This window comes from Xenopus laevis, chromosome 7S, assembly GCF_017654675.1.
Source record: "Xenopus laevis strain J_2021 chromosome 7S, Xenopus_laevis_v10.1, whole genome shotgun sequence".
Taxonomy (NCBI): domain Eukaryota; kingdom Metazoa; phylum Chordata; class Amphibia; order Anura; family Pipidae; genus Xenopus; species Xenopus laevis.
This window is the reverse complement of record NC_054384.1, coordinates 77,313,000-77,373,947: the sequence shown is the minus strand read 5'-3', so window position 1 is coordinate 77,373,947 and position 60,948 is coordinate 77,313,000. Positions and strand designations below refer to the sequence as shown.

The 60,948-nt window shown below is 40.0% G+C and overlaps 1 protein-coding gene across 2 annotated transcripts; it reads left to right on the top strand.

Moving 5' to 3' along the window:
* Positions 1 to 5,941: 5,941 nt before the first annotated feature.
* plekhn1.S (pleckstrin homology domain containing N1 S homeolog) lies at positions 5,942 to 40,328 on the top strand. 2 transcript variants are annotated; one of them, XM_018227827.2, is made up of 16 exons: positions 5,944 to 6,120; positions 11,535 to 11,634; positions 20,189 to 20,335; positions 22,441 to 22,521; positions 24,924 to 25,017; positions 26,361 to 26,485; positions 28,703 to 28,849; positions 29,363 to 29,443; positions 30,692 to 30,767; positions 31,708 to 31,862; positions 32,015 to 32,209; positions 32,343 to 32,603; positions 35,608 to 35,739; positions 36,464 to 36,694; positions 37,286 to 37,334; positions 39,047 to 40,328. In XM_018227827.2, exons 1-16 carry the CDS (start codon positions 6,041 to 6,043, stop codon positions 39,247 to 39,249), a joined length of 2,157 nt encoding a protein of 718 aa, XP_018083316.1. In that variant the 5' UTR covers positions 5,944 to 6,040; the 3' UTR covers positions 39,250 to 40,328. The 2 variants fall into 2 exon arrangements, with proteins under 2 accessions (XP_018083317.1, XP_018083316.1); XM_018227828.2 differs by lacking the exon at positions 22,441 to 22,521 and having other exon boundaries at positions 5,942 to 6,120.
* Positions 40,329 to 60,948: the final 20,620 nt, after the last annotated feature.

Here is a 60,948-nt window from a genome sequence, read left to right as displayed (position 1 = left end):
ACCTCCAATTACATAATCCTAGTCTATGGTATGTGTGTATGGCTGTACAATTCCCATACAATATAATGGGAAGTGGCTGCCAAGTGTTTTCGGATTGCAGTTTTTCCCAGATAAATACAAGCCTCACTTCACTTATACTGAGAACTTGATGAAACTCAGTATCTGTAATATACAGAAATGATATACAAATGGCCAAAACCTGTGGTAGGTAATACAAGATACAACAAATGTAGTGCAGGAGGTCCAGACACTGCAGTTTAGAATAAACAAATTAGTTACAATGGGAGGCAATAACACACTGTGGATATGGTGACACATATGTTTTATGTGCTGCAGCCTCAGTTATTAGTTTGACCTGCCCCATAGTAAATAACTAAATGCAGGACATTTCTTTGTGTAAAACGAGCAACTGCAATTCAATATATGATCACTGGCATACAAGAAAATATATAATATGAACAGGCTACTTTGGAAAGGTTGCTGTAACACTTTCCCACCAAAAAAAATCTGTTCCTACTAAATGACATTTTAAAGAAGTTTTCAGGCTACTTCTCTACAGTAGGGGAAAGTAAAATCAATTAAAACTAAAAATCTAAAATGAATGGGACTGACCCTAGTGTGTGTCAGTGCTATGATCAGTTGTGTTCCGTGAAACTGCAGTTGATGCAAACTGTGTGAACTGTCACATACATACCAATTAAATATACAAACTATGGCCACTTACTGCAGCTGTGACTGACATCAGGAGCATAACTACGGAGAACAAGCCCTGAATTGTGTGGTTAATCGCATATGATTTGTCACTTGTACGAGGCCTAAGGGCTAGTGTCCAGAGGTCACATTTGCTACTTGTTAGGACTTGTTTACAGCCACTCTGAGACAAAGATGGATGCAGGGAAACCATATGCAAAACAGTTTGGTGCTGCAGGTCAGATACATTGATACAAGCTGTTGTGTTCTTGTGTATGGAACCCACAATAGAGCATGTCTTTTCTAAATATGTAGCCTCTCATATACACAATTCCCTCTTGTTAGCCTAGCAATTACACACTGTAATGTATACAGCTCAATGCTTTACACAGAATGTAATATCATGTTTTACTTTATCGGCTAAGCCATAAAGAGTGATTGGCAACTGGTCATTTTACCTTCCAACCTTCAGTCAATACAAACATATAGAGAAACAAGCAAATAAACAAGCAGACTTTGGCCACTTGCAATGCGTTATGCGGTCTTGTATTTGAAGGCTACTGTTAAACACATTAGAAGTGTTATAGAACAACAATGTAAGAATGCAACAATATTTTGTACTTAAGCTCCTTCAGCCTCCGATGGGAGATACTAGTAGAGATCTACTGTATATTATACACAGGGCAGGAAGGAAAAAGAGAGAATACAATGTACTTAAAATACTGAGCCATTACATAGATCTCTAGTCACTCTACTATGGAACAAACATGTGACTATCTATTATAGGAAGAACTATATACCAATAACATTAAGACTATATATGATATATAATCAAATGATTAATAATTAATAAATGTTACAACATATTCTAGCTCAGGAACAACATGGACCATTGATTTAGCCTTCCTCTTGTGGACCACTGGAAGTGAAACTTTTAAAGTGAAAGTGCCCTGTTGAGCTGTTGTAGTAATTATGGACATGTGGGGCAAAAACAACATCTGTCTTACTCAGATATTCAGCATGGGATAGTAAAAAAAGGCATTTGTTTTTTAAATCAGGTATGAAAAGACATCTGCTTTTTAATTGCCACCCAGTGCTGCTGCATGACTATAGTTAGGTATTTTATTAAAAAAAAAAATAAATAAAGAGACCTAAGGCACTTTGTCCTTTCTCAAACATAAAAAGTTCTAAAGCAGTAAACATACTGAGAAAAAAGTATGAGAAGTCGTGCACTATCATATGGTGTGTGGATGTCTCCCACAATTATTTGCTAAAATAACTGATGTTTTTTGATTACTTGCAGCATGCCAAGTGTTTGCTTCACCCTGAAAACAAAGACATAATCTGCATTGTTTGGTGGATTCTGCACATCAAATAGTGATACATATAGAAACATTTGTACATACACAACCAGCATAAAAATAATGTCCAGAACCACATTTCCTTAAGGGGGCGATTCACTAACTTCGAGTGAAGGATTCAAAGTAAAAAAACTTAGAATTTCGAGTAGTTTTTTGTGCTCCTCGACTATCGAATTGACGTAAATTCGCCTGAGTAGAATAGATCGAGGGCAAAAACGCTGCGACTATTCGCCATTCGATAGTCGAAGTACTGTCTCTTTTAAAAATACTTCGACTGCCTACTTCGCCACCTAAAACCTACCGAATTGCTTTAAAAGCCTATGGGAAAGTCCCATAGGCTTGTTTTACAAGTTTTTGATCGAATAAAAAGGCATTCTATTGAATGAAAATCCTTCGAGCGAATATTCGATCGAGCGCCTATTCGCCTGGCGAATATTCGCCAATACAACTATTTGCCAGCGCGTAAATTCGCCCGAATTGTCTATTCGATTCTATTCGATTCTATTCCCCAGTCGAATTTCGAGGGATTTAACCCCTCGAAATTCGACCCTTGATGAATTTCCCCCTAAGTGTTTTTTAAACAATCATTACTAAAAACATGGGTATACATGCTTTCTAACTAAAGTATTAAAAATCCTAGAAGAGTAATAATTTTACTTTAAAACTGTAGATTCTTCCAGCGAAGTTCCACGAGTCCATCTTCCTCGGTAAGCTTACTGAGAGATCAGCAATTTCCATGTAATTCCACACATGCGCAGTTGTCGCAAACCTGCAAACTGCTCTAACTGCGCATGCGCAGAAATACGAAGATAAACGCGTGGAACTTCACTGGAAGAATCTGCGCAGAGGGGGTAAGTATGGAGTATGGGGCTTCTCCCCGGGGTAGTTAGCCGAGGGGAGGAGGGAGGGCTACCTGGGGTCTGGGGAGGGTTTTTTTTCTCCTTTAAGTCTGCTATACACTAATGTAAAAATTAAAACCCCCAATAAGCTAGCTCTGTTTCCAATAAAGATTAATTGTATATTAGTTTGGATCATGTACAAGGTACTGTTTTATTATTATGGAGAAAATGGGAATAATCTGTAAAAATGTGGATTATTTGGATAAAATGGAGTCTATGGAAGAAGGCCTTTCTGTAATTCTGAGCTTCTACTCAGCCATCTACTGCAATACACGCATGCTGTAATCTATTTACTACAGGCTGACACAAGTGTGAGTGTGTGTTTCGTTAGGCTTCTTTGTGTGCCGGGTCCCTCTGAACATTTTTCTTAGGGAGGCACAGCATTATATTGTTACGCACCTGCCGGTTTGTGGTCTTGGGCTGTTGTATAACACAAAACAAATAGTGAAACATGTCTAGACTAATTATTTGCTGTCTCAATTCTCCTTTAAATTAAGCAGAATTTCTATAAGGATGTGCCAAGAATCAAGTCCACTCCAAATGGAGATAATTAGTGAATCTCATGATCTCCTATAAGATTATATACAATCATGTATTGAAGGTAAATACTGACTCCATTGCTTTACCTCAAGTGACTATGAGAGGCAGGATCATTCACTGAACCGCTTTGGTTCATGATGTGTGTGATCTGGCAGTTCAATTGTCAGGTAGATCATGATGCTGACCCTTTGCCCTCTGTATACAATTTTAAATATATTCTTCGGAAATAGCATTTTTGCACAAACCTTGAAAAAAGGAAGTGAACAATGACTGTAGTGGCATGTAAAAATCAGCAAAATGTATTCTGATCAACAAGATGAGCAAATGACTTGCACACTGTAACATACTGTAACAGCAAAACATTCATGTTAAATTAAATGATATAATGAAAATGATCAAAGACCTTGGTGCTTTACCAAGACATACATTTGTTCAGCTCCAATATGCTAAACTAATAATACACCCATGCATCTAAGTTACTACATACTAACCTACTAAGCATATAAAAGTTATAGGCAGCAATGTATAGAATTTACAAGCCTGTTGTATCCTAGCATCATTTAAGCCACCATCTGTTTTAGTGAATGAATGCCGTAATTCTGTAATTGCTATTTAATCACAATGGAATGCATGGCACACGTTTTCGTACACATATTATATATCAGATGTAATTTAAGGATGTGATACGTTAATCTGTAGCACAACTGGGACCGGAAAAAAAAAAAATCACTTTGTATACAAACTTACAGAATAACTAAGTCTCAGAAGCAATGAAAGTCCAAAGCTTGCTAATGTAAACCACAAAGTGTTCATATTTTTGGGAAAATTCACTTTTTCTTTTACCCTACTGGACAGTGTATATAACATTCAGTGTGTGGTGCCCTCTCTGGAACAGTTTTGATCCAACCTGCTGGCTCTTGGTTGACTTTTCTGAAAAGGGAATTTAGTCTATGGCAAGTATGCTGACCCACAAATAGGGTTACTGTCTGGCATGTATTTTACAGGCCAGCCAGTAAAAATGATACCTTATGCCAATGCTATTAATAGCAAAGAAAGATGACAAATATAAGGCCAGTATTTTTTTCCAAAATACTGTAAGGGGGGGCATCTCGCTCTCCAGGTACAAAGGCAGTGTATGACCATACTCAACTTGCACACCATTTATGTTGACATTTTAAACATGCCGTTTAAATTCTGCAGGAAAATCGTCAATGTTGTTCTTTGAGATCCCATGACCTGTATAAAAAGCGCTCAATTAGTGGTTTTATGTTATTTTATGGTCATGGCACTCCTCAAGAGTAAATGGCCCAGTAACAAGCAATTTCAAAACTTCAAGGTTTGCGCATGATCGTCAGGCGCTAGGACCAGGGCTGGAACCGGACTGGTGATCTGTGGGTTCTGGCAAATGCCAGAGGGGCTGCTATAAAGTCCCATAGAAAGTCAGTATTTAATGGGCTGGTGGGGGCTGTTTGGGCCTCTATGTGGGCTGATTGGGCCTCTGTGTACCTGAAATGCCAGGGCCTATTTTAATTCTCAGTCCGGACCTGGCCAGAACTAGGGGTAGGCAGAGTATGCACGTGCCTAGGGTGTACAGCTTGGGGGGCAGGTCCGGACTGAGAATTAAAACAGGCCCTGGCATTTCAGGAACACAGAAGCCCAATCAGCCCACACAGAGGCCCAAACAGCCCCCACCAGCCCACTAAATACTGACTTTCTATGGCACCTTATAGCAGCCACTCTGGCATTTGCCAGAACCCACAGATTGCCAGTCCGGGCCTGTTGGGGGGCGCCAAGCACTTACCTTTCACCGCTGCCTACCCCTAGTCCGGCTGAGTGAGTTCCGCTCATCTGCAGACCTGTGCCTGTTTGTGCGCATGCGCAGTACATAAGGGGAGAGGGAGAGCTTACCTGAAGGGGGTGACATAGGCGGTCAGCACGCATGCGCGAGCGCCTCCTATGACCATACGGTGGAGGGGCGGCACAGCTGGTTGGGTTGCCTGGAGCGACCAGCGGACCTGGCCCTGGCTAGGACCATGAGGCAACGCGGATACAAATCCAGTCCTGGGTTCATGTTTGTCCGATGCTATCAGGTAAGCGCCACACGTGGAGTATAACACCTACAAAAGGGGTGTTGAAAGGGTTACACATGTATATTGTTTTATGATTATGATTTCCTCAGAGACTTACAAAATCCCAGAGTTTTAAACTATATTAAGTCAACTATGGCATCATCAGTGGTGATTTATTGTGTCATCATGACTATGCGCTGCATCACCTCAGACATCACCACATGGCGTAACTTGTATTTTTTTCTTTCCGATGCAGACAACCCGCTCAAACGAGATAAGGATTCCCACAATACCACATCATCCCACGATGTGTCACACATTCCACAACACGTTTTGCATAAGTTGTATTGTGAGGTCGCTGCTGTGTTTACTGACGGGCTGGTAACACCCACTTATACCCGTGCGGGCGGAAGCGAGGGGTGAGGTGAGCGCTCTCACTACACAAGTCATTCAGTGTCGCTAAAGGCTTCGAGGGAATAGGATGGGGAACCTGAGCTGTATCCCGCACCGCCACCTCAGATACTCCCTGAGCAGGAAGAACTCACTGCAGCAGGGCAAAGAGTAAGTCTGTATGGCCGTACCATTATGCTTCATCTTCACTAAGCTCTTCTATATATTTATATTAATGGAACAAGAGCGCTGGTGTGGAAAGTGCGTCTGAGTTCTTGGGATATTCATTCAGTCATTGATACTGCAGTGTTAATAACATTCTTTTAAAGAGTTAACCGGGCAAATGTATGTGACTGTGCCCCTCGCATAGTTATAGAAGCAGCAGCAGCCGCCGTGTGCTCATTGCTTTGGAAGGAGCCAAGGAGGGTAATGCTCAGGGCATGTGATATTTGCTGGAGAAACTGATGTCTTGTACAGGAGCATTTATTGAATGTCCTCTTTATTGATGCAATAAGAACAGTTTAGAAATATTGTGGGGGGGAGGGGGGGATCTGAGCTAGAATCACATGTCTTACATGATTTTCAAATCACAAAGCTGAATATTTATTTGTGACACTACACTGGGGTGCCAAGGTTAGCATTATCTTTATCTATGTAAGTGATTTTCCAGTGCTGCATACAGACACAAGGTACATGTAAGGGATTTATTATAAGGAAGGTTTGCTTCTGAGTCTGACCTGCCATAGACGCAAAGATCCGATCGGACTTCCCGACCTGCCACTAACCATTCCGATCAAATAAAGTAGTAAAAGAACAGATCAGCCGATGTTCTGCCCCTGACAGCAATCGTACAAAAGTTATGTCTGACAAAGCTAGTGACAGTCTCCCTCTGAAAATCGTACGATCGGCAATACACGCAGAGATATTATCAGCAGCCGACAGAAATCTTTTAACCTGTCCAATCGACCAAACGACCGATCTCCGCCAGACGAAAAATGTCGGGATTCTCCACACACGGTCCAAAAATCGCAGGAATCCTCGATTCGTACAATCAGATCTTTGCGTCTATGGCCAGCTTAAGGGACATTCATTTAATTAAAGCACCATTCCTTGAGGCTATAACAAAAAAAAAAACCAATATGACTGCTTGGGGACTGAAATGGACTTATGCAAGCTTAAGGTGGCATCGCCAAACGAGCGGATCTCTCTCCGATATGCCCACCTTAAGGTGGGCAATATTGGGCTGATCTGATTGTGGGCCCTAGGGCCCAACGATCGGATCCTAACAAATGGGGAAAACGGGATTTTTTGTTCCATCCGATCGAGATCTGGATGACTTTCGGGGGGCCCCATACAAGGGCCAATAAGCTGCCGACTCAGTCTGTCGGCAGCTTTTATCGGCCTGTGTATGGCCACCTTTAGTTACCATCAAGTGTTTAGAATTAGAGAGCAAAATCAGTCAAAAATAATGTATTTTTTGCTTTAAAAGAACCCTATGTAAATAACATTGCTTTATTCCAATCTAGATGATGCATTCCAAACCTGTATCTTTATCACATAAAGCTTGCAATCTAAGTTAAGTGCCTGGGGCAATGGAGGGAATAATAAAGGCTCTTTACTTGCTCTGCCATGAGGAGCAGTATGGGGGCTCTGCATTGCTTTTATTAGAACTAGAAATGTACTTATGGCGCTCATTATTAGTTTGTATGATAGAGTTTTCTTTTATTTGTGCTATTGCAGAGTTTGTTTAAAGCTGGCCATAGATGTAAAGATTTTTAAAAGATCCGATCACCATCGTGAGACCATGATTATTTCGAAACAAAAAAGACCATTTCAGGCGATATTGCCAGGAAAACAAAGGGTAGCTGCCTGCTTGGCCTGCAAACATAGATAGATTGCACTGGGACCGATACATTTTCTGACAGTTGTTGGCGGAAAAATAGTAAGATGTACGATCGTTCGAATCCCATTAACCGCACGATAATTTCGAAGGATTGGTCGAACTTCGCTAAAATCGGTCGTTCGGCAAGAAAAATTTGCGTCTATGGGAACTTTAGTTGCATATCACATACATAGAATGAAAGCTAAGAAATGTGATTAATTCCCAAGTGACTTATAGTAAAGGGCATCCTGCACAGCGTGACTTGATCTGGATGAAAAGGTTACTGAGCATTTTGGTGTTAGGGGAGATAACATATTTACCATGTCAAAAGTTTGTAATTTCGTTTCAAGCACAATGAATAGGGGTTTACAGTTAACCCCCTAGGGCAGAAGTCCTTCCCCCAACAAGACATTGTATAATTAAAGTAGAGGGGGGATAGTTTTCCTTAATTATATTATATTAATGCAATCAGAGTTGAGTGAAGTCTTTACATTTCTGTGGGGGATTGGGTGACCATGCATGGTTACAAATGTATCATTTGTGATACCAGTCACATCAGGGACAGGTAATTCAAATATGGAACTTATAGTCTTAACTGTTTCACACCAATCAGAAGTTGCTTTTTACTTACTTAGATGTCAGTCATACTTACTTGTTACTGAACTTCAACTCTCCTAGCTTTATTATCAAGCTCTTGGTGCTAATACAGAACATATTGTCTGCTCAAATATGTGTGCACTGCATAGTGGTGAAAAGCAAAACAACAAAAATGGCCACTAGATGTGCTAATATTTAAACTGGATAACTGGATACGTAGAACACCATTTGCATTTGGGCAAAATGCTTGAAACATACTATGTGCTTCCTTCACATGAACAAAAACATTTTTTTTGAAGTAGACATCATTTTTTTAATTTTTATTTTTTTCCCAATGTGTAGTAGTGAGCATAACATAACATTAAACATTAATGCATATAGGTCCTTTGGGGGCTATGTAATAAAATGCACTAGGTTTGCCCTGGGGCAGTAACCCATAGCAACCAATCAGCAGGTAGCACTTACTGGTCACCTGTTTAAATGCAAACATCTTATTGGTTGCTATGGGTTACTGCTCCTGGGAAAACTTAACACCTTATATTACATATGTGTGTTTATGTTTTACTTGTGTTGTTGGCCCTCTAACTCTGTGTACACCTACCAGAGGCAGTAAGGTTGATATGAGCAACATAGCAGCAGCCCAAGTTTCTGAACATGAGCTCCTTTAGTTTCATGAAGCCTCAGGGACGTAGGTGAGGTTTATCTCTACAGTATTAAATCAGAAGTGTGAGACTGTGCAGAGAGACATGAAATGCTGTCCAGCCAGCAGAATATGGCTTGCCCTGGCAGGCACAGAGTCGGAGAGATTTTGGCATGCCTACTGATACTGTGCAATTCTGGGTTTAAAGTCTTTCTTAAGTGTTGGGAAAACCCAGCCTCCTCTCCTGTGCGCTTCCTCGTTCATAGATTGATCAAGAGTATACAACATTTTGTTAGAATTTGTTATCGATTGGTCAAGTTAGCCATTATAATTTTATCGGTCTGCAAACTAACCATTTTTTTCCCTTGGTGTGTAAGAGATGTCTTTAGTCTGTGTACACAACTTTTTAGTCCTTTGTTGGACCACAATTCCCTGCATCATAGTGGAAATAATAATTAATTGTTGAAAGAGACAAATTAAAAATGCTGTTCAGAGGCTTTTATGGCAGGTGCTTGCCTGGAACCACACCAGCAAGTGTATCCAGATGGGCAGAATGACTTGCTGCCACTTCTTCTCTACACACTGATCACTGCTCTATCTAATGCAGCTTTGCTTTAGCTTCGCTAACTGTGGTGCTGCCCCAGGTGACCCAAAACAGTGATTTTGGGGACAGCTTAAGGGCCAGGGTGAATGCTTATTTGCTGTTCTAGATGTTCTTGGAATTTCAGCCCAAAGCCCAAGTAAGGAGACACTGTTGAAATGGATATTCCTAGAACTAAGATATACAGTTTTGTATATCGTAATAAAGCAGGTGTCTTGATTTAATACCATCCTGGATTTTATGTGCGAGTTTTTTGTGTTGCAAAAAAAAATGAATAAAAATGCCATTCAGCTGGTCCGATGGTGTATGCATGTGTACATGATATGGACCTCAGACTAAAAGCTCCGCTGGGACAGGAGCCAATGAACAGTTTCTGCAAGGAGCTGTGTAATATGTTGAAATGGTATGCCCATGGACAGAAGTGCAAGAGCACTGAGGAGAGCAAGACCATATATTTTGGTGTTCATGCACAGAAAACTTTTGCCCTTGGACTGGTGACCTTTACTGCTATTTTCTGAACCTGGATAAAAAGGTGGAGTGAATTGGGAGCTATCCCAAAGACAATAACTCATGATTTTAAGTGTTTTTTCGCTACTGTTTGTTGAATATGGGCCTGTATTTCAATGCCTCGAAACTGTTTAAAGTGTACCTGTCGCCCAGACATTAAAAGCTGTATAATAAAAGTCCTTTTCGAATGCCTTAATAACAGTGTCCACAAAATGGCTCCTGCCTGCTTGCTATAATTATAGGTTCCCAGACTGATGGAAACAAGATTCAAATAATTTATACAGTGTAATTAAAGTTCACTTTGCTTGACTAACACGGTAAAATAGGATTTGGATTTTTTTTCTGGGTGATGGGTCCCCTTTAAGTGCTTTAAACTGAATGTGGAATTTTCAGAAACTGGCAAAGGATACCGGGATTTGCATTGTTGTGGATTTGATATTCTGGTGCATTTTCTGTTTTACAGTATTAAATATAATCATACATTTTAACTGTATTTAATATATGTAAATATATACATGCATGTATTCTGCTGTGTTATCTTTGTTGGAATTATTCTAACATGACTATTAACTGAAATGAGCAGCTCTGTTTTATCCTAAATGCCGATTCTTGGTGCAGCAAAGCATTTACTTGAAGAGTGTAAATTAAGGATTCAAACTATTGCTTACTGTGTGCTGTTAAAGGGGAAAGGTTTGCTTTCACTTTGGTTCTGAAAAAGTGTAGCAGAAGTGAGTTCTCCTCCAGGTTTGTTGATCAGCTGGCTTCTGCTGCATATTTTTCAGGTGTCAGAACCCAAAATACAGAGAAACAGACAAAAAGCAGATACTGTTTTCAGTAGCAACTACTTTGCTACTAAATTACTAATAACTTGAGAAACATTATTTTTTTTTAAAATTCGGGTATATGGACATGTTGCTTAAAATTTTCTTTCATTATCATTAATGGTGTTTGTGTGGTGATGCCTTTCAGTAAACCTAGTTATATAGTCTCTTATGCTTTACTGTATATAACGTGAGTATGCCTTGAGTCCTGAAGTTGTATGCTAAACGCAAAAAATAAACCCAAGAACCCATAGAAATAGGGTACCTTTTCCTAATGAGTTGTTACAGTTGATAGGATGGTGTTCAGTTAAGCACCATGTAAATCATATTCAAACATGGCAGCCTCGTGATAAGAAATCTTGGAATGCTCCTAATCACAACCAACGTTCCTATGTCATGGAAAGCACTTAAGTGAAGGGTCTGTAGCTGGATAGCTAATAATGTTCTCGCGGATGCTGACAGAAGACCTAGCCACATTTTTGGCTTGTGTAAGGATTTCAATGCAAACATTTTCATCACTCTATCTTTTTTTTACAGGCAGGATGGTAGAACCAAGTGGACATACTTGTTTGGGAATGAAAGTGGAGTTGGAAGAGAGAGAATCTCAGACAACATTCTACATTATATCCCTGGGAAGGTAAGATCTTGTCGTTGTGCATTTTTAAGGACACCAGTATTGTGGATTGTGTGAAATATAGGGATGAGCTGTACTTTGTACAGTGAGTTGCAGGCCCCTTTAGAAATGAAGGGTCTCAACATGTGTCAGGATTCAGCTCTTATCAAGCATGCTTCTGCTCTGTGCATTCCTTTATATGCCTGGAATTTGGAATAGGCTGGAAATATTCCTTGTCATATGCTCTGTTCCTAATGAAGAGGTTGGTTGCAGAGTTTAAGGATCATAGATGCAACGTCTATCTCATTTCTGGAGTAACAGATATGAGAAAGCTGATATGTTTATAGTATAGTTGAACAAAAAGAAGAGAAAAAGTACGACCCATAGTGTTGCACCTACCCACTTTTTAATCTGAGGTCCCAAAAGGATATAAGTAAAACTTAACTTTTATTAATTAACCACATAAAATTGATATGAAACAAAAGAGTGTATGATAAAATATTTAAAACGAGGTTAGGTACACAAGCTGAATCGACACTGAGTCAGCAGCTCAGGAACGGTAACTGTAGACTGAGAAAGTCTAGTGAATTAGTGTTAACAATCACACCTGTTGTATTCCTATATTCTCACATATAGCAGGGTACTGGTTAACCGCTGTATAAGCGGCCCTGACGGACCGGATGAGAGTATGGGTCACTATATGTCCTTTATAGATAATTGGGCCAGAATGTGGCAACACACGCTTATATCTCTAAGCTATTTGTGCGTTAATATATGGCCACATATATTTAACAATATAACGGCGCAAGTAGGGTTAATGCGGGCAGTGATTGGAGACCTCAAACTTCAATGCCCTCTTGGGTCCCGCTCCCCTCTCCTTTGAGTTAGAGCAAGAGCGCCGTATATATAAGCAGCCGACTGATGCGACACTGTTGCCAGTGACGAAAGGAGGCTCAATCAGACGGTACTATTAGCGCTGCCCCTGTTCCTCCCACACCTCCCTTCCTTAGCATTGAGCAGAGGAACTAGAAACAGTGTAACCGACTAGCGGAATACATTGAGCTAGATTCTAAAGGACGCGGTTTCCCAAACCACCCTTCCGCCCTTTCACCAGTACCCATTCATATCCCGTTTCACCTAACAATTTAAAATAAATTAAGAAGCCTTTGATAAAGCTCGCAGGTTGCGAGCGAAACGCGCGTCAGGCGCTTCTTAATTTATTTTAAATTGTTAGGTGAAACTGGATATGAATGGGTACTGGTGAAAGGGCGGAAGGGTGGTTTGGGAAACCGCGTCCTTTAGAATCTAGCTCAATGTATTCCGCTAGTCGGATACACTGTTTCTAGTTCCTCTGCTCAATGCTAAGGAAGGGAGGTGTGGGAGGAACAGGGGCAGCGCTAATAGTACCGTCTGATTGAGCCTCCTTTCGTCACTGGCAACAGTGTCGCATCAGTCGGCTGCTTATATATACGGCGCTCTTGCTCTAACTCAAAGGAGAGGGGAGCGGGACCCAAGAGGGCATTGAAGTTTGAGGTCTCCAATCACTGCCCGCATTAACCCTACTTGCGCCGTTATATTGTTAAATATATGTGGCCATATATTAACGCACAAATAGCTTAGAGATATAAGCGTGTGTTGCCACATTCTGGCCCAATTATCTATAAAGGACATATAGTGACCCATACTCTCATCCGGTCCGTCAGGGCCGCTTATACAGCGGTTAACCAGTACCCTGCTATATGTGAGAATATAGGAATACAACAGGTGTGATTGTTAACACTAATTCACTAGACTTTCTCAGTCTACAGTTACCGTTCCTGAGCTGCTGACTCAGTGTCGATTCAGCTTGTGTACCTAACCTCGTTTTAAATATTTTATCATACACTCTTTTGTTTCATATCAATTTTATGTGGTTAATTAATAAAAGTTAAGTTTTACTTATATCCTTTTGGGACCTCAGATTAAAAAGTGGGTAGGTGCAACACTATGGGTCGTACTTTTTCTCTTCTTTTTGTTCAACTATATATATCTTATGACCCTGCACACCACTGAATGTTATCAATCTCAATCAACGGAAGGTGCTACCTACTTTTCTTTTCACATGTTTATAGTATAATGGCCAACCTGCTGCAGCTGTACAATTTCTTTTACTACTTTTTTAACTATTTTGGAAACTCTCTCATCAATAAGTTATCAGTTCTAACCTAAATATGAGGGTTTCACCACACAGGTTATTTTTTTTTTTTTTTGTTGGTGAATGTATTTTTTTATAACACACATGCTTTTACATTTGACAAAGAACCAAAATCAAATAGTGAATTTTTATGCAGTGGGAATTTTAGGAATTTATCAAATGGCTGGTTTGTAGTCCATACATTAGTTAGTGCAATGCCCTAAGGCAGTGATCCCCAACCAGTAGCTCGTGAGCAACATGTTGCTCTCCAACCCCTTCGATGTTGCTCCCAGTGGCCTCAAAGTAGGAGCTTATTTTTGAATTTCAGGCTTGGAGGCAAGTTTTGGTTGCATAAAAACCAGATGTACTGCCAAACAGACCCTCCTAGAGGCTGCAAGTCCACATAGGGGCTACCAATAGTCAATCACAACCCTTATTTGGCACCACCCAGGAACATTTTCCATGCTCGTGTTGCTCCCCAACTCTTTTTAAATCTGAATGTTGCTCATGGGTGAAAAAGGTTGGGGACCCCTGCCCTAAGGGCTATAGCTGACCAGGAGCTTAGTCACCCATGATTAATCTCCTCTTCTATGCGCAACTAACCGTCTGCAAATATTTTACCCATCAGCAATAACACAAATCACAGGTGGAAAAACAAATGCACCCCAGAGTTGCCTTGCGAGGGTTTAAGGCAGTGGCAAATCAGATACAGAGTGAGGCCTTGTTGACAAAGATACGATTGTGAGTCAGGGGTGAAAAAAGTGTATTGCTCTAACATAATATCTCAAGTAACAAAAGGAGGATGCTGGGCATAACTACATGTTACTTTATTTAAAACATTTAATGTAGAATAGTTGGCAATTTTCATTCCCTACTTTATAGCTACTAACATAAAATGCTTCATTTCAGTATGTTTAGTCATTAATCTGTCATGCAGAGGTGTGGTTTTATGAATAACCTGAACCAGTCGTAATCACTGGCCTCTACAACAAGTGTATGATTCATAGCTTGGCTAAGGTCCCCCTTTCAGTGTATCTCACCTTTGAGAATTCCTGAAGAGAGCATTTGTGATTATTAGCTTGATTCAATTCATGCAATATATCTTACATGTATGCCTTCATGCAGAGAAAGAACAGATATCTATGTATCTATGTACATATATGCATGTATAAAACTAGAACCAGAATTGTTTTGGTCCCATAAATGCAATGCTACTTTGTTCAGTTAGGATTTAACGAGTACCAATACTTTCCTGTATAACAGTATAGGCTGATAGATATATAGAAGAGCTGCACCGAATCCAGGATTCGGTTCGGAGTTTTCAGCAGGATTCGGCCTATGCAAAATTAGGGGAAGGGAGGGAAATTGCGTGACTTTTTGTCACAAAACAAGAAAGTAAAAATGTATTCCCCTTCCCACCACTAATTTGCATATGCAAATTAAGGTTCGGATTCGGATCGGTATTCGGCCGAATCTTTCACTCAGGATTCCGGGGTTCGGCCGAATCCAAAATAGTGGATTCAGTGCATCCCTAATATATAGAGTTTGCAAAAACAGACATGTCAAAAGAACTCAGTCGATCAAAAACGACTATGTTTTGATGGTAATTTTTAGACAGCAAACTGCAAATCAGTGTGTTGTAATCTGAATTTTCTCTTTGCTTGTTAATCCAGTACTAGTTTAAATGTGTTAAGTGTTGCCTTTTTTTGTCTTTTTGTATCCCTTTGCTTCACATGCCAGAGAAGGTGTTAGACAGGATATTGTTCTTTAAAATGCAGGGTTTTTCTTTAAGCACAGTGTTGCATAATGAGGCAGCACCAACAGAATGCGGGAATGACAAATTTCCTTTTTTCTTTTGTGCTGAGGAACAGAAACAAATAGATCATTTATGCATATCTGACAACTGAACTGATTGGACACGACACTGGTCTCGGCTCTTGAAAACTCTTTACCGATCATTATATATTATTCAGTTTAAGAATATTTATTTTTATATTTCCATGATATTCCTCTAGTGGAGTTTTTTTTTTTAAAAAAAAAAACCCCAATAACATGGAACAATTTAAGCCTCAAATTAAGTTTCTAGTTGAGCATACAGGATCACACACTGTATCAGTGGTTTGAATCCGTCCTTTGTTAATGGATTGTCTAGCCTTCCAGATTAAGGGATTAGAGTTTTTGCCCCATACATGGAGCAGTAGGCAAAAATAATCAGTCTCTGCCTATGCATGGGCAACTTAAATTTCAATATGTATACCCAGTATGCAGTTTACATTTTATTTTTATAATACAGAGGTGCAAGCCACCCCAAGTAGGATTTTAAACACTAGGTGGGGCCCAACAATCAAAGCCCATGAGCAGTGGCATAACTAAATATTACTGGGCCCCACAGAAAATAATTTTTCAGGCACCCAAAATGTCTAAAGGTTAATCAGTTTCATTAATATTTATTGGAACTGTATATGAATTAGGGCCTCATTGGGCCCCTATTCCTTGTGGGACCCCCTGCAGCCGCATGGACTGCTTCCTCTGTAGTTACACCCCTCCCCATGAGGGCTCAGATAGCCTTTCACTAAGATTGACCATGAATGCTATTTTTTTCACTATACAGCCAGACCATCTTGTTCATTTTGTGACCCCGTCCCATCAGTATTCATTCATCCTGCTTCACTGGCAGCCAAGTTTTCCATTATTTATAGTGTCTGCACTCCTTTTGCATGTGCAATTTCACATCTGTCACAGTTGTAACAGTGGTATGCGGCACTTGATTTGCATGTGATGTGCAAAGAAACTATTTATATACTTTTTCACAGGTGTCTATGTTAATTGTACTCTTGTAATAAATTTCTCTTTGGGGCCTTTTGGAGAAACCAAATTGAGCAGTCAGTGGCTTTTACTGACCTGGCCCTATTGTGCCTTTTACTGTTTTATTGTCCCTGCAGTCACATTTCTGCATGGAAAATCCTGAGTCGTTGTGGGATCCTAGCACTGCTGTGAATTTACCAATTCAGTACTAAAAGGGATCAATGACTTCAGTGCCTTAAAGGGGGTTGTTCACCAAAAATAAAGACTTTTTTCAACTACTTTCCATTTTTTATTTTTTTACCATTTTTCCAAAAACTCTAAAGTTTATTATTCCTGTCTCTGGTTTTTCAGTCTGGCAGCTCAGAAAACCACGTGCAGTAGTGATATGCAGGTCAGGTTTTTCCCGTCCTGCACCCGCCCTCCCTCCACCGGTGCCCACCCGAGCTTTCCTTTATAGACCTGCGCGACTCACCCCCACCGATGGCGACACAAAAGGGAAGGGGCAAGCAGGCACGCGGCTATAAAGCCGGAAACCGGCAGCTACCCGCAAAGGGGGTGCAGGTAGAGTTGCCACCTGGCCGGTATTTTACCGGCCTAGCCGGTAAAACACCTGCCAAGGCCGGGGCCGGTATTACAAATTTACCGGCAATGCAATTTGTAATACCATTTCAAAAAAGCCCCTGGCCTGCCCCCAATTCGCAAAGGACTTACCTTTTTTCCATCTGTGGTTTGCTCCGCCCCATTTGCGGCACACCACATAGCTCCGCCCCCTTTTACCATCACGGACCACCCCCTTTTGGTGCCCGCCCCCCCACTGGCCGGTAAAATTTTTTAATAAAGGTGGCAACCCTAGGTGCAGGGTCGGCCCGAACACGACCGACCTGTGGATAAACCCGCGGGTATCGGCCACCACATCACTAACGTGCAGATTCTGAATTGTTACATTTAATTGTAGCAATTGTTATAATTTGCTGCATTTAATTGATACATTTCTCAGGTACATCTTAGCAACTATTGTATCAATTTTAACAGCTACCTTTAATGAAAGCAAAGACAACAATAACAAATGTATCAACTTAATGTATCAATTGAGAACAGTTTGCAGAGTTGGCAACCCCCTCCCCCACAGAGTTGCTTCAGAAAGACACAAGTAGGTGAAAAATTTTTAGCAACAAAAATCTGTTTTCATAGTCATTCCATATAGTTTTCAGAAATGTATTTTGTGCATATTTGGGATCGGGAGTGTGTCTGTTTGTATCTGACCTTTGAATTTACTGCAGAATTTATTGGCTATTAGAGAATTTCAGGCTGGCTGCCCTTAGTTTACTTTTAGATGGTTATTTAGATAAAGGCCACTTCAGGCAGGGGTGGACATATAGTTATACTGCTTTCTGTCCTGAAGATCTTAACTTTTAGGACACCTACAAACTACAAGGATTTTTTTTTTTAGTTATTTGCAAGCTACCATTTAAGGGTGTGTAAAATTATGCTTTCCATAAATATCTATCTTTATCGTGTTTTATCATTAAGTCACTTGCCTATAAGAGTGGATTGTTCAGATCCATTAACTGAAATTATTTTGCATATTTAGTTGAATTCTTAATGCAAGAAAAGCACACAAAAGGAATTGTTGTACCTTCAAGTTTGAAATCCTTGAAAAATGCATGTGCTTGTATTGGCTGTTGCATATATTGGAGTCATATACCTACTGTATATACTGCTTGCCCCTGCTTTGCAGTAAAAGGACAAGTGCACCTCACTCTGGCACAAGAGCAGGCTGTAATTCCAGGATTCACTTTGTGTGTTGTGCCTATAGACGTTCTTACTTGCATTAGCTGAATTTCACACAGTTGTTTGCATTGAGTGCAATTACACTGGAATGCTAGGTAAAAAAATGTTGCATTGCTGGTGAATTGCACCGATATTTTGCACTTTGCAATGAGCCATAATGACTGGGGTGCCTATACTGTGACCTTCCAGCTGTTTTTTAAGATACCAGCTAGGGACTGTGTTAAAGAAACAGCTGTATACTTCCATGTCATGTGAAAGCTTTAAGAGGGAGCACACACATGTCTGCCATATTCATTTGCACCCCTGTGGACAATTATGTCTAAGGGCTCTTACACACGGCCGTTCCGACCTGCGCTCCCCTGCGTTCCGTTTGTTGGCGTTCAGCCGCAGGGGAGCGCAGGAATAGACGCAAGTAATGATTTGAAATGGGGCTGTACTCACTCAGGCGCGTGTAGGCGCTGAACGCAGGTTCAGACGCAACATGCTGCATTTTTCCTGCGTTCGGCGCCTACACGCGCCTGAGTGAGTACAGCCCCATTTCAAATCATTACTTGCGTCTATTCCTGCGCTCCCCTGCGGCTGAACGCCAACAAACGGAACGCAGGGGAGCGCAGGTCGGAACGGCCGTGTGTAAGAGCCCTTACACACACACACACACACACACACACACCTCGCTAATTTTATTAATCTGTTAACATTTTATGAGCAGTCAGTCTTGTGTGACTGAGAGAGAGGATTAGCAGCATTACAGAGACAAAGGTGTGGTTTGAGGTTGGTAATGTTTGCTGGTTTAGGGATTGCAGCCGTATATTGTCAATAACATGGTGCTGACAGTGTATTGAAGCAAAGTTTTTTGGCCTTTGCTGTTACTGATTCAGAGGATCCAAGGTGATTTTTAACAGCCCCTACTGAGTTCTGAAACCCTTCCTAGGGTGTGGATCTAAATGTTTTGACTTAGCTTTATTTGTCATTGAACCATAAACTGATTTACTTAGTATTATATTTGATCTTGCCACACAGATTTAGTTACGAGTTTCACTGTAAAAGAAGCTGAACCCAGAGCCTTTCCAGACACCACTGTTGACATGTAGCCAGATTTCCCAGTTTGACAAGCCTCCAGAACTCCTTATCTCATACTGAACAGCCATTTCTTTGAAATTCTATATGCGTACAAGTTATATTAGAACCTAACATTATAACCATTGCAGGAAGCATTCAAACTGACAGGATCAGCTTCTGGCTCGCCCATCAATAAATCTTGCATTCTCTTAACAAATCTGCTCATTGAGGACAGAGGAAACAGAGCACAGATCAGCTCTGGTTCTATTGAGTTGTGGTGATGGTAGAATGCTGTCTTGTAGTTTGACATCTGGAGGGCCACATGCCACCCACCACTACTGTAAATTGTTTAATATAAATTGCACATTCAATTATACTCCCGGACTGCACACACCTGTCCTGTGCATTTAGCAATTGTTGCACAAGTAGCTTCTGCAGAATATGCACTCATCATCATTTCATTATAACCTGTATGTGTGTTGCACTTTTCACATGATTGTTTTAAGGTATCATGCACCAACTACATTAGAATTCACTGTTAAAATGCAAACTTGGATTGCCAGTGTCCACACTTTAGAAAAGAATGAAGTAAACAGAATGGTACTGGTTGGCCATCTGCATGTGCATCTGGTTACATGTTGGCATGTTTTGACCATAGTAATAGGAAATAATTCCTATATAAGTATGGATAAATCACTTACTGTACATATAAAATATCACTCAGGATTTTTATTCTCTTTCTTTTAACAGGACTTTGGAAACCATGATATACCCAAAGACAGTGTGGATCAAAGATTTCTCAGTATCTTCAGAAAGGGCAAGAAAAAAACAATTGTCAGGAATATGGGACAAATGATTCACTACTCCAAAGTGAAATTCTGCTTCCAGAACAGCCAGGTAAAGGAATGAGAGTATATACAGGGTGGCTGTTACACCCAAGGAAGCCATGTAGATTTTATGCAATGCAGTAAACAGCGAAAACACCCAGGCAACAGAGGGAATCATTTTACCACTGTCACCAGAAAAATGGAGTGTAGTGTAGTGTTGCTACTGACATGATCAGTGTAATGTTGAATGTTCTAAATAAAGGCCCAAGGCAAGAGAAATATATATAGACAAATACAAGAGTCCTCTGCACTCAACCCATTATCAATATATTTAAGACAGCGACATTTTGTGCATACTGCTACTGAAAAATGCCTTACCCTTTAAACAAAACAGGGATTGTTTGTCCATATATTGCAATATAAGTAAGAGAAATATATCCTACTTGTTTTATCTTACAAGTATTTTACTTTAAATAAATATTAATTCACAAAGGCATAACTGGGTGCAGAGAACATTGAGCTACACATTTGCTAGACTCGACTGTTTTAAATATGCATCTTCTCTTTTTGGGCAGTAGCAAATTTTGTTTGCCGTAAAACGAATACAACATTTAACTGCCGAGCTGAGACAATGTGTCCGGGTGCAGGCAGAGCAAGAGCAGAGAAGCAGCGGATTCTCGGCCTGAGATCCGCAGTCGTCTGCCACTAGCCTAATATCTTCTCCCTTACATGATCAGTTTTTCTGTTGTTTATGTATAGATCTGCTAACACAGCTCTCACAATTATGCCTGTTGCAGTGGAGCACAGTGGATGAACTGACAAAACTTGACATTGAAGGGGTTAAAGGGGAACTATCGCGTAAAGGAAAATTTAATATAAGCTTCCTCATACTGAAGTAACAAACTTTCTAAAAACAATAAATTAAAAATTCTGCATTGTTTCTGAAAAAATAAAGTTTATATCTTCCTCTCTCTGTTTTTTCAGCAGTTGGATGTCAGTCCAATATATCTTATAGGGGGGCTTCCTTTTCTAGCAGATGTATTAGAGCTCACTCAAATAACCAATGCCAGTACGAAATCTAACAAAATAACTGCCCTTTACACAAATTCTGCATGTAGAGAGACATGATGTCACGTGATTTTAATAGTGATATATTAGATCATTCATCTGACACCCAACTCCTGAATGAGGACATAGAATTTTTAATTGATTGTATTTAGAAAGTTTCTTCCAGAACAGTATGCTGAAGCTGATATTACATTTTCATTTTAGTGATGAAAAGGATGAAATGGAAATAATCAGCTGTTATCATTGGCAGAATGTTAAACATCAGCCAAACAGCGTTCTTTCCAAAGCCGATCCCCTCCCCTACTCTCTATATTAGTCATTTCCCATTACATGTCTATTGTGGACTTTAAGATAAGATAAGATGCAGTTTCTGTGTTGTCTACCATTTAGTTAGGCACCTTGATCAGAGGGGGCAGATCACAAAAACAAACCAGACTGTCCCAATTCTTACCTGATTGTGAGACTAATTACTGCAGTACTCTTTGCTATGTTTAAGTTTCTCTTAATTGCTGAAAACCAGGCACATCATTCTACAGTTATGGGATCTGTTATCTGGAAAGCTCAGAATTATGGGAAGACCGTCACCCATAGACTCCATTTTAAACAAATAATTCAAAATTATAAAAACGATTTCCCTTTTCTCTATAATAATATATACAGTACCTTGTACTCGATCCAAACGAAGATATAATCAATCCTATTTGTTTTAAAGCAATCATATTAGGTTCACTTAATGTTTAAAATATTTTTAGTAGACTTAAGGGATGGAGATAGAAATTACAGAAAGATCCCTTATCCAGAAACCCCAGGTCTGGACATTCTGGATAACAGGTCTCCTACCTGTATCTGTTCAATCTTTCATTCATATGCTGTTGTTATTTGTTTTGGTGTATGTATTGTTCCTACTGCCAGTCGTGATATCTTAAATCTGTAAACACGGGACAAGATTTATTTACATTTTTAAGATGGTAATAAATTGACTTTTTTATTTATATTTTTAACCAACACTTCAAATATTGACCATTGGGGATCCATCTTGGTTTTGAGAGGGACACATTTCACTTTCTTAAGGGGATATTCCAGAGTAACCTGTTCTGTTGTTTGCAGGACATTAGTGACTGTTACTTGGAGTTGTTTCAGTCCCACCTGTATTTTCAGTCAAGAGGTCCCACTGGTTTGACCTATCAGGTAAGGGCTTCCAATGGCCGCACACTATAATGTCTTAAATGAGTAGACAGTTAGTGGTTGCCTGATGAGTTACCTTGTTAAGCTGACCATAGATCTGCAGATTTTAGCCTTGTATCCAACGACCGATCGTACATCACAATCTTCTGACCTGCAACTAACGATTCAGATTAAACAAAATAGAAAAAATACTAATGAGACAATGTTCTGCCCATTACTGCAGTCAGACAAAAGTTATGTCTGACAAATAGTAGAGACAGTCACCCATCGATATTGTCAGATAGGCAATACATGCAGAGATATTATCATTAGCAGATATCTTCTAACCTGTCCAATCGACTAAACAAACAATTGCCACGGTATAAAAAATGTCTGGACAATCCACACATGGTCCAAAAATCGTACAAACTTTATCAGCTTTAGATTGTGCTATAAATATAGATGTATTGGTAACACAAACGCACACACAGACCACCATTTCTCAAATATCTGTTGACCCTTCAACCTTCAGGGTCACTTCCATTAGATCTGTTTACATGACTCCAAATACTTGCCCTTATCTCAGATGCGGGACCATTGTGCAAATGTTTTAAAGTACACTTCTTATCTATTGACATTTTACTATTCAAGGTTGCTTACAACTGCAGCCTTCTCAGTCTTGGAGGATGGCTAATTGGCTTTTCATGGATAATAAAGTTTAAATCTAAATATCATGGAGCCAGATAGTGCAATTTGTTGTGTCTTTGTTATACCCACACACAACAGACAACACTAGGCATTGCTCTTGAAAGAGATAAACAACATTTTTAAAAATGTAGTAAAAGGAACATTGTGTAGCGCAGAATTGCCAAATTCATGCAGATATTTGTTGAATTTGTCAGTTTATTTGTTGCTTGGTCAACACATAGAACCAACCTATGGAGACACACGTGGAGATTCGGGGAGATTAGTCGCCCAGCGACAGATCCCGAACTCCCCTAGCATCTAAATCGCCAGCAGGATGGCACTCGTAAAACTTCCGTTTTATGAAGTTGCCTCACGAGGAAACTTCGGGCGACTTCAGAAAATGAAGTGATCCGATGATTTAGATTCTAGCCGGTGGGAAGGCAGTTCGGGGAGAATATATATATATATATATATATATATATATATATATATATATATATATATATATATATATATATATATATATATATATATATTGTTTCACTTATGAACAAACAGAAAGAAAGGGTTAAACGGTCTTATTGAAGGGCTGGTTATGCAGTAGACTTTTGAGCTGACTATAAGGGAAAATGCTGGAATGTAATGCTCAGATCATCCTGCTCACATGGCAGGTCCCATCCTTGGTAATGTTTGGAGAAATGTCATATCAGTACAGATTAGACGGGCGTCTTTGTGCCAGTGCTCAATGTTTATTGTCTGTCACATTCTTTACCATATATTATTTAAGTTTGCTTAAATTATACCACCGTTTACTAGTAATACTAAAGTTTGCTTTCAGGATACTACAGATCTCTCAAATGCTGCAGTTTTTCAGTACATTGGCTACATAGGCATTTTGACTCAATAATTTCAGTAGTCACTGTCATTCTAGGAGGGATGCACCTTAAATAGATATTTGTTTTAGGGATAACCTTCCTGCCCAGTTTAGCAATTTATCATGATGTGTGTGTGTGTGTCTCTTGCCTTTTCTCTTCTGCTCATTTGTGGTTGGAAACACCCTTTCCCACCAGTGTAATATTTCTGTTCAGCTACAGAGAAAAGAAAAGCTATATATAAAGACTGGTTCTCTATTGATGGTAGATGGTGTGTGGCAGACTGCACACAGAGCAAATATGTAGGGGTAGTCTGTAGAAAAACATACATAGAATATAGATCACTTTATCTTTAAATATATAATCTACCTATACAGAGAGTATTTCATACATTTATTACTTGTAATTAGACTAGTGAAGTTTGAGGAGAACTTAATTTCTGTGCACATTTGCATATACAGTACATATAAAAGTGGAAGTTTCCATGTGCTCATCAGCACCAGGGGTGCTTTTCTACTGACATTAATGCGGTACATTGTGACCAAGACGCGAGAGCAGAGGGCACTACCAATAAGAGGTTGCAGTAACTATAGTATATGGTATATAAATGGAAGATAAACTTGTTTACATTATCTTTTAAGCACTTTTTTTCCTTCACATTCCCAGTATTCTGCAGATATTATATAGGTATGGGATCCATTATCTGGAAACCAATTATCCAGAAAGCTCCAAATTAAATATAGACTAGACTCCATTTTATTCAAATAATCCAAATATACATGTAACAATGCATAATATTTTGTACATTTTTAAGTCCTTTGGTTGTAAAGCTGTGACATTTCACTCTGCCTCTTTTTCTGATTCCAGGGACTGGTGCCGCTAAAGGAGCTGAGTATATATAAACTGGAGTGCTCCAAAGGTCCTGCTAACCAAGCGCAAGAGTATGCATTCCGGATAACAGGTAAAGGATCACATCTGCTTTCAGAAGGAGATCTGCTTAAAGGGGTTGTTCACTTTCAAACACTTTTTTAAGTTCAATTGGCTTCACATAGTTCACCAGAAATGAACACTTTTTCCAATTACTTTCTATTTCTGGCAGTTTTTCTAAAATTGTAAAGTTTTATTTTTCACCTTCTAAGGGCAGATACACACGCAAGGATTAGGGAAGATTTAGTCGTCTGGAGACAAATTGCCTCTTATTCGGGGCGATTAATCTCCCTGAAAAGCCTTCCAGTTGGCTAGAGTTTAAATCGCCGACAGGATGGCACTCTGATCGAATCTGAACTCTGAACTTCGAGCGAATTTGGAAAACGAGGAGAGATTAGTTGCCCTGAAGAAGAGTCGATTTGTCTCCAAGCGATCTGGTGAATTATCTGAAGCCAACTGAATTTTGGGAGGGGCGCTAACTCTTTAACTGATACATTTAGTTGATATATTTGTATCTTTGTCCCTGCTGAGCAGAATCCCAATAGTTGCTTATAATCCACAGATACTGCTGAGATATACATCAACTAATTGTATCAACTAAATGTAGCAAATTGTAACAGTTCAGAATGCACCTGGATCATTGAGGTGCCAGACGGAAACATTAGGGGGCCAATTCATTAACTTCGAGTGAAGGAATAGAAGAAAAAAAAACTTCGAATTTCGAAGTGTTTTTTTGGCTACTTCGACCATCGAATGGGCTACTTCGACCTTCGACTATGACTTCGAATCGAATGATTCGAACTAAAAATCGTACGACTATTCGACCATTCGATAGTCGAAGTACTGTCTCTTTAAGAAAAAACTTTGACCCCCTAGTTCGCCACCTAAAAGCTACCGAACCCAAGGTCCCCATAGGCTTGGCTACGTTTTTTTGGTCGAAGGATAATCCTTCGTTCGTTGGATTAAAATTCCTTCGATCGTTCGATCACAGTACTTGCGCAAAATCCTTCGACTTCGATTTTCGAAGTCGAAGGATTTTCATTCCCAGTCGAATAATTAACCCTCGATGTTCGAACCTTGATGAATTTGCCCCTAGAACTGGAATATTAAACTTCAAACTCACATTTTGGGAAAAATGATGAACAATCTGAAAACAACTGAATTGAAAAAAGGGTGTTTGAAAGGTGAACAACCCCTTTAAAGCCACTAACACAATGCTAGGATGGCAGATGCCTCTTCAGTAATTTTGTTGTGAAACATATTAGTAAATAACATTTTTAATTTTCTGCTGTATGAAGCTGAAAATAAAATCTAAGCTAAATAAAAGATTTTTTTAATTCCTTTTTCATTGGTGGCATAATGTGTTTTTGTTCATAGGTCCCTTGCTGAACCCTCTGAGTGTCTATTGTTCAAGCCAGCAAGAGTTGCAGAAGTGGTTGTACCACTTGGAGAAACAGATCCAACTTAACGGGGGCAACCTAGATGTGATATCTGCAATTGAGGTATACAATTACATCAAAAACAGGCAGTTCTGTGTAGATTTCATGTGGTGTGTGCCAGTGTATGCAGGACTAGGAGCAGTTTCCATACTTAGGGTCATCTTACATAATCAGAGTTTTCTGCACCAGGGGCATTTCTCGCGAGCAAGCAACTGCGCCCACCTGTTTCTGTAGACGTGCAGCTGTGTTCAGCACAGAGGGGGTATATATGCAGCTCCAGCTGTCACCCCAGAGTCTTATAAAAAAAAATCTAACTGATTCCAGGCAGCATTCTCTCTTAGATCATATTTGAAAGTTTCCCATAAGTGTTGGGTAATGCAAAGTCATTTTCAACCGTGTCATTGGAGGCACAATGTATGGTTTGAAAAAGCAAGGCGTATTAACAGGAAACTGTCATCAAAACGACAATTGTTTGTTTTCATCCTAAAAAAAACCTCATGAATGTAAATAGGATTGAAAAATTAGATTACTTCAAAGTTATCTGTGCTTTATTTAAAAATTCACATGCAAATTGTGCCATACATATCATTTTGTCCCTGCTGAAGTACTCACTTTGGTGTCACAATGCTTTGGACAATATATTCTATGTGCATTTATTATCAGTTTTTAAGTGTGCCATATGAGCTGCAGCATTTTATTTTGTGATGTGTAGAGCAGTCAGTTTTCTTCTTGCATACAAGTCAGTGGTACAGGTTCAGATGTTCAGTATTCTTTTAAATATTGCCTAGGCTTATTCTTTCACCTTTAAAGGAACAGTAACATCAAAAAATAAAAGTGTTATAAATAATGCAGTGTTGCCCTGCACTGGTTAAACTGCTGTGTTTGCTTCAGAAACACTACTATAGTTTATATAAATAAGCTGCTGTGTAGCAATGGGGGCAGCCATTCAAAGGAGAAAAGGCTCAGGTTACACAGCAGATAAGCTCTGTAGAACATAATGGTGTTATCTGTTACCCACTATTTAACCTGTGCCATAAAGTTTATTTCCAATTTCCTCCATGGCTACACAGCAGCTTGTTTATACGAACTATAGTAGTGTTTCTGAAGCAAACACATCAGTTTTACCAGTGCACGGCAACAATACATAATATTTTCATTACTTCAAAACACTTGAATTTTTTGGTGTTACTATTGAAACATATAAGAATTTTTCTGTTTTAGATAAGCTTGATAGTCCAAGCAGAGTTTTGCATTCTCTGTATGTAACTTCTAAATCTGGTCTTACCACAGAGACAAATGTCTAATAGGTTGAAATAGTAGAATATAACTAATATTGTGCCCTCTTTCTAACCTTCCATGTTCCCTTAAGCATTTTCACTTGTTTCTCGTGTAACTGTAGAAGAGGCTGCTATGAGAACAGACAGTTCTGAACAGCAGCAACAGCTGTGGGAAGTTCAGCCTCATTTAGACTGTCACTGGAATATCCTGACTACCAACACAGCTGCAAAGGCACACAAAAAACTCTTTGGTCCAGTCAGGGTCACTGTAATGAAAACATATTCCCAGCACACAACTTGACTTTTGCCATAAACTTATAGTAGGAATTGTATTTTTTTAAACATATAAATAAATATGAGAAAGACATTAAAAAGTATTTTTTTTACACTAAGATGAAACTGGGCAAAATTTCCATTATGAGGAAAGTTTTCCAGGAAGTGAGTAATGGCCCTCTGTGGAAGATTGTGGAAGATTTTGGCAGACTTCCTATGGCTGGTGTCATATACAGTATCAGTCTGACTGATCAGACCTTATATTAGACCAAAATTATATTATTAAAAATACGCCCACAAAGGCCATGGATGTATCTGCTGTTTGAACACCTGCCCTTCTAATGTGTCACCTCTAAGGACTGATGGGGTAATTTGTTGGGCCACAATAAAAATGCACAACTGTGCATCGCTTAGTTCTTCCAAAATTGCTTTTGGAAGAAACTTCTGGCAAATTCACCAGTTTTACCACTGGTGATTTCTGATATTTCCAATGGAGATGCATGTTCCAGAGATTTGTTGCCCACAGTTGTGCTTAAATAATTGCAGGTAACAAATCTTCCACTGCTCTTAGTGCAACTGGAGCAACAGCAGCTGTAGTTTTCTAAAGCAAGTTGCAATTCATTATATTATGGAGAATGAGGCCACAATATTTGCTATGCCTTTTTTTATGTTTTTCAGAGGATTGCTATTTTTATGTAATATAATGTGTTTATGTTTTCTCTCTCTCTAGGGAAGCAATGATAGCAACTGGGAGAAATCTGAACTCAGAAGATCTGTGCAAAGTCAGCCGGTCCAGGACTGGGAGGAAACACAGAGAGAATCACTGGGCTCCATTACCTGCATCTCCAAAGTCAAGCTGCAGACATTGCCTTTCAAGGTTAGCACCTCACGCCATGTGCCTGGTTAGAGCTTATTGCTGTGAACCTTAATATGAAATGTAAAAATTAACTAATAACTATAGCAGTGCGGTCACACCTTGGTAATAAAACAGGTTAAATGATATTTTTATCAAATTATGTGCATTTATAAAATGAAGGGAACAACAGAAGGGAAAAACTGCGTAAATGTAGCTCCAGCCTACTATTTCTAGAAATGAAATTCTGATTTGCCAACAGCAACATCCTACATTGTTAAATATTTTTTTTGTTAAATATTTCTGGGCATGCATCCTATAGCATCATATCAGCTAGTTTCTTGAATGAATTTATTGTGAATGTTATTAGCACTTTTATTACATCTTTTGTCTGGCTGCTACCTTTTGTCCTGATTTGCTTAGGCTTTTGGACGTACTAAGATACTCTTTGCAGACTTTTTTATGCTTATAAAGTACTGTGAATGCAACAATCTCTCTTAAAATTACTGATTTCCTTCAAATTTGTGATTTCTATAGGAGCTCAATGAAAGACTATTGGTGCTTTATCCAAGTTCTTTAGTCATACTCTCTGAGGAAGGGAAACATCTATGCTTCAAGGTAAAACTTTTTGTCATTGTTAAATTAAAATGTTGTTAATAACATCTATCTCTAAAGCTGGCCATAGATGTTGAGATTTTTAAAAGATCAGATCCTGATCGTGAGACCACGATTTTCTCAGAACGATCGTAAGATCGTACGAATCTACCATCAACTAAAAAGACCAATTTACCAGGAAAACAAAGGGGAGCTGCCTGCTTGGCCCTGCAAACATATATAGATTGCACTGGGACCGACAAAGATTTTTTGACCTGGCCGATCAATTTCCCGACAGATGTCGGCTGAAAAATCGTAAGATGTACGATCGTTCAAATACCACTAACCGCACGATAATTTCGAAGGATTGGTCGGGCTTCCCTAAAATCGGTCGTTCGGCAAGAAGAATCGTCGCGTCTATGGGGACCTTTAGGCTAATTCTACACAGAGTATTTTTCTTCCAGCCAGCAGAAATTAGCCAGAACTAACCTCTGTGGTTTCCTTGCACATTGCATACACAGTATATATTTTTTTCCTTTAGATACTGGAAATACTATACTGTAATAATATATGCACTATCACATTTACAACAGGTTTATTGTGGCATTGGTAAATTCACTAAAAACAAGCACAGGTTAAGTCTGTGTTCGCTTAAATCAATACAATAATTGAAAAGATGAGGGGCATACTGGGTTATTAAATTTCCACTGTTATCGTCCAGCAGGGGAAAGAGATACTGAAAACTCACTTTATGGCTCAGTGACTACTGTGAGAGAGTGCACGCAAACAATAAGCCAAGCTTGGTTTCAACAAAATTTGGAATTCTTGGAATAATGGCATATTCAGTCTGTACAGCTGCAACTTGTGTTAGAAAGATAGGAAAGGAGCTGTGTGTTTATGTCTGTCTGGAGAAACTAGTTGAGTCAGTGAAGCTGAGAAACCGAGACACATGCCATATAGGCAGGGGTGTGTCTGGGAACAGGAAGCAACATCTAATTTACAATATTAGACTGTACAGGGAATTAATCACTATATGACCAAACACATTGTCAGTAACTATGAAAAAAATTCAGTTGCTCATAAATGTACAGCAGCAATGCAAGATTATACACTAATGTTATACTTGAACTGAGGTCCCTTCTATTCTATATGTATTTTTCTCTGTAGCCCTGTAGTCTTTAGTAGTAATGTCAAGATGGTTTCTTGAATTATGTGCCTATTTTACATAACTTGAAACCCATCCCACTCCTGACATTTATTGTTCTTGTACAGGGGGAGCTTCCATTGAAAGCAATACGGGTAGTTTCAGATGAGGCAGAGAAGAAAAGGAAGTCATTTTTAATAGAAGGTATGTGATTGCAAACAACCAAAATTGAATGGGACATTTTACTGCCAAATTATGGATTTAAAAAAACACATTGTGCTTAATTTAATTGTTGCATTATTTTCTGGTAAATTGTGGTTATGAATCAACGGAAAAACAACTAACGATTTCAATGAGCAAAACTCTTTACTAGTCACATATGCATTTAGCCAGACACTGTCCCTGTCAGGTGCATTTTCAAAGGCAACAAAAAAAAAGTATGGGTTTCTAGTTATTTATAAGTAGTCTTTGCATTTGTAAAGCTACATGAATGATTGTTGAAGAAATGCTGATTGAAGTATATAAAAGATCATGCCTTGGCCTGGCCAGGAGGTACTGACACAGGGTGAGTGCAAATGTGCCCACTCCTGCACCCTTGCCCAGCTCAAACAAACAACAACCTTATGCCCTATGCTTAGCATACCCACTACAAAACCCCAATCCCACACAAACCTGTGCATTCTGCTGCATGTTGTACAGTGCTGACTGTGCAATACCCACAGGGCCGGAGTTAGAGAAGTTAGTAGAGGCATGCACTAAGACCCCACAGCAGACAATAACTTCATATTCAGGGTTTAGATATATATATAATGAATAAAGTACCCCAAATTGTAAAATATAAGGATATTATAAGTCACCAAGGAGTTCCATGACCATATAAAAGCAGTTTTAGTGAGTCATGTGACAAATATGACATCACTAAGCTCCATTTATAACTGATGACATCACTAAGAGATGTTTATTAGGATATTTATGGCTTTTGTGTATTATATATTTAGGGTGAATATTATTCAATGTTTGAGTCCCTCAGAGGGACTCTTGTCTGGAATATTCCCATCATTCTTTGCCTTAAGAAAAATGTAAGCTGTAATACAGAAAGCAATACAAAACGTATATACTAAGCCTCAAATGTTTTTTTGCACAGGAAGGTACATTAATACCATCAGGGTGATGTGCCTTAATCAGATGGATTATGAAGAGTGGATTGAACACCTGAAAAGGGCACAGCAGCAAAACAGGGATTCCTCTCTCTCTGGTTCCAGCAGCTTTTGTGGATCACACTCTGCTCAACAGGAACAGGTTTGTTGTGAAAAGTTCTTGAATGAAACAAAATTGTGTTGTTCATCCTGTAGCCCTTCAGCTGCTGCTCTAGTACAAGTTGTGCTTGGAGTACAGTTGCAGGCCTACTTGTTGAGTGTCAGTCTGTAATGAATATTCCTCCACCCCCACAGCTAACAACAAGCTGCAGGAGTTCATTTACCTCAGAAAGTCACAGCAAATCATGGGCCTCGGTGGGCAAATTGCCCAGCTCCAACCGCCAGTCTCACAGCACCACACATGGCTCTGACCGCCAGTCAATCACCGTCCTCCAAGAACATCCAGTGCAAGATGATCCCCTGTCTCCTGGATATTCAGAACCTGTACATGTAAGTTCTTTAACAAACACACATTTAAGAATATGAAATGCTTGGCCAAATAAATCCATGCTTTTATATATCTGTATCTAATAAAAACAATTGTGTAAAATCAATATTTATTCCTATTTACATTGTTTTGCAGTGTTTCGGAAATCCAGTGTGGTCTAGTGCAACAAATGGCTTGAGTGATCTGCAAAGAGGTGGTATTAATCGTGGATCAAAAAGAAGGAGCAACGTCAAGGTGCCAATTCCATCAGCCCTGCCGCACAGCTATGACCTAGAAACAACAGCATTTGGCTTGATCCCTGAGACACCTAGTGAGGAAGTCCTGTCTCCTGTATACAAAGAGCCATATTGCTATGAGAAATCTCAGAAGCATTCTTCCGGGGACCATCATGATGAGGTATGTTAGTTTTTCTAATCAATGTCCACTAGCCTTTCATTTATTGTGTTGTCAAACTGCAATACATTGCCTTGCAAACTGAGCACACACAGCTTTTGTCTGACCCATGAGTTTTGTAAGGCTTGAGCTCTGTGTATCTTACCGCCAACAGGACACTATATCTAGGAATATGTTGGCAGCCAGATTCTTAAGCAAATATTTCAGCTGACATCCAACGATCACAGTTTGTGCAACATTCCAACACTGATTAATTGCTGTGGGAAAATTGCCCATCTGACCCTAACTTCTGTTGTTTCAAATGTTAACATTTAGATCAGCAGCAATGATGAGATTAATACTATCTCCTAAGCAAACCTATACAGCACAGAGGTGAAGGAAAGACTCCCCATGCCTGTGGGATATGGGCTGCCAGTAGGGTTGCCACATTTTCTGGAAAAAAATCCCTATATATTTATCTTTTTTCCCTATTTATAACATTGGGATCAGCCATCATTTGTACGGGCCAGGCCAGTAAAATACTGGCTAGGTGGCAACCCTAGCTGCCAGGGATAAAATGTTAAATCTGAGAAATGTTTTATCTGATTAGTCAATGAAACAAGGGCCAGAAATCATTAAGAAAAGTGTCACACACAGCTACCTGTATTGCTTTGACATTGTTCAGCATCAAATAAAACTAGTGGGTTTGTCCCTTGTAAATTCCAGACCAGTGTATTTTCTTTTGATAATGTTTATTCAGCTAGGAGTAACCTATAGTAAAGCAATGTAGTATAGTATAGTAAAGCAATGTAACACATTCCAGATATGATTAAAAAAATGCATTTAATTAGATCAGTCGTACTGAACATCATCATTTTGAGCATCCATATTTCCAGTTGACTGTGATTTATTGTTCCATGAAAATCAGTCTGCTAAATTCCTTGCCTTTGATTTGAAATATAACACTTCAAAATGCTGGAAAAATATCTTTCTGGCAAGATTATCGCTGCAGACACATGGCAGCAGAAACAGTGTCCTTTTGTAATTATATGATGACCTAGCTCTTTATCACTAGTTCACTATATATATATATATATATATATATATATATATATATATATATATATATATATATATATATATATATATATTTTGTAGGTATTAGCCAAGCAACGGGATACCGGTGACTCCCTGGATGAGTACACCGATTAAATAAGGCACAGTAGAACAACGGGTTTGAGTGAAACACACGTGTTGATTTTTATTTAAACAGCCCTATTTACAGCATTTACAGCTGGACAAAACAAAAAGGGTTAAAAGTAAAACAACAGCAAAATAAACCCTTGCCAGCTTGGCAGCTAACTATACATTCAGGCTTCCCTGACTATCAGACCGGAAACAACCTTGCGTTGCTCTGGTCTCTACGTTAGCAACAGCAGTCTTTACCACACACAAAAGAAAGGTTTGTATTTCACCCAAAACCCCAAAAGTTTGCTTACCAAAAAAATAAGTCTTTCACAGAACTCCCCAGCCTGATATCTCACGTCAGAACTGGTTCCAGGGTGGAGTGAAACCCTAAGCAGCCTGGGAATTCTTATAGCAACCTGGATCAGCAGATGCGATTCTGCTGAGCTTGTTAACTGGTCTGTGAGCTGACTGCATTACCAGAAACTGAGAGCAAACTGCTCAAACCTGGGACAGACATACACAACATCATCCTGCACAAATCCACAAACTTTTACTGACCTGCTGTCACATATATATATATATATATATATATATATATATATATATATATATATATATATATATATATATATATATATATATATATATATATATATATATATATATATATATATATATATATGTGTGTGTATATATGTGTATATAGTAGTAGCAACCTTATACTGTTATTGTATGTTGTGTAATATTGACTCAAGTGGGTAGTGCTATAAACAACTGATTTGCTGACTTTTTATGAATGTAAGGTGATAATGCCAGTTAGAAAAACGTCATCATTGATGTTAGTATGCTTTATAAGTAGAGAGGCAAATGAGCAAGACTGGACTTGAGCAGAGCTTCAAAGACATATACGACATGAACGAAATACAAACCATAAGGATTTGGAGGAATCCACATCCTGCAAAATGTGCTGCGATTTAGCCAATTCCTAAACAAAATGCTCTCAACGTATCTTTTAGATTTTAATGTACACTGTTTTACAATAAAATATGAATGTCAACTTTATTTAGGAGTATATGTAGTGTTTGTTGGTAAAACATTTTATAATATCAGTAAAGCATATTACATTTAGGGTACAAATGAATTTTGAAAAACCGTCAAATAATAGCTCACATAGTGAAGTATAATAGAATAGTTTTCTTCTTTCTTTCTCTCTCTCACAAAACAGCAGTACAGTCATGCTTTATGCCAATGTCTAACTATTATATGTAACAGATCTTTTTGAGCACTTGATATGATACTTTATTAGGTAAATGAAAAAGCTCAGCAAGTCAAAATATGACATTTTATGAAAACTAGCTCTAGGCTTTCCCTATCCTTCCTTGTTCCTACCTGGGGCAGGCCACTGCAGATAAAGTTATTTTGGGCTGCATTTGATTATTTGTGTGTTCATAGCCATTAGCAATGCGTTTTTCTTAATTTTGCCATTAAAGTTACTGGATGATTCTTGCAACTTTCATAATAAGAAATGTATGACTTTCCACCTAGTTAAAGTATACAATGAGATTCTTCAGAACTTATCTGTTATCTACTGTGTATCCTGTGCTTGAATGGCTGCCCCCATGGCTACACAGCAGAATGTTTATATAAAGTATGGTTATATTTCTGAAGCAAACACACCAGGGCAGGGCAACGCTACATTGTATTGTCATTCCTTTAAAATACTTTATATTTTTTAGTGTTACTGTTCCTTTAAAGCATAAGATACTGTTGCAATGTGAACATTTATGGAACATCTGGAATAAAAATAATGACTGACCTAAATATATATTATGTATTTCAGGTAAACAGGTGGAGTCTGCAGTCAGACAGCCAACAATCTTCTTACCACTCTGATTCCAACAATGTGAAGTCCTCACTATATGCTGAACCTTACACTCCCATAGATGGCCTTGAAAACAATTTTATGGATGAGGTAAGAAGTACATTTTCATCTAACACAGGGATCCCCAACCTTTTGAACCCGTGAGCAACATTCAGATGTTAAAGGAGTTGGGGAGCAACACTAGCATGAAAAATGTTCTTGGGGTGCCAAATAAGGGCTGTGATTGGCTATTTAGTAGCCCCTATGTGGATTATCAACCTACATTGAGGCTCTGTTTGGTAGTGCACCTGGTTTTTATACAACCAAAACTTGCCTCCAAGCCTGAAATTGAAAAATAAGCACCTACTTTGAGAACAATGAGAGCAACATCCAAGGGGGTTGGAGAGCAACATGTTGCTTACGAGCTACTGGTTGGGGATCACTGATCTAACTATATCAGGGCTGATTTACTAACATAAGTGCTAAAGTGCAACAGTATCATTGTCCATAGCAACCAATCAGCAATTTGTTTTAATCACACTGCTTGTAAATAAATTCAAGCAGAGTTGTGATTGGCTGCTATAGGTACTGATGCTCACGCTATGCAGCAGAAAACACTTTCTCTGTGGACTAGATAAAACACGCAGCCCCATTTAACCCTGGCTGATTTTACTACTACATCTACTGCATTAGACAGTTAAATGGTGTCAAAATGTTGCGCACAGATGCAAAGATTGTTTGTCTTCTGGGTTATTAAACCTGTATAAAAAAAATGCATTGAATCCTACAGATTTAAGCACAACAGTAAATCAGGCTGATTGTTCCCATCTTTTAGATTCTAAAGAACCTGAATATGAGCCAAACTGAAAAGCCTGCTTCAAAACTGAAGACCTCTGGATCGTTCCAAATAAGCCACACCCCACATCTAGCCCTGCAGAAAAAATATTCTCATCCAGTGAAGGGAAACAAACAACTTGTCAGACCCCTAATGCACAGGAACAGTGAACTAGATACCTCGGCGCACATAAGGGCCATACCATCTGCACAGGGGCCCTTTTTCAAAAGCGTAAGTTATTTTGCTCTTGCCTATGAGGCCTTAATAAAAACTATCTTACAGCTAACATGTATTGCTGAAACAATTTTGCAATAATAAGTTCTACTTTTAGTCATTACTCCAAATTACACAAGTCCTTGCATGTTCTGTGATTAAAAGAATCACAGAAGTGTGCAAGGCACTTTCATGGAAGGAGAGAGATGACTACTTCTACATTGCTTCAATCATTTATTTAGTAAAACGGTGCAAGGGATAATAAGGAACAATACTGCTTTCAGTAGTAATTACATTTACCAATAACGTTAAAATTATTTAGAAATTGCAGTTGGGCAATATTTTATATGCGAGTCTACAACCCCCTATGTTTTTTTTCTTTGAGAGACCTGCCTAACCTAGTCTGCAGGAAAAGTATGCATGTGGTGAGGTGGGGTGTAGCAGGCATTGCCGTTTTGAACCAGTAAAAATAAAGTAATGGTTTGGATATTTTGGTTTGGATTGCCAGTAATCACAGCACATTTTATTGATGGTATATTACAACTACACAGCATAGAAAATATTAAAGCTTTTCCCTGTATGTTTATTTGCTGTTTCATTCCATTTCAGGTGTCAGCACTCAAAGAAGAAATTGCAATTTCTTATCGCAATAAAGAAGGTAAGATATAAATACAATTTCTACTGAGCTACACTATGTAAAGTTAGCACACAAAGAGAAAAATTGCCAGCACATGGTTTTTCTCTTTCTGTTTGTGAACAAATATTGGCTTTTTATCATTTATAACAGCTGCCCAACTCCAGAATATGGGTTAGACTGAGCGCCAGTGATTTTTGTCTGTGTTAGGTAAAGTTAGTACATGTATTGGACCTATTATCCGGAATCATCGGGACCTGGGGCTTTATGGATAACGGGTCTTTCCGTAATTTGGATCTTCACACCATAAGACTACTAGAAAATCATGTAAACATTAAGGGGCCAATTCATTAACTTCGAGTGAAGGAATAGAAGAAAAAAAACTTCGAATTTCGAAGTGTTTTTTTGGCTACTTTGACCTTCGACTATGACTTCGAATCGAAGAATTCAAACTAAAAATCGTTCGACTATTCGACCATTCGATAGTCGAAGTACTGTCTCTTTAAGAAAAAACTTTGACCCCCTAGTTCGCCACCTAAAACATACCGAACCCAATGTTAGCCTATGGGGAAGGTCCCCATAGGCTTGCCTAACTTTTTTTGGTCGATTCGAAGGATTTAATCGTTCAATCGAACGATTATTCCTTCGATCGTTCGATCGAACTATTTGTGCAAAATCCTTCGACTTTGATATTCGAAGTCGAAGGATTTTCATTCCCCAGTCGAATATCGAGGGTCAATTAACCCTCGATATTCGACCCTTGATGAATTTGCCCCTAAATAAACCCAATAGGCTGGTTTTACTTCCAATAAGGATTAATTATATCTTAGTTGGGATCAAGTACAACCAACTGTTTTCTTACTACAGAGAAAAAGGAAATCATTTTTAAAATTTTGGATTATTTGATTATAATGGAGTCTATGGGAGACAGCCTTTCCGTAATTCGGAACTTTCTGGATAACGGGTTTCCGGATAACAGATCCCATACCTGTAGTGTGCATTTTCTTCTAAGTAATATAGCCTTTACAAATACATTGATTATGGTTTAGGTGCAGTGCAGTTGCTAAACTAGACAATTTGACAGCATGCTGGTGCACACACTAAATTAAACTCATTTTATAGATGCCTATTATGGTGACATTTCAGTAATTGTTACAATTTTCTCAGCTGCTAGTCTATTAAACGCTGAGGCTGTTTAAGAATAAATTCAAAAGCAAGAATCCGTATTCTGCCTTCTAAGGGTCAGTCCGCACGAGCAGATTCGGGGGGGGTTTAGTCGCATGACGACTAATGGCCTCTTCCTCTGGGCGACAATCTCCCCGAACTGCCTTTGCGTGTCTTCCCATCCGCTATAATGAAAAGTCGACTGCACTAAAGCACACACAGCGCTTCATTTTCCTCGTGAAGCAACTTCGGAAAACAAGGCGATGCGTGTGCTTTAGCACAGGTGACTTTTCATTATAGCGGACGAAAAGACACGCAATGGCAGTTCGGGATTGTGGCCTCGAAGAAGAGGCGATTAGTCGCCAGGCGACGAAATCTGTTCGTAAGGGCTGACCCTTATTGACTGTGAGGCAGATTTGCTAAGGGACAACTCTTTGGAACTATCACAGGTCTTTCCTTTCTAATGAGTTACCTGATTTAATTTGGTTCATTATTGCAAAATCAAACAAAGAATACACCCATTGTAGGCAACATTGTAGTTTCAGACATTTTCAAATGCTTTCTTCTTGCAGTTGAAGATATGTTTGACCTTCCCCCAACTCTGGAGCACGATTACGCAGAACTGCAGAGCTTTCACAGCGACCTCAGCTATGACAATATTTGGGACTATGAAGCAAAGGAAAAAGATCATCACCACTTCTCACCCCCTCCATTCCCAGAATATGTCAATCCCGGGGTTCAGCAGAGCAGGGCCATTCCGAGCCGGTGGTTATAAATGCCTTAGAATGGATTAATACACCATGGAGATATGGCAAAGACACTGTGATGGACATACTGCTGGTTGTTTCTTATAACAACGGTACCTCCACGGAACTTAGTTGGCATTAAACTGTCATGAGATGACAAGTCTAATGACTGCCAAGCAGTAATATCCAGTCATACTGCCTTTTTTCCATCCACGATTTCTGTCTTGTTTTTTTACTGCTCCAGAGGTTTTTAAATGGCTGATGGGAAACTGGAACTGTTATAATACCATTATCATCACTGAAAGTCACTCACATCTGCGCTGTGTATATTATAACAAGTGCTGTTGTCTTTGCTTTGGCACCTCTGCTTTTGCATAACTCTTTCACTGAATCCTCCCATCCCTGGAGCCTGACTCACAAAGTATTCATTGCAGTTATGGAACTCCTTCATTGTAAAATGCAACACTCCCTGATAATTTCTAACGTCACTCCCAAAATGCAAATACTTCCCTGCCAACACATATTTTAATCCTACTTTAAAAATTACTGCCGCAGAGGCTTTTTTTTTTCTGGGAAAGGGCAAGTACCCAGCTGGAACTGTGGCAACATTCTAATGAGGGTGGCCGAATATACATTGATATATTTGTGAAGATTCTCATTCATCCAGTTCATGGTATATCTATAGAAATAAGTCAAATCAACTGGACTTGCTGTGTTTTTCTTGAAAAACACAGCAAAAAACACAGCAAGTCCAGTTGATTTGACTTATTTCTATAGATATACATTCATATACTAAGCTTGCGTCTCAGGAACGCTTACAATACTTTAACTATATTGCCAAAGAGCGTGGTGGATTGTTTACAACAGGAAACTGTATTAATGTAAAGTTAATTTAATTATTTGCTTACAAAGACCTTGATTTTTTTATACTGGTTTTAAGGGTCATCTTGACTATATTTAACATTTAATATTTATTTTAAAGATTGTTTTGCACTGTTTAAATAATGTACATAGTTTGTATATAACCCTGTTTTGGGAGGGTGGGAGCTTTATTTTTGTTTATTAAGCTTTGTTAGGTTTGAAAATAAAATCTCCATGTTTCCTATTGCTTCTTTGCGTTTCCCAGTATGATTTGGTATTCTGTAGCTGTACAAGTTGCTACTGCTATTAATAATATACGCAAGGTGGATCTTTTAAAACTTTGTAAGGAAGGAGGACAGATTGGTGGTATGCAAATGGTTCTGTATAGTGGGCTGATTGTCTGGAATAACACCAAAGTAATGATACCTTACAAAAGAAGGATGGGGCCACCAGCTGGAATTAGATATTCATAATCACAGCACATTTGTGTAGTGAGACAGGTAAAATTTGAGCCAAACCAGTAACCAAAAGCAACTGAATGTTTACTTTGATGATTCTATTGCATTGGTTCTGAAACTGTGAGGCAAGTCCCCCAAAAGCAATGAAAGCTGTGGCTGGGGTAAGGAGGTGCAGGATGATGGCCAGTTAGGGTGCATGTTGAGATTTGAAGATAATCTGCTTTTCTAGATGCTGGCCATAGACATAAAAATTACAATCTTTCTTGGAAAAGATATTTCCAAGAAAGATTGTTTGTTTCAATACACACGTGTAGAGCTGAATCGTCCGATATACAGGTAGATATACAGGTAGAAACAATAGAATTCTAAGTGTATCTGACGATTCAGAACTAACAATGGGCGATGTTTGGGTGCACCCAATCAAATTTTTTCGTACAGCCCGATCGACAAGCCAACCGATATTCAAGTCTTCTGCCAATATCAGTCGGCTCTTTTGCCACCATACACACACCGAATATCGTACGAAAATACGTTTTTTACGATATTATCTGTGCGTCTATGGCCACCTTTATTCAAGGACAACTACGGTGCAGTTTGGGGTGAACACATTCTACATATATAGTAAGTAAGTAAGGTTGAAAAAAGACACATGTCCATCGAGTTCAACCTTTTTTTTTTTTTCTGCTGTCCTACATTTTTCTACATATTCTAGGAGCTATGGTGAACTGAATACAACTAGGTTTTCATACATTGAAGGAAAACTTTACCCCCGAAATGAATACTTAAGCAACAGATCTTTTATATCATATACGTGGCATATTAAAGAATCTATCACCATTTTGTGATGGTCTGTGTGCTGCCTCAGAGATCACCTGACCAGAAATACTGCAGCTCTAACTGTAACAGGAAGAAGTGTTGAAGCAAAAGAAAGAACTCTGTCTGTTAATTGGCTCATGTGACCTAACATGTATGGTTTGTTGGTATGTTTGTGTGCACAGTGAATCCTAGGATCCCAGGGGGCGGTCCTTATTTTTTAAAATGGCAATTTTCTATTTATGATTACCCAATGGCAGTAAGACTTTTTATACTATGGCCAAAAGGCAAACAAGTTAGGGACCGCCATGTGGGGTTTACCTTGACGTGGTATGGTGGCTTTTCAACTTTATGATCATAACTTTGTAACTAAAAACCCCTGTTTTGTAAACTTACTTTTGAGACAGGGGCCCAGGGAATGTGCATTAAAACTAGCACTTCCATTATACTTAAATATACAATTACTTAGCCTTTAGAGTGCTTCCACACCCATATTTTGTACATTGATTACCCAATGGCACATACTACTAAAAAAGTATATTATTATGAAAATGGTTTATTTACATGAAGCAGGGTTTTACATATGAGCTGTTTCATGCAATATATTTTTTATAGAGACCTACATTGTTCGGGGTATATATAAACTTTATTATAAGATGATGGGAGCCCTGACCTCTATTAGAATATATTAGAATGTCTCTTCTCAAAGTGTGACATCCAAGGGCATTTGAAAGTGGTCACAGACAGTTCAGTTTATTACTATTGTCATTTATAGGAGTATGAAATAACCTGTTATAATGTATTAATTGCACATATTTTTGTTTTGGGTTCTAATTGTCAGGAAATTTTACAGGCAAGAGGATTTTTCTTTAAAAGTGCTATATATACTTGTGTTTAAACGGAGCCCAATAAAGATGGTTTTATCTTGGAAATGCAGACATGCCAACTCACCCACATTTTTGGGAGTGACTCAAATTTTCTAATGTGGTCACCTGAAATCATCAACCGCTGTCAGTAATTTGCACCTGAATCCTTACCCGATGTTGAGTAGGGAGCACAGAAAGGGATGTGGTTGACAGCCAAGATGCACCCAGATGTGCATGTACTCAAAAATGGAAGAATGGTGAGATGTCCCCCAAAAACTAAAGAGAAAATTAAAAAATACACAATAATCTATTGGGAGACAAAGAAAAATGGCCTAACGAGTTTTGTGCCTATTGGGCACTTACTAATTGGCTGGATTTACTCTGGAAATTTGGTATGCTTATTTTTATATTGTGGGGGGTTATGAAAATACAAATTTTTCTAAAAAAAAGTCAGACCAAACTAGAATCCACAATTTGACCTTATTTGATATTAAAAAAAAAGCTTGATTTAAGCTTGAGCGAAAATCCCCATCTTGTGATTTTTTCTGATTTTTATCTCTCAAACTTTTTGGATTTTTGCCCAAAAAGTCAGAAATAGATTTTTGGGCTAATTCCAGCGCAGACAACAGAAACTTCCAAATAGCATAGGGACCTCTCCCATTGATTTATATACAACCAGGTCTGAGATGGTGGATTTTCGGATTCTGACTTTTTGCAGTCTTGAGGTATAATAAATCTACCAAAATTTGAGGCTTTTTTTCCCACTAAAAATCTGGATCTTATAGTAAAAAACTGATTGTTTTGACTTTTTAGCATTCAGACTTTCATAAATAATCCCTTAGATGTTTCCATTTATTTTCTTTGCTCTTTATTATATTACATAGAACAGAGCATTTTTTTATTTCACTTTCTGAGCTCTCCTTGGTAAGCTATTTAGTCAAATTCTCTCTCCCATTTAAAGGGATACTGTCATGGGAAAACATGTTTTTTTTTTAAAAACACATCAGTTAATAGTGCTACTTCAGCAGACTTCTGCACTGAAATCCATTTCTCAAAAGAGCAAACAGATTTTTTTAAATTCAAATTTGAATTTAAATTTCTGATATGTGACATGTTCTCTGCACTAGTGTTGTGCCCTCTCCTGACCCACTCTGATGCCAAAGAGGTGAGCAGGTAAGGGGAATGTCATCATAAAACCCCTGTTAACTATAAATGAATGTAAAACACTGGGTAGCTTGCTGCTCTTATATAAATTGCAGGGACCCATAGGGTTAATGTGACTCTATGGCTTTAAATCCCTACACTTCCTGATCTCCCTAGTTGCTTTGCAGATGCCAATGTAGCTAGTTGTAATTTGCATATGTCAGGACTTACCCTTGTGGTCTAGTGGGCAGCGGGGTCCACCGCCGCTCCTTCGGCGTGGACGCCCGCTGCGCAGCTCCTGCTCTCTTCCTGGTGCCTGTTTCCCCTAAGGAGGGCACGCTGCGCACGCTCGGTTCTTAAAGGCGCAGTGACGCTGGCGTGTGACGTCAGCGCGCAATGGCGCCAAATTCAAATGTATTTAAGGGGAATTTAGGTTTCAGCAAGTTGCCCGTTGTTAAGTTCAAATTAGCTTGTTCCTGGGTGCTATTACTTGTGATTCCTGATTTATCTACCGTGTTTGACCCTTGCCTGCCTGATTTACTACGCTGATCTCTCTAATCCTGACCTTTGCCTGTCTGTTAACTCGGAACTCTCCAATCTTGATCCTGCTAGTCTGTGACTATTCTGACATCTCCAATCCTGACCTCTGCCTGACCATTGACCATTCTACGCTATCTCTATCCTGATTTTGGCCTGTCTGATTATTCTACCTGCTTGTGCTGGCCCGGCCTGCCGGTTCCTGTGGCTTCCTATCTTCCAGTATCCTTGTAAACAGTCGTGCCCCATTGCCTGCCAGAACTTACACCTTGCACCTCTCGTTAAGTCCAGGAGGCATCTGAGTAAGCTGAGGGCTCCTCCCGAGGCCAAAGGCGGTCACTTAACTGGTGAAGTCGAGCCGAGACCAGGGTGCTTGGTTTCTGTTCTGGTGTAGGGTGCCGACCGTGACAGCATAGTTGTATTATTGGCCAAGAGGCATTATGACCACTTCCTGTCGCACTTTGGTATAGTGTGTGAGAAGGGGTCGATCTTCCACTTTGGCTTCTGGTTGCTGATCCAGCTGGATGTTTCCATTGAGCCTGGGTACAACAAGGCCCAGCAAAGCCAAGTTGCCCTAGAGGGACCAGTACCTAGAGATAAGTCGGGGAGCAGGGACCCTGTGAATAAGGCCAGCTAAATAAAGGATACTACCTTTTATAGTTCTCTCTAGGAGAGTAAGATAGGCAGGTTAAGTAGCAAGTAGCAGTCTGGGCTCCAACTAGGAGGGATAGCAAGGAAGTAGCTCTCTCCTTAGGCAAGACTGGCCTGTAGTATAGGGACACAAGCGAATAGGGAATTAGGGCTAATGAGTTGTGTGACTTCCACATAGCAAAGGTCTAGACTGGCATCTTAGAACCCAATGTTACATTTGCTCTATATTGTTAGCTGGATATTAAAAGACCAGTACCATCAAAACATTTAATTAGTATGCAACAAAAAAAACCCACCAAGACAAATTATACTTTAAAATCGCAAAGTCTTTATTAAGAAATAACTTACCAAAACTCCGCTTCCGCTCCTCTTCAGAAAAGGTGACAGGGAGACGATCCATCAAGCGGAGCTCGATTTCTCCTCCCTGGATATCTGCTGCTGGATCATTTAGCTCCCACTTTCCGTGCTACTGTGATTTAAGGAGAGAGAGGGTGTGTCAATTTTGGATGGGGAGACCAGCCTAATGTTTTCTTGCTCTTGCTCTTGCAACACTTGTAAGAGGCCCTCCAGTCATTAAAGGCACAGTACACTAATTTCTTAAAAAATTTTTAAAATAGTTTTATTTGACAGATGTCCCACATTACTCACCAACAGAACAGTTACTCTTACAGATTTACAGGTGATTCACATTCCCCACATTGCACTGGACTTGTGAACCCAGCCTTTAGACATTTCCCACACCACCTACCGGTCAGGCAGTCCGCCGTATGTTCTACGAGCCCTCCACCTCGCCCCGGTAGGAATTTCCAATGTGCCACCTCCCTCCTTCTGCCAGCAGGCCACCACTGCAGCGCCCCCTAGCTGGTATGATTTTCACCTCGGCCTGGGTTGTCCGCACTGTCCTGACTACCACTTTTCCCTATCTGTGGCTGAACCACGGCTACTAAGCCTCTTACTCCTTGGTGGGGTGCCAGCTACCCTTTCTAACTTTGCCCTCACTGGCTATGGCACCTAGTGCCCCATTTAAGTTCTATCTATCTATACCTCTCAGAATCGACTAACCATGCCCTGGGTGGAACCATGCCTTTTATAACTTTTCTACCCTGTCCCACTGCTTCCCTCTAGTGGCCGGGGCAGAAATTAAATTTTACATAACATTATTAGATAACCCTTATATAACTAATGAGAACCCACTTCCATCTAGTGGCCAAATCCTGTAAATACACCTTTTAACAACTTTTCAACATCAAAAATCACACAAAACAGGCATTTTCATAGTTACACCATCATTCACTGTACTTTTCGCATAACACCATTTTTATCCACCTTACACACGGTGCTTCCTGTGCCTGGGCAGCAGCAAGCTTGGCACCCGCATGTGTTCACGGATTAGTAGACGGGCCATTCCAGTACAAGGGTGCATAGTGCAGCGCTTCAAGCATGAGCTTTCTGCGGATCAGTGAAAGCTCACTGCAGGCAAAGAGCAGGACTGTGGCCTGTGGCAGTGTCTCCTCGCAGTGGGGCTCGGCTGTGGGTATGTTGGAGCCGTGGAAATCGACAAAGTGGTATGAGTAGAATATCCACGATAGGCCGAGTCCCACAGCGAGGAGACACCGAAACAGGTCATGGTCCTGCTCTGTGCCAGAAGCGAGCCTGCCCTGATCCGCAGAGAGCTCATGCTTGAAGCGCTGCTGCACTTTGCACAAGGGCCGGAACTAGGGGTAGGCTGGGTAGGCACGTGCCTAGGGTGCTGGGGGGGCGCCAGGCATGGACCTGCTCTGTTGCCTTCCCCATGTCCGGTACCGTCTCTCTCCGACTGGAGCTGAGAATTTCTGCGTAATAATAACGTTTCTGCGCACGACGTTTCTGCGCATAAGCGCATGCACAATTTTGTGCATGCACACTCGAGCTCAGTTTCGCGCATGAGCACTAGAGCGAACACTCAGCCGGCGCTGTGCCAGGCCAGGTAGCCTAGGGCACCTGCCCGGGTTGGCCCGGCTCTGCCTTGCACCCGTGTACTGGAACAGCCCGCCTACTCCTCCGTGAACACAGGCCGGCGCCAAGCGTGCTGCTGCCCAGGCACAGAAAGCACAGTATTGCGAGAGCAAGAAAACATTAGGCTGGTCTCCCCATCCAAAACGGCCTCTCTCTCCTAAACCCACAGTGGCACGGAAAGTAGGAGCTAAATGATCCAGCAGCAGATAGACAGGGAGGGGAAATCGAGCGCCACTTGATGGATCGTCTCCCTGTCAAACTTTCCGAAGAGGAGCGGAAGTGGAGTTTTGGTAAGTTATTTCTTAATAAAGACTTTGCGATTTTAAAGTATAATTTGTCTTGGTGTTTTTTTTTTCGTTGTACACTTACAAATTTTATACATTTGTTACTGTTCTTTAACAGAATTGTATTGCTACACCAATTATGTAGTAGTTGAACTACAGCTAACTACTAGACTGCTCATAAGACCTAAACATTGTATACAGAATGTCTAAACTGAGAGGATAAAGTAGGCCAGACCTACCTGCCATATTGTAATAAATATACCACAAGTTACTGTGCTTGTCTGACTGCTTTACCTGAACTAACACAGCAGAATTATTTAACCCACCGCTAATCAAGCACTTTATCACACTTATTATCTTGCAACCTAACCCATCATCCTAATAAGTCTAATATCCCCTCACTAATATTTGACAAACTCTCAAAGTCAGTAATCAGCTTTATATTTGATTGTTAGGCTCCAATGTCTTCTCCTTGCTGTAATCTGGCACCAGTTAGCTTTTACAAGTCTCGTAATAATGTGTATAGCTATAGTTCAACTACTACATAATAGGTTTAGCCAGATATGTGGACTGATCATGTGCACATACAGGAAGAATATTCATTGTACCACCAGCTGCAGACTACATAGTGGATAACATTACTCTTCTGAGTGATTTATTAATGTTTAAGAACCAGGGCAACCAATTATGTATGTTCTAACTGAGAGGTATATTTCAGCTACAACACTGTTCCTCTAGGGAGGCCCATCTGAGTTCAAGAGTAACATATAATGGCAGCTATTGTAAAGGTGAAAATTCAGTGTGCTGCGTAAGAGTTCCAGCACCAATGGCATAACTATAGACGAAGCCGACCCCGCAGTTAACTATTCTTTCTCTTTTGTTTTTACAGCTCCTGGTCTTGGGATAAAACCCAAGATTTGAGCAATTAGTATCAATTTGTAAGTAATGAGCATTTGAATGTACCAATGTATTTTCATAATGGGGAAATATAGCCCTTAGACTTTTTAGACATTCACACTTTGGAAAATGGCCATTTTTTATTTAGGATACAATATGGATTTCCTTATACAAAGAAAACTACATATCACTTAATTACATTCATGGACACTGAGAGTGTGTGATTCACTAACATAGACTTGTGAATTGGACTTATGGACACTAAGGGGCAGATTTATCAAGGGTCGAATTTCGAAGTGGAAAATACTTCAAAATTCGACCATCAAATAGAATCCTCCAACATTCGAATTTGAAGTCGGAGGATTTTATTCATCGTACAAACGTATTCTGATCATAGTATGATCGTACTCCAATCGTACTTCGAATCGTACATTTTCACTGGATGTTTTGTTTTGAATTGAGTTGAGTATCACTAAGCATCATGGGAGTTGTACCTCATTGTGGAAGGTGGGGCTTCCTCCTAACACATACATTTAGAGAATGGTGTTACACAGGCTTGAGAAAGGGAGTTGGCCCGAAAGTTTGGCTAGTTTGTTGGCACAATAAACCACTGTCACAGAATTCGGAGTGCTGCAAGTTATACATGGGTCCCTGGCAGGGGGACCGGCAGCTTTCACCGGAGGCTACAACAAGCAGTGAGTTATAGTTGAGCATCGCCGTATTAGATTGTACTAGAATGTCTTTAAAATTCTAATGAGCAAATATACATTCTTATTAGAAACAAAGCAAACATTCAACATTTTAGACTATGCATTAAAGTTAGGCAGGTCATTAAAAAGTACAAGGAAGCCAAAATAATGGAAAAAATATATAAATACAGATATGGGATCTGTTAACCGGAAACCCGTTATCCAGAAAGTTAAGAATTACTGAAAGATTGTCTCCCATATTGGAAGCAAAACCAGCCTATTGGGTTTATTTAATGTTATCCAGTAGACTTAAGGTATGAAGAATTCAAATTACAAAAAGATCTGTTATCTGGAAAAGCCCAGGTCCTGAACATTCTGGATAACAGGTTCCATACCTGTAGTAAAAAATTGAGTAGGAGGGTGGAATTTTTTTCTTCTGTTTACATTTCCAAGAAACTAGTCAGTGAAGACTTCCTCTTAAATAGACCTCTTTAAAGGAGAACTAAAGCTTAACTAAAAAAGTAGCGAGAATGTTGTACATTATGTTTTGTGGTTCTGTACCAGCCCAAGGCAACCACAGCCCTTTAGCAGTAAAGATCTGTGTCTCCAAAGATGCCCCAGTAGCTCCCCATCTTCTTTTCTGCTGATTCACTGCACATGCTCTGTGCTGCTGTCACTTACTGATCCTAGGGACCCACTCACAATATACAGTACATATAGGGTTGCCACCTGGCCGGTAATAATTATGGGTGATCCCAATGTTATGAATAGGGAAAAAAGATAAATAAATAGGAAGGCCGGAATTTTTTCCCAGAAAAGGTGGCAACCCTAAGTACACATAGAATAGAAATGTCACAATATAAGGCTGATTAGTAATCAATACATATAATTGTCATGTCTCCAGCATAAGCTGTCATCATGCTGTTCTATTTCATTGCTCCATTGATTAACTCCCTCCGCTGGATGCTTGCTGTAATTGCACAAGGCCACTTCCTGTATTTGTTCTGCACCTCCACATGGTTTATGGCAGAACTGCATTTGAACTAATCAGGCTACCATACTCCCAACATGTGACCTAAAACAGTGCCTTGTGGGAGCTAGCACTCCATTTTACAGTCCATGCTGTGGAAGAAGCACACAGTTCTGCATTCTACTTTTATGATAGCATCGCTGGTAAGAAAATAGACTGAAAGTTGCACCAAATCACCTTTACAACTGCCAGTATCCCCAGAGACATTACTGTATATATATTTCATGCCAGCTAATGTTTGTTTCCGTTATGTACATGTTTTATATTATTGTTTATTGCAAACATACTTATTGTACTTTCTGTATTTGTTACAGTTTCACCTCTCCACTCAGCTCTTTATCTATTCCACTTGCCTATCCAGTAAAATCTACAGACTCCAAGCTCAGTCTCTTTATTGGATTGTGGGGAGGTTTAGCTGCATGTTGAACTACACACTGCCCCAGGGTAATACGTAGGGAGGACAGAACAGTAATTACTACATGGCAACACAGAAACCAGTGCAATTAGCATCAGAATTTAATAATCAGCCCTGTAGCATCAGCTTATATTACAGACCAACCTCATTTTCTACTTGATAATTAGTGACGAGCCCAAAGCTTAGCTTCTCAACAGCTGCTCAGAGCCCACTGAGCATGTGAGTGTCACAGACACTTTCCAAGATGGTGACCCCCTGTGACAAGTTTGAAGTCCTGGATCATTGCTGCTATTGACAAGCTGAAACTTTAGGCTGATGCAATAAGTTCATTATATAAAATATGGCAGATAGTGGACTCAATGTCCCGCATCCCGCCGGCGGAGGGGAGGGAGGCGGCGATGGCACGGATGGCTCCGGAGCAGCCCGAGTTCTTCCTGGAAACACGTTTGGTAGCGAGAGAAGTAACCGACGGCGCCGAGCCCCGGGCAGGGCGGTGGCTTCGCAGAGCCTTCTGTCATTTCAGACAAACAGAAGATACCGAACCAGGAAGTTAGAAGCCGGACCAAGCGGTAATTGTGCAGGCGCATAATACTGGGCGGCTTGAAAGAACCGGCCACGTAAGGGCAAGATTATGCGCAAGCCGTCATCATGTCTCGTAAAAAAAAAAAGGGCAACACGAACGCAGAAGAAACTGGCCTGCTTCTGTTGTGGAAACGGACTGTTGCTGCGCATGCTCAGAAAGTGATTTTATAGAAGCGTTTGACGGAAATTTACCAGTGCTGTAAAGCGCCTTAGTGAGGTCATGTGACAGAACCAGTTGGAGTGACAGCTGTCAGCCTGGTCCTCTTACCATACAGTTTGTGTGTGTCTGTTTATCAGCTATATACATAGCAAGTGTGTCTGTGTGAGTTACTGTGTGTGAGTGATTGGTACATTTGCTGTTGTGTGTGATGCCAGCTGTGCCCACACTCATGCCCCTTATCCCCACTCTATTCACACAGTGCCCGAGGCAATAAACTCACTCTTTTTTACCATTGGTCTACACCAGTGGTCCCCAACCAGTAGCTCGCGAGCAACATGTTGCTCTCCAACCCCTTCGATGTTGCTCTCAGGGTCCTCAAATCACGTGCTTATTTTTGAATTCCAAGCTTGAAAGCAAGTTTTAATTGCATAAAAACTAAGTATAGTGCCAAGTTGAGCCTCTTGTAGGCTGCCAGTCCACAAAGGGGCTACCAAATAGCCAATTATAGACTTTATTTGACACCCCAAGGGACTTTTTTCATGCTTGCGTTGCTCCCCAACTCTTTTTACATTTGAATGTGGCTCACAAGTAAAAAAGGTTGGGGACCCCTGGTCTACACTGACATCAAAGTTCCAGGCACAGATTCTTTCCCCTCCTCTCTCCCCACTAGCCCTGGGCTAAGGCTGTAGCTCTCTGGGTGTTGGTTCTGGGAGTTGTAGTTCAATAACCTGTGGAGGGAAGCCAGTTGCACTACAACTTCTACATCCCCCTTAGTAGGGACTGCCATGCAGCTCTCCCTGCCCATTTAAAGTGATACGGCTTATTTACAATTTGTAAAATGAACATGGTAATTAGGGGGTGTGGTCACAAAAATGGGCGTGACCAAATGTTTTTGTCCCTCTTTTGATTTCCAAAATGTTGGGAGGTATGCAGCATGGGCATATAATACACGTCGCTCAGCTTAATCCCACGTGTGTGCCTCACATCTCCTGATCTGACTTTTTCTGAAATCAGTTGCTGTGCTGCTGTGGAGTCTTTTTCAGCCTGCATGTTTTGACTTTCAGCCTGATTTATTTATGTGTGTTCTGCAAGCAGCAAAGGCAGCACCAGGTCAGCAATAAATCCTTCCTCTACAGCAGCGCAGCTAGTGACTTCAGGCTTAAGAAGCAGTCGTGTCAGGAGATATGGAGCGCACATGTGGGATAAAGCGGAGGGCATGTTGCTATTTTGCCCTATTTCTGAGACACAGCACAACTGGAAGAAGAAATCCATTTTTTAATAAAGCATATTAAAAATAGTGAACATTGTGCTGGAAGGAGGAGGTACTAGAGGGGGCTATAGTGTTTTTTTAACGTAACATTTTTTAGTGTTATTGGTCCTTTAATTACAGCTTCTATGCCTTTTGTACAGTCACTTTAAAGCGACCCAAGAGGAAAGCCAGGTCTATATACTGGACACTGCAATCCCTGCAATACTGGATGGGTATCCAGTATTTGGAATACAAACCAAGTATATGGGATTCCATGGACATAACACCACTGATTACACATAAACGCGCACTAACATGAAGTTTGCTTTATTTCTGCATCAGCTCATACAGATACAAACCTAAAACAAGTTAAACTGAACTGTTTAATGAAACTTGGTAGAGCTACCCCCATTCGTGTATTTGTGATCTGATAGCATGCTACAAAATATATAGTTTAAGAAAATAAGCCTTTTATGGTGTTTTCTCAAACACATGCCTCCTCCTGTTCCTTAGGCCGACTTTGGAAATCCGAAGCAATGAATCCCTCACTTTCACACTGACATACTGAGACTACACATTTCTTCCTGCTACATCAGTCGCTAGCCTATTTATCATTATTATCTTGGCAAAAAAGGCAAATACTTTTTCTTCTTCAGATTTGACATTGGCATTCCAAGTCTTGCTTTGAATTGTCAGTCCTTTATTTTTAGGAAAATTCTCACCACCGCACTCCTGTGTATTTACTCCTCTGCTTCCAGTGGTGCTGGGTCTCCGTGAACCCGGCCAGGTCCCTGTAGTCAAATGAAGTGAATTACGGATCCGCACACACTATATCTTCAAGCAGATGGGGATTGACCCCAGTTTATTGTGCAACCACAAAGATCAACGTTTCGGGGGGTTACCCACCCTTCATCAGGATATTCAAACTGTGCAAAAAACCACCTTATAAGTACAAGGCCCCTCCTTTTTTACACATAACACCACAGTCTGTTGTGTGTTTAACCTTTTAGTGTCCATTTTTCATTTTACGTCCATTTTGCAAAGGAAATCTCTTTTTATGGTGTTGGGTCCGTGATGATATCCTTTTAGGAGATGGACTGTTGTGTTATATTACAATATAGACAAATATAATACATAACAATGCAATTATCATGAAACAACATGTGTATCAAAAAATTATATGGTGTATTAAATAGACAACTTACAGCCAGTGGGGTAATAATTTTAACCTTACTTTTCTATGTCTTCCCACCGGGCATTGTGTCGGGCATTGATTCGCTACTTCAGCCCCTGGCAATTTATGTTGACACATTCCTACAAGAAATACTTCCCAAACTTGACACATGCTTAAAGGATACCACTCAATTCTTGAATTTACTCGATATCACTAAAATAACGGCCAAACCTGCGATTGTATGTACTATAGATGTGAAGGATCTGTACACCTCGATAAGGCATGATGAGGGCATAGAATGCTGTAGAGAATACTTGTCAAAAGAAAAATTGCCAGGGCATGAAGTTAACTTCCTGTGCGAATGTCTGGATTACATTTTAAAAAGGAATTATTTTCGCTTTAATTCTGACTTTTACTTGCAGATACAAGGGACAAGTATGGGTGCTAATATGGCACCAGCGTATGCGAACATTTACATGCATCTTTTTGAACACATGTATGTATTGAATCACCCCGTTTACACAAAGTATATAGCAGTATGGCGTAGGTATGTGGACGATATGTTCATGGTGTGGACTGGAACTGAGGAGCTCCTACAAGAGTTCTTTGGCTATTTAAATTCCGTCCATGACACCATACAATTCACCATGAACATTGGTCCACAGACAGTGAACTACTTAGATGTACAAGTGACACTGACAGAGAATGGTTTTATCACTGATCTATACAAAAAGCCTGCTGATAGAAATAACCTCTTGCGCAGGGACAGTTTTCACCCAGTAGGGGTCACCAAAGGACTCCCTAAAAGCCAATTTATCAGGGCAAGGAGGATAACAGCGACAGATGAGTTATACAATAACCAAGCTGAGGAACTAATTGAAAAATTCTGTGCAAGGGGTTATGAAAGAAGGGAACTGCAAAAAATCAGCAGGGATATACTTAAAATGGAGAGGAAAGATTTGCTGAAGGAAAAAAGTAAATCAATTAAGAAACAAAATCTGGTATGTGTAACAACTTATGGTCCGCATTCTGCCCTGATTAGGAAAGTCATATTACAACACTGGCCAATCCTACAAAATGACAAAACTTTTGGGAGACTATTTGTTGATAAACCCATGTTTTGTTATAAAAAAGGAAAAAATATTTCTAATGGGATTACTAGGACTGACTTTAAGGGAAAACAAACCCACATAGCGAAACACAATAAAATTGGCACTTTCCCATGCTATAATTGTGGACATTGCAATGGGGTTATCAGAGGAGAGATTTGTAAACATCCCAGTCAGGGGTATGATATAAAGTTGAGACATTTTGCAACATGCGAGACTGAGTCAGTCATTTATCTACTAAAATGTCCGTGTGGATTTGGCTGTGTTGGCCAGACATCCAGGGCGGTCAGGATCAGGTTAAATGAACACAAAAGTGTCATACGCAATTACAAACCTGAAACCAAGGAAGAGAGTAAGATAGCCCACCAAAAAGACAAAGAGAAAGAAAAATACAAAAAAGAAACACTATTGGCCAAACATTATTTTGAACAAGGCCACAATGTTGCACAATTAAGATGGCAGATTCTGGAAGTGGTTAGAAATGATGCAGGTAATGATAAAACGTCTTTGTTAAGACGCGAGTCTTTTTGGATTTGGAAATTAAAAACCTTGTGGCCAAAAGGACTTAATGAGAATTTTAGCCTCACTTGTTATCTTTGAAGATTTTACTGATTTTATCTTTGTCTTTTTTCAGATAAGAAAAGCCGGTGGGAAGACATAGAAAAGTAAGGTTAAAATTATGACCCCACTGGCTGTAAGTTGTCTATTTAATACACCATATAATTTTTTGATACACATGTTGTTTCATGATAATTGCATTGTTATGTATTATATTTGTCTATATTGTAATATAACACAACAGTCCATCTCCTAAAAGGATATCATCACGGACCCAACACCATAAAAAGAGATTTCCTTTGCAAAATGGACGTAAAATGAAAAATGGACACTAAAAGGTTAAACACACAACAGACTGTGGTGTTATGGGTAAAAAAGGAGGGGCTTTGTACTTATAAGGTGGTTTTTTGCACAGTTTGAATATCCTGATGAAGGGTGGGTAACCCCCCAAAACGTTGATCTTTGTGGTTGCACAATAAACTGGGGTCAATCCCCATCTGCTTGAAGATATAGTGTGTGCGGATCCGTAATTCACTTCATAGTCCTTTATTTTTATTCATTACTCTTATAATTATCATGCACTCTTCTAAAGAAGCATTTATCTCAGAGCTGCATTATTTTACTATATTACTATAACATCTAAAAACATTCTTATGTCACCGGGAATGGGCCAATCATGTTTCAGAATCTCTAAAACACTGGGCCTTAAAGGGCATCTGTTGCCCTGAAAATATTTTCCCCCACCAAAAATAGAGCCCACACTCCAGTTGGGGTAACAGTAGTTTTTTTTTAATTGCTCCCCCCCCACCATCGAAAGTTTCGAGCAGCCATGTTGGGGCACACGCATAATGAGCCTGCACCTTTGCTGATGGGAAATATTTTTGATACTTCATATCAATTGAAAAGTAATGTATGGCCCTTTCTTATGTCCTGCCAAAACCTTCCTGTCAGTCTGCTGTAGCCTTAAAGATAACCTTTTACATCAGAACAATTTCTTTCTTTACGCCAGAACTAACACTTTACTGTGCCCACTTACCAGCTCTTGCTAGACTTGTGTTATGAGGGGTTCCCATACTTCCATTTCCCATTGCTATGTGATGACTTGCTCTTGCAGAATGACCTTTTCTACCTCTGCCCAATCCTTGAGGCATAACGGACTGGAGGGCCACAGCAGCCTTTTGTGCATGAAAGGTTTGTATGTCATACATGATACCTTCACTCTGCTGGTCCATCAGTACAGAAAAACTCATAGGCCTCAGGCACACATAGCTCTCCTGAACCAGCATTTGCTGTAGGGTCTGCATTCAAAATTGTCTTTACTCTTGTCCTTGTCTCTTCCTGCATCATTGTTTGCTTTTTTTCGTTCATTGTTTTCTGTGAAGAAATACTCATACATATCAGGTGTGTACATAATTCCTTCTGTGTGTTTATTTTAGGGATGCACCGAATCCACTTTTTTGGATTCAGCCGAACCCCCGAATCCTTCACGAAGGATTCGGCCGAATACCGAACCGAATCCGAACCCTAATTTGCATATGCAATTAGGGGTGGGAAGGGGAAAACATTTTTTACTTCCTTGTTTTCTGACAAAAAGTCACGCAATTTCCCTCCCCGCCCCTAATTTGCATATGCAAATTCGGATTCGGTTCGGCCGGACAGAAGGATTCGGCCGAATCCGAATCCTGCTGAAAAAGGCCGAATCCTGGCCGAATCCCGAACCGAATCCTGGATTCGGTGCATCCCTAGTTTATTTACATTAGTGCTTATGACTTCTGAAATATCATTGTAAAATGGTGAGGGGCGCAGTGTCTTCAGGGGGTGCTGAAGGGGATCGAAAAAGAGGGGCTCACAAAGCTTAAGACTGTCTAAAAGTTGGCGAATGGCTGGAGGTTACAGTTTGATTTCCTTTGGCAGATGCATTGTAAATTCATACAATGCCTTAAGTCAGGTTTTCTGTGTAGAAATCTGGCATATTATTTTCCAGCTTTGATGAACTTGTGAAGTAGAAATGTAGAACACCCTCTGTTGGTATGACTGTCTGTGTGGATTTTTCGGTGCACTCGTTATTTGGTTTATTAAAAAATTGTATAAATGTATTTGGTTTGGATTCAGGAAGATCTTTTACATTTTGCTGTGAGTCTCTGCTGATTTATAGCTGACTAATTTCACTTGTAATTTTTATATGTCCCAGGTGCCCTGGTACAGGGTTAATTAGCGCAATCGTTGACTAACTAGCTCTAGTTTCACTCGCCTGTGGTTTTAATGTATCAATGTGCACCTTAATGCAACCAGGACTAACATCTTCTCCAGTGGTCATTAGTAATGTGCGGGTCAGCCCGCGCCCACCCGCACCCGCGCTTCCGGGGTCCTTTTATAGACCTGCCCCGCCGATGACGGGAGACGTGAGACTATAAAACCGGAAGTCGGATGCCGGCATTTGAAGGCCACCCACGAGGAGCAGTGCAAGGTCGACCCGAACCCGCCCGACCCGTGGGTCCAACGGGTATTGGGTCAGCCTGCACATAACTAGTGGCCATGTCTAGGCCACGCCCTGTATCTGGTAAGCCATTTATTGGTTGTTGTATTTGGGTTTCCCGCTGTTCACAATTTAGTGAGTCACAGCCACTGCTCAGTTGCACTGAACCCTATTTCTGACCAGTGAATCTGACTTTCCTTCCTGGGGATTCATATTTTTTAAACTATCTGTATTCTCCATGTTACCACATGTCTCAGGGAGTGTGATTCTCTGTATATTGGGAACTGTTATATTAGATTGCATTTCCTTTCTATACTTATTCAGAGTTCTCATCAGGTCCACTAAATTGCCGTTCACTTAATTTGATGGAGATATGTTGGTGCATTGATTCAGCTTACGCTGCTCTTCCACTTCTGTAGGTATTGGAATGTACATACTAGGCTCTGCTAGCTTCACTTTGAACAAGGAGTTGTCTTTTTGACAGAGAAATCTGGTAACCAATCCAAAATTCCCTCCACCTTCACTCCCTGACATCACCTCCTCATTAGTGACTATGCAGTTGTAGGTTGTGTGCTTCTATTGTTCTGCTGGTGGTTGTTCCTCTTGTGGTGGACATAAGCTAACCCTGATAATCTTTTTGCTAGGATGTGCTGAATCTTCATGTTCTGGGTCACTAAATAAAACCTCCTCGTCCGAGGCCAGGGATACTTGCATCAAATCACATTCCTCTGCTGTCTTTTAAATTTCAGCCCAGTCATAGTCATGGATTTGGATGCTGTACTCAAAGTTATCCATAACTGTAAAGAGTATATTTTGTTAGCCAGTAGTTGAAATGATTTTTTGTTTAACAGTAAACCAGTAAACAGTAAAGGGGTGTAATTAAAGAGTAGACAGACCCTGCAGGGAGCCCAATAGATGTAGGGCCCCATGAGGCCCTAATTCATATACAATTTCAATAAATATTGGTAAAGCAGATCAACCTCTAGATATTTTGAGGGTCTGGAAAATAATTTGCTGTGGGGCCCAGTTATATCTAGTTACGCCACTGCTGCACTAAGGTTTATGTTGCGTGAACCATTTTGATCACTGCTTTTGTGACTTACTTACCTTGGTATGAATAAGATGTGCCCCACGTTACCCCAAAATCAATAATATTGTCCATAGACGTGCAAGTGCAAGTTTTTGGATGGGTAAGTAACCTGCAGTGAATTACAGACATTTTGGCTAGTGACACATGCTAAGATTCGACGAGAGTCACTTCTTCAATTTTTCTGCTTTAGAAGGTGAAAAATTACACTTTACACTTCAATATTAGAAAAACTGTGACAAAATAGAAAGGCTTAGCTGGCATTTTAGCACCATATATATTTCATTCCCACCATGATAATGTGTAAAGGAATAGGTTTTCTAAAGACTGAGGCATTCAAGACTTTTTGATTTTTCATACTGGGCTGTTGCAGCTACAATTCCAGGGATGGCTATGCATTGTTGTGTCTTTGATTGCAATGGAAATGTTACAAGTATTTCTCAACCACATTGTGTTTCGGAGTAATAACCATGACCCACAGACTACTTGTAATGCTAATCTAAATTCCTTGTTTGTCATAGCCCTAAGGCCTAGGATACATACAATATTCCAGCACATTTTGTTTGCAAGATGGAGATGCAAGAAAGCTTGGAATTGGGGGGGAAGGTGGAATACCCAAAACATATTTTGGATGGGATGTCTAGAAAACACCACCTACTGATTGGTTATTGCAGATCATTACACTAACTGTGAAACATAGGCACATACTTTCCCTATAGCCTGAAAACAGAAAGCAGTGCCTTTCCCTGGTAACACTTTAAGTGGGGAAAGGCATCTATATATATACTTTTAGTATGTTATCAATGGATCTTTTTTGCAGTTGCAGAATAGCTAGTGTATCCTATCCTTTATTGCAAAGCCCACCTAACATCAACAAACTGGTGACCATAGAGCTGCAAGTAAATATCTTTTCTCAAGGAGTTGTATATACGATATGTGCCAGAATTAGAACTCATATATTCATGTTACACAAGCATCATACACACTGATACCAACATCTAATTTTCCTTTGTTTAAATGCAGTGTGATTTACTCAGAGAAATGATATTGTATCTCAGAATACAGAGACGGATCAAATCCAGGCAATGGCTGCCGGGTGACTTAGTCAAGGTAGGACAAAGGTTATGAGAGACAGATCCATGCGGGCCTTAGCATTTTGCACCAAAATGATTCAGATGTGTCCATGACACACGTCAGTGACCCCCCCCCTTACCATATACAAGTGCCACCCCTTTACAGTGTGTCTAAGAGGCCTCTGAGTTAGATAAAACCCTATTTTCAGACTATTATACTGCAAGTAATTTGATTTAAAAGCTTCTAGAATTTTTCCATGGGACAGCTCATTTTCAGTATAATTCAGCTCAGGGTCAGACTGGCCTGGCGGGATACTGGGAAAAAACCCGGTGGGCCCCGGCCCTCATGGGCCCCTGCCGGGCCAGACCCCCTCTCCTGATCTCCTGGTCCTAAAATAAAAACCAATTTGGGGCACCATGCGCTTCTTGTGAGCATGTGCGGAGTCGTGATAGGGGGGTCAGGGGGTTCTGAGGGGGGCCCTGGACAGCAAGTCCTGGAGGGCCCCGGGCCCCCCAGTCCCACCCTTATTCAGCTTTAATTTGAAAAACATATAGTTATATATACCTTCAAAAATGTGAACCATCTTAAGAGCAAAGGGATCACTATCATTTCTAAACATTACAAATCAGTGGAATATGTTATCTCAAGTAGATATTTGTTTTGACTAATATGCAATTTTGCTGTGTTTTACAATCAATTACCTGGATACATAGTTAAATATTTAATGTAATTAGCTCCGTTAGCAGCTAGTACTCTGACAGTCTCCACACACACACACACACATGCTGCTAAACACGTCAGCCTGACACTTTGTTCTGGGAGACTCTAATAATGCAAGGTTAAAGCCTGTACTAATATTACATAAGCAAAGGTTCTCACCTTAGATGTCCTACTCAAACCATGCTGGTGTCTGAAAGGAACTGATTTTAGAGCCCAGAAGTTCTGGACCACACAAAGTTACCTGTCACAACACGGCGTTGGTCCCATTCAGGTGCTGAAAATATGCACTCTGTACTGCGGAGGAAAAGCACGAGATACAAAGTTGTCTATGAATTCACATCTATAAATAGAGGCCCAAGACAGCACTCTCTCAAACGGTGTCAACAGGGGGTGTGTTGCTGCCGGCACTGTGTGGAATGTTTTTTTAACAATTCCATGTTTCCAAAAATACAAAATCTTTTATTATTTTTAATTAAATCCTCTTCCGGCTTCTTCTTTCTTCTCATGGCTGCGCATGCGCAGTAGAGTGAAAAGCCGAACTTTAACTAAAAAGTCAGCTATTTCGCACGCGTCTGCCCTGGGAAATTTGAAGAAAGAAAAAGCCGGAAAAGGATCGATCCGCTCGCTGGAAGAACCCCAGACCGGTGCAGTTTTCTGCTGATAGGAGCACCGGCCTGGGGTTTCAGGTAAGTCAATACAATCACTTGGGGGTGCCTAACATTTCGCACCCCCAAGTGGAAGAAGACTTTCCTTCTCCTTTAAGACATACCCTTAAATCCATATGCCTCATCCTCCCCTTTGAATAACTCAGCACCCCAGCACATAATTAAACACCTTAGGCGCCCCTAACAATAATTTTCAAATGCTGACAAACCTCCAGAACAAATACCAGCAGGACAA

Coding starts and splice junctions, on each gene's coding strand:
- plekhn1.S (XM_018227827.2), top strand. CDS start 6,041: ATGGGGAACCTGAGCTGTATCCCGCACCGCCACCTCAGATACTCCCTG. Junction 32,604..35,607: donor CCGGGGACCATCATGATGAG/GTATGTTAGTTT, acceptor TATGTATTTCAG/GTAAACAGGTGGAGTCTGCA. Junction 37,335..39,046: donor TTCTTATCGCAATAAAGAAG/GTAAGATATAAA, acceptor TTCTTCTTGCAG/TTGAAGATATGTTTGACCTT.